This window comes from Mirounga angustirostris, unplaced genomic scaffold (genome assembly GCF_029215605.1).
Source record: "Mirounga angustirostris isolate CCGP_5_RB_7025 unplaced genomic scaffold, mMirAng1.0.hap1 SCAF_2, whole genome shotgun sequence".
In the NCBI taxonomy this organism is placed as follows: Eukaryota; Metazoa; Chordata; class Mammalia; order Carnivora; family Phocidae; genus Mirounga; species Mirounga angustirostris.
The window spans coordinates 161,122,684-161,194,772 of record NW_026991710.1 but is presented as its reverse complement, the minus strand read 5'-3'; the positions used below and the strand labels follow the sequence as shown (position 1 = coordinate 161,194,772).

Here is a 72,089-nt window from a genome sequence, read left to right as displayed (position 1 = left end):
TATGTCTCTTCTCCCAGGAACAAGTGCATTTGATCACCAGCTCTCATGAGAACAATGTCAACTCACATGCACACAGCAACTTCACATATGTTAGGTCATTAGGCTATCAAAGAAACTCCTGGGACCTCCACAGCAAGTTTCACTCTCCCCTCTTTAGACAAGCAAAACCTGTCACTGGAAAAGTTAAATGACTCTCAAAAGGGCAAGTGATAAACATCAAAGCTGCAAGCTAGGACTAAAATCCAGAACTTCCAAGTTTGTTGTTCTTTTTCTATTCTCTCCCAGTTCCCCATCTCCCCGTTTCTTAGACAGAAGCTTTATCCTTTGTTAAGGAATTTCAAAGATAAGCATACGGGAGTGTGTGGAGGACTATTTGGGGGGCTGCAGGGTTCTTCTAGCACCCCTCATATCACTGTTGAGCAGAAGGCATCTCATGTACTGGACCAGCTACACTCCCGGCCCAAAACAGAGGCAGGGACTGAGGGTATGCAAGGGCTGGGTAGGAGTGGGGCCATGAAAATGGTATTGCATAATCTGAATGGAACTTTAAGGTCCTTTCCAAGCAGAGCGCCAAGGCTGCACAGAGAAGGAAGTGAGTGTGTGTGTAGGAAGGGTGGGGGGGAGGATAAACAGCCATTTTGTCTGTCCTGCTTGGATGCTAGCAAGGCTTTGTGGAAGAAGTTGCCTGCCATCTGCAGGGGCATGCAGGCTGCCCTCACGTGGTGACTTAGGATTTGTACACTAGCAGAGAACTAGTATCACTTTTTAGATAAGGTTTGGGTATATCATGTTTGTACCAGACTATCTTGGTTTACACTTCCTCTAGAGCAATTAATTTCTGCTGATTATTTTTAGTACCCTTTTCACTGTCAAAGTCAAATTACACAGTCACCCTGTTAGGTCTACTGCAGACAGTGGACACTGGGATGCAGGACTCAGGGTTGTGTAATGATGCCACTACTTTGAATGTGAATGTTCATTCTCTCTGGAGAAGCACTTTGGGTATAATTGATGTTCTTTGAGGTTCCCTCATTTTGTGGAAAAATTCTCTCCTCTTTTCACTATCGATTCAGCTGTTTCTCTGCTTATCAGCACCTCCATCCAAGGTTTAGTAAATTCAAATTCATTCTCTAATTCTGTATCTTGCAAAGTAGCTAAAGACACATTAATAAATCAATCAATCATATGTTTAATTTTCTATCAAATTATGGTGGAGTTGAGTAAGAGTCAAACTAAGAGAGAAATCTAAATGGGAAAGAAGGTATATACAGATGTGAAAATTTCCAAGTGAAATGTGTGTGTGTAACCAGAACACCTCTAGGTGTCACCAACTTGTAACAACAATGACGGCAGCACTGAAGATGACATTAGCAGTGACTAGCATTTATTAAGGCTTACCATGGGCCATTGCACTAGGTACTATTCCACTTACCCCCAAAATAGCCATATAAACTATATATAAATTTGAAATGTTACATCTAATATAATATCCAAAAGGTAATAGATACTTCTACCCTAGGACACCTTCACTCTCTCACACCCTACCAAAGACCTCCTAACCACACTCCCACCCCCCCTTCCAGTTATTTCTGGAACCATGGAAAGTTTCACAAGTACTGGTATTTTTCTTTTCTTTTTTACTTTTTCAAACTTCTCATTTTGAAGTAATTTCAGACTTACATAGAAGTTGCAAAAATAGTACAAAGAATTCTTGTATATTTTCACCCATATTCCCCAAATGCTAACATTTTATACAACCATAGTCCAATGATCACAGTGAATAAATTAACATTGCATAAATAACATTATCTAGTCTATTAATAACTCACTAATGTAACTTTTTCTGCTCCAGTATCCAATCCAGAATCACATACTGTGTTATTATTGTCACTTCTCCTTAGTAACTTTGAATCTGACACAGTTCTCCAGTCTTTCTTTGACGTTCCTGACCCTGATATTTTTGTAGAGCACTGACCGTGTACAGTGTTCTTCAGTTTTGGGTTGTTTGATGAATCCTCATTATTTAAGTTCAAGTTATGCATTGGGGGCAAGATTATCACAGAAGTGATAGGTATCCTTTTCAGTGCATATTAAGACACACATGAAGTCATTTGCCCCTTTACAGGTGATGTTGATTTTGACTGCTTATGCCTGTGCTGTCTGCTAAGTTTCTCCATAGTAAAGTTACTGTTTATTTTCCTTTTGTGATTAATAAGTATCTTGTGGGGAGATATTTTGAGAACATATAAACACCGTGTTCCCATAACACTTTGTCAAATAAATTTAGTCTATACTGATGATTCTTGCCTGTAATAGTAATCAGTAGTTATGTTTGCCAAATGGTGATGTTTTATTTCTATCAGTCCTTTTGCATTTATTATTTGGAATCCTATAATAAGAAAGAGCTTTCTCTTCTCCCCCATTTATTTAATGATTCTTTACTTATATCAGTATGGACATAAGGATCCTTATTTTATTCCATGTCTTCTTTTTTAAAATATTAACATATAATGTATTATTTGTTTCAGGGGTACCGGTCTGTGATTCATCAGTCTTTTTTTTTTTTTTTTTTTTTGAGAGAGAATGAGAGACAGAGAGCATGAGAGGGAGGAGGGTCAGAGGGACAAGCAGACTCCCTGCCGAGCAGGGAGCCCGATGCGGGACTCGATCCCGGGACTCCAGGATCATGACCTGAGCCGAAGGCAGTTGCTTAACCAACTGAGCCACCCAGGCGTCCTGTGATTCATCAGTCTTACACAATTCACAGCGCTCACCGTAGCATGTACCCTCCCCTATGTCCATCACCCAGCCGCCCCGTCCCTCCCACCCCCTCCATGCGTTCTATAATCATTTCAGATTTGGCCACTGGGGATTCTTTCATGTTGGTGCCAAGAGGACTCATGCTCTCTTGAGGCTCTTTCCTTATAGAGGTCTGTGTCTGAGAAGCCACTTTTTGCAAAGGGTACTGTGCCACCGTCACTACCTGAAAATACTGTTTCCCTAACTCTGTGTCCTGCCAGGTGCTCCTGCCACTGCTACTGTTCCTGCTTTGCTTCTCTTCAGAGGGTGCTGGCTGCTCTGGGTTCCAGGGCGGGAAGGAGACATACGTGCAGCTGTTCACTGGCCCTCAAGCAGCCCTGCCCATATCCCTCAGTTGCACATCAAGTGTGTGTGTTTTCAGGAAGTGACTTCAGCTTCTAAATTCTTTATCTCATGCAGAGACTTTTAGGAGTCCTAACAGGAAAAAAATGTGGTGAGTCTAGAGGCTTTGGAACAGCTGACTTGCACAGAAAAGAATCGGAAAGGGTCATGGAAAGTTGAACAACAAACTGTGAGGTGGAAGGATAGTCTCCAAAACCAAATGTATTAGGAACCCCCCTTATTGGAGCAATAATCACTTTATCAACCTCTTTCTATTAGAGTAATAGTGAGCATCCCTCATACCAAATGCAAATAGTTTTTGTTTTCCCCCTCAAATGGCTTTTATATCCATTATCTGTCTTGATCTTGATGCAAAACAAGGGTGCTGTTATTGGTTAAATCCATTTGGGGATGAGAAAACTGAGGAACTTATAAGATCGTAAGGACTAAAGTGAAAATCTATACCTGATATAAGTGTCTGATTCTCCAGTTCGGGTCTCTCTTAGGTCACACTGCTGACCAAGTCATTTTCCTTTTCTTGGCTGGATTCCTCTATTATACAAAGCTGTGGTTGGATTCAGATTATTTTTATTCTGAGAGGCATATCAAAAATCGGTGGGGAGATGATATGAGATCTAAAAACAAAGCAGATTGTTGGTGGGAATGCAAATTGGTGCAGCCATTCTGGAGAATAGTATGAAGTTTCCTCAAAAAGTTAAAAATAGAGCTACCCTACAGTCCAGCAGTTGCACTACTAGGTATTTACTGAAAGAGTACAAAAATACTAATTCAAAGGGATGCATGCACCCTAATGTTTATAGCAGCATTATCAACAACAGCCAAATTATAGAAACAGCCCAAGTTTTCATTAACTGATGACTGAATAAAGAAGGTGTGGTGTATGTTGGTGGCAATGCAAACTGGTGCAGCCACTCTGGAAAACAGTATGGATATTTCTCAAAAAGTTAAAAATAGAGCTACCCTATGACCCAGCAATTGCACTACTAGGTATTTATCAAAAGAATATAAACATAGTGACTTGAAGGGTCATGTGCACCCCAATGCTTCTAGAAGCAATGTACACAATAGTTAAACTATTGAAAGAGCCCAGAGGTGCATCAACAGATGAATGAATAAAGAAGATGTGGTATATATATATATAAAATGGAAGATTACTCAGCCATCAGAAAGGATGAAATCTTACCATTTACATCGACATGGATGAAACTAGAGGTTATTATGCTGAGCCAAATAAGTCAATCAGAGAAAGACAATTATCATATGGTTTCACTCATATGAGGAATATAAGAAACAGCACAGAGGATCATAGGGAAAGGGAGGGAAAAACAGAATGGGAAGAAGTCAGAGAGGGAGACCAACCATGAGAGACTCTTAAGTATGGGAAAGAAACTGAGGGTTGCTGGAGGGGAGGTGGGTGAGGGGATGTGGTAACTGGATGACAAGTATTAAGGAGGGCACATGATGTGATGAGCACTGGGTGTTATATGAAACTGATAAATTACTGAACTCCACATTGGAAACTAATAATCTATATGTTGGCTAATTGAATTTAAATAAAAAAGTGTTGCCATTAAAAACAAAAATAAATAATAAATAAATAAATGCAATAAGTCAAAACTCTGTTTTTATTTATTGTTTGTTTGTTTTTAAAGGGTAGCTCTATTTTTAGCTTCTTGAGGAAACTCCATACTGTTTTCCAAAGTGACTGTACCAGCTTGCATTCCCATCAACAATGTAATTAATGGCAACACTTTTTAAATTTTGACTAACCTAGAAACAGGCTATGAGATCCTTATATTTGTCAAAGGGGATCTGGACAGAAAACACTGCACAACACTGGGCTAAATGGTCTGCAAACTCTTATCCAGCACTTCTGATCACTGATTCTAATTCCACTTTTCTTAGCACCACCTAGAATTTCATTTGCATATTTTGACAGCAAACTCTCAGAAATATTTGTTAGGTTTGCTTTTCTAAAATGTTATTTATGCATGTATGTACATATGTATATAATAATGCTAACATAACTCAAAAAGGAAGGTTACATGATTTAAGATAGTCTAGCCCAGAGGAAGGAGAATAATTTGAAGATTTTACAGGGATCTTCCAGTTGCAGATTCTAAAAAGAAATAGATACTACCCAAGTCATATGTTATTGTGACAACCCAAAATGTCTACGATTTGTTTTGGTAGAAGTTCATTCTAAAGAATGTGTTGCTAGAACTCCGTTTCCAGGCTAGAAATTGAGCAGACCCTCTCTTTATAGGACTGGGTAAGAGAAACAAATTCTGTGAACTCAGTAAGAGAAATGAAATATATGGCTATATATTTCTGCCTCTCCGCCCCTTCTTTCTCCAAACTCTTGGATCTAGGGGGGGTTGAGGGGTTGGCATGTGAATCAGCTTTCATTTATGTAAATGATCTAGAAATGGTTCGAGGTATGTTTTTGAATGTTTGTGAGAGAGGTAGGAGTGGAAGGATAATTTTTGTATTATTTAGCTCAGAGCTTCTCTCCTTTCCTTCTTCTCCTGCCAGGATTGGAAGGAACAGAAAATCAGGTGTTTTGTTACTTTAATCATAAATGATGATTATCAGCTGGCTAAAAATCAGGTCAAACATGTATTATAAATGACTATTGTAGCCACCATTTTTACAGATCATTTACTCAGAGAAGGAAATAGGTTCACATTTTATAGAATCTTCCTTTTAGTGTCCATAAAGTACCGTATGAATATGAATAATGAAAATGAATAAATAACATCCAAAAAAAAGTACTGTAGACTGAAGTAGGGAGACCTGGATTTGCATTCTGACTCTGCCATCTACTAGTTAAGTGACCTGAGCATTACACTGAACCTCATGGAATGCCTGTGTCTCTATTTACATAGTGGAGCAAATAATTCCTGCCCTGTTCAATCTGGATCAAGTGAGAGGGTTTCTATATGTTGTAAAATGCCACAAAAATTTAAGATGGTATTATTATTATTTGCCATCAGGGGCTTTCATCTGCATATCCTATACTAAATTTCCATCTCTCCTAAGACCAAAGGAGACCTTGTCTGTAGTTTTGTTTGTCCCAGACCCCCAAGGAGATAGGAAGTTACAGGAAGTTCCCCTCCTCAGAACTGAATGTGCTGCGTGGCTCAATACCCTTCAGCAGAGAGTGCCAGAAACAGAACCCTCTGTCTTGATCTGAACACAACCTGACATATGATAAGACATGATACAATGTTATTGCTTCAACAGACCCAGTTTCAGGGCAGACAGTTTTTCAACCAACTTCCTGTCCTGGGGCTCTGCAGTACAAGGGTGATTTGACCATGGACCACACTCCAGTGTGGCTTTAGTGTCAGAAATGACTACATCTTTACCACATCTAGGGCACTGAAAAATCAAGGCAGATACTGCTTGCCATTGGTTTGGATTTTTTTCTTGATTTGGGCTTACAGAACTGTGTGGGGAATTTGATCAGGTCCTCTTTCACCTAAAAGGATGTGTCTCTAGCTTTCCTTGCCAAACATAACGAAATGTCTTTACCACAGCTCTCAGGGGAAAAATGGTCATATATTTTAGGAGCCCTTGGCTCAGCACTGTGAATTATGAAATGATTTTGAGAGAACTATCCAGTGATATCCTGTTTGGATAGAAAGAGAATGTGGTTTTTTGTTGTTGTTTTGTTTTATTTTTTTAGTGGAAAAGTGAATCTTACAAAATCAGGCCAATTCCCTCTGCTTTCTCCAGTTCCCTTCCCCTGTATGTAGGAGAGACAACATAGAAGTTGTCTTCTGTCAGTGTCTTCATTCTTCCTACTAGACAGAGAAAACAGATTTCCACCAGTGAGCACTTTAATCCCATAGTGATCCCTCAAATACAGTGTATCTCCTCAAAATGGTATGTCTCTAGCATCTAGAGATATCTGCTATGGTCTCTCTGGGCTGCCAGATGATTCTTGGCTCTCCTCATGCTGTTCTCTCATTTCCTTGGTCCAAACAAGATGAAGATTTTGAAAGAGTCCCTTGGACTTCTGCACCCTACACCAGATTGTGCCATCTCCTCAATTCTGAGAGAACACAAAGTCAGGAATTAACAGTTATAATATGGCAACTGCAATGCAAGACCTGAAGCCCTGTTTCAGGCTCTGCTTCTCCCAGGAGGGAGCACCTCTGCAGCCTCCTCCCCAGTCAGCCTGTCTCCTACTGCCCCCTTTCTGTCTTGCACAGCCCTGCCAAAATCATCTTCCTGGACCATCATTGTCATGGAGCTCCTTTCCTACCATCAGTAAGATAAAGCCCAACTTTCCCCAACCTGGATTTTGAGGTTTCTTATGACCCAGAATCAGCACACCGCTCCTTCTTTGGCTCCCATTTTGCTCAACACGAGACTTATTTCCTATCCCATTGCCTCCCTCTTCCCACTGTCACTGCTGTTTTGCTCAAAGTATCTGTTTGCTTTCCTAAGATATATTTCCAAGCTTTTTTTGCCCAGCTGAAAATCAGCTTCTTTTTTCTTTTTTGGTGTCAAGTTTTTATTTAAATTCCAGTTAGTTACATAGAGAGTAATATTAGTTTCAGGAGTAGAACTTAGTGATTCATCACTTACATAGAACATCTAATGCTCATCATAACAAGTGTCCACCCATCACCCATCTAGCCCATCCCCCATCCACCTCCCTCCATCAACCCTCAGTTTGTTCTCTATCATTAAGAGTTAGGAGTCTCTTATGGTTTGCTTCCCTCTCTTTTTTCCCTTTCCCTTATTTTCATCTGTTTTGTTTCTTAAATTCCACATGAGTGAAATCATATTGTATTTGTCTTTCTCTGACTGACTTATTTTGCATAACGTAAAATCAGCTTCTTGAGAGTGCAGTTCAAATCTTATAGCTTCAATAGTACCTTCCGTCACATGAAGTGATCTCTCCTTCCTTTGAACTGTCTCAGAAATTTTCTGCATTTTTCACTTCAGTCAACCAATCAACCTCCCACAATTGTACTCTTCAATAATGCTATAGACTGAATGTCTGCTTTCCTCTAAAATTCATTTGTTGAAGCCCTGCCCATCAATGTGATGTTATTTAGAGAGGGGCCTTGGGGAAATAATTAGGGTTAGAAGAGGTCATGAGGGCAGGTGCTCTGGTCTGATGAGATTAGTGTGCTTATAAGATTATAAGATATGAGTTCTCTCTATCCTCTCTCTCTCTCTCTCCTCCCCTCCCTTCCTTCTTCCCTTTCCTCCCTGCAGGCAGGCACTTAGGAAAGGGCTTGTGAGAACAAGGCAAGATGGTGGCCATCAGTAAGCCAGAGAGAGGGCCATTACCAGAACTTAACCATGCCGGCCCCTAATCTCTAGGAGGAATTCCAGCCTCCAAAACTGGAAGAAAACAAATTTCTGTTGTTTAAGCTAGCTAGTTTATGGTATTTTGTTATGGCCACCTGTGCTGACTCAGACAAATATTTTAAGTCTTGTGCTGGGTAACATTTTCTCTTGTTTTACTTCCTATCTTCCCAACAGGATAACTAACTCTCCTGGCCTTAAACACCTTAGCATCCCCCCACAGGGCTTGATATTCAAGAATTAATTGGTCTCATTTGAATTCCACTTAGTCTTTTAGGCCAACTGAAGGAAGATATGTCTATATTTATGGAAGTATGTTTTTTGAAAATAATTCAAGAGGTTGGCTCTATATCCTCAAGATCGTATCCTAAGTAGAATAATGTTTCCTAAAAAGATTGTTTAAGAAAACTCTTTTTGAGTCTTTAATGTAGAAATAGAAATTATTTGCCAATTCCCTTAGTAATCGGATAATCACGTGTAGTCCTTATTCTTGACAAAATTTAAATTACTTTTTCACCCTTCCGACACAGTTTGAAACTCCAACTTTCCATCTTGTTTACGTGAGTTCTTCACAAAAGCCCTTTCTTCATAATCACAAAGGTTAAGGTCCGTTTACCTCCATCCTGAACCACTGTGACTTTTCAGGAAGCTGAGTCAGAATTGGGAAGTTTAACAATATAAGCATTTTACAAACTGAGTTTTCTTTCTTAATCAGTCCACATTTTGCAAAAGCTTTATTTTTTCTTAACATGCCCACTATTATGTGGAAAAGAAAAAAAAAAAGCCCTCCAAAATGGCTGAGGGTTTGTTTCCCACTTCTCCCCTACTTCTAAGGTGGGGTTCTGACTCTTTGAAATGTGTCCTGAAATGTGTCCAAGAAGAGCAGGAAGGAAGGGACTGACTTCTGGGAACTCATTGCACTTCCACCTAGAAACTGAGGAAGGCCAGGTGCCCAGAGATGTCAGCAGCTGATGAAAATAAGTGTGTATTAGACAAGAGGCCTAATTCAGTGGGGCTACTGTTCCCTCATGGGGAAAAAAGTCCACAATGCATTTTTTGTCCTCAAGTGAATGTTAGTTTGTCAGATGTTATCCATAGAAAGCATATGATTAACAGCTCAGTCTATTAATCCTGAGGACCTAGGCCTGATTTAGAGTACCCTCCCACTTCTTCTCTACTGCAGTGGCTGTTCTCTGGGGATTCTGTTTCCTGCCTCTCTGACCACTGTTCTCTACTGCCCCAGCACTTACTGGCCCAAAATGACTGTGCTCAGTATCCTTATTCAGAAACATTCTATGGCCTTTAAGAGTCTACAACATTAATTCCAAACATCTTCAGAACACTTCTGAAAGCCCTCCACAATGTCTCTTCGTTAACCTGTTCAAGCCTCTCTCTTATTACATCTCATACATGTTATCCATAACCCCAGGGGGTCTATTCCTTCCTACCTTTGCTCAAGCTGTTCTCCTTCCACGTGTCTTTTTCCTCTTTACCAGCCTGGCCAGTGTTGTGCCAAGCTACATTGGAGTCAAGACAAAAGGAAAAATACACATCCTCATGGACAGTTATCAAGGTATGCTCTCATATTTGGAATCAAATGCAAAAGTTAATTAAAGCTCTATAATCAAAAAACATGACTATCTATAAAGCTCTGTGTTGCCCACTCTGTTTGCAGGGCATTGTCAATCCCCATTATTTATATGGTAGGGAACTAGGAACCCAGGAACTGATTGAAACTGACTGTTCCCATTATATAAGAATACAGTATTATTGGGTGCCTGGGTGGCTCACGCAGTTAAGTGTCTGCCTTTGGCTCAGGTCATGATCCCAGGGTGTTGGGATCGAGTCCCACATCAGGCTCTCTGTTCAGTTGGGAGTCTGCTTTTCCATCTCCCTCTGCCCCCTGCTCATGATTTATTTCTCTCTCACACTCTTTCTCTCTCTCAAATAAGTAAATAAAATCTTTAAAAAAAAGAATGCAGTGCTATAAAACAATCAAACATCACTTATTGAAATTTTGATGCTCTGTTTATCATGGGCTTTTTTTGTGTTCAATTTTTAAAAAATATCTCATTAAAATACTAGTTATCTTGATAACTGAGTTTTTTCTTTTTTTTCATTTCTTTTTTTTTTGGACTACAGTTGACCCACAATGTTACATTAGTTTCAGGTGTGCAACTAAGTGATTTGACAAGTTTATACATTATGCTATGCTCACCACAAGTGTAGATACCATCTGTCACTATATAATGCTGTTACATTATCATTGACTGTATTCCTTACACTGTGACTTTTATTCCCATAATTTACTCATTCCATAACTGGAAGCCTATATCTCCCTCTCACCTTCACTGATTTTGCCCACCCACCCACCCACCTCCTCTCTGGCAACCATGAGTTTGTTCTCTGTACTTATAGGTCTGATTCTGCTTTTTGTTTGTTTATTCATTTGTTTTTGTTTTTATTTTTAAATTCCACTAGTGAGTGGAATCATATGATATTTGTCTTTCTTAGTCTGACTTATTTCACTTGGTATAATACCCTCTAGGTCATCCATGTTGTCTCAAATGGCACAATCTCATCATTTTTTATGGATGCATAATGTTTTGTTATATACATATATACATACATTTCCCTTATTCTTTCATCTGATAACTGAGTTTTTTAGTAGCACTCTTTTACATTTTGCACCCTAGTCAAAGTGCCTTACTTGCCTTACCCAAATCGCTGCCCTGAATCTGCCAAACAGGGCTCTCACAGCCCTGTCTAGGTACTATTTCCTCTAAGAAGCCTTAGCTGATCACATTTATTAGAATCGATCTCTCCATCATCGTACTTCCACAGCATACTGCTTGGGCCTGTATCTTGGTCCTAACTATGTTCTTTTCCAGGTTATTGTCATGTGGGTCTTGCTCACTTACCAGCTGAGGGCTCCTGGAGAAGTAGGTTCACACCTTTTTCATCTCTATATTCCTTGCTGTGCTTAACACAGCACTCTGCATGTGTAACTAACTATTCAATAAGTTTTGGTTTGATTAAATAACAAATTCTAATCCCCCAACCTGAAATCCCACTCAGATGTTATTTGTTGTAAAATATGACTTAGCATAAATTCTCTTATTGCAACTGAGGGGAATTTGGTTCCCAAAGTTCTGAAGATACTAGTTAAAAAGTAGTCCCATTATATCCAGGCTGGAGTATAAATGTATGGCACAGAAATGCCTCACAATGGCCTTCTGCTCTTCTCTGTTAGTGTCTCTTTCCAATGAGCCTCCTCCCATTTCTCCCCATTAGATCAATGAGGGATTCCCCACAATGCAGGCTACCCACATTCTTTATTCTCTTTGCTAAAGAACTAGACCCGAGGCTCAATGCTTCCAGTGTTTCTCATATTTGTGTTTGTTCCTGATGCTCCTCACTGATATCTCTCTTTCCAGGTAATATTTCTCACATGGGATAGGCCACTGTTTCCCCAGATTACTGGGGAAGAAAGGAGCTCTTGATCTTTCCTAGTGAGGCCCAAGGTGCAACTGTCCCTGGTTTGAAAGCCTTTGGGCCTGCTGGTAATTCCCTAGGGAATTTGAAGACATTTCTCCATACATTTAATGGCATACTTTTGCATGCTTAAATTAAGATGCTATGTATAAGACTTAAAGCAACTCATAATAGTGGAAACAAATTTTTAAACCAAGAGAGTAAATTAACATCTGAATAACTGTCTAAGTAAAGTGGTCTCAGCGACTTCTCTACTACCCTAAAGGTGAAATATCCCTAGACTCTGGGGAAGAAGGAAGGAAAAGTGGCCCCTTTTATTTGTGGCAGGGTACAAGGTTTTATAGGCTACTTCTGGAAAGTTTCAATTAGGGTCACAGAGGAATGAAACTGAGGATAAATTCCCCCAAATCAAGGGCTTTGACCGACCTGATGCTTCTAGGCCCAGGAAGCATTGAGGCACCTTTTAAACTCTGTTGCAGTTTGCTGCTGCCCGCTGTGGACACCTGCCACAGACTCTCTTGGCTGTGTGACATAGCTTCCTGTGGCCACTGCTGATAAGGCCAAAGCATTCAGCTCAACTCACTGAGCTAAGCCCGGAGATTCCTCAAGGGAAACAACCACAATGCCATAAATGAATTACATTAGCCTTTAACTTAGGTTAACACTGTACCTGCTCTAGTCAACCTTTGCATCAGCCAATCCACAGATTCCCAGAGAACATCACCAGGATGCTCTTGTTCTCAACCCCAAGTTTGACAAGCTGCATTTACGTGTCCCAAGTGAGAAAGTGTGGTGGGTGGTTTCGCCAGAATAATCCCCTACATGGCCTCTCCAAGCCAGAGATAAGAAGTCTCTTTAGGAAGTATTTTCTCAGTATTCTAAACTCCACTTTTCCTACATCATATCCGTGGATGTGAAATGCAAGTGACACAGTCATTTGGAACTCTGTGAGACTGAGCACACCAAATTCCAAGGTTGATGGGCTTTAGGAACACACTGAAACACGTGCTAGCCCACATATTTTCCCTGCTCTGTCCCCAGTACTATGATCTATCAGTGTATCTCTTCCCAAGCCCATTTTCATTGCTATTCCATGTTGGTCTTTGTCTCTTGAGTAAATAAGTCAAATTCAAATTCATTCATTCATACCCTCATGTATTCACTCCCTCACCAACACGTTTTGAGTAACTTCGGTATCCAAAGCACTGGCCCAGTGCTGTGAGGGGCTCAGAGATGACTTCCAGAGCCCCTGAGAGCCCACCGCCACTCCCTTCTCCCTGTCATCCCCTCCGACAGCCAGCACCCTGCCAGGGTTTGAACTGCCAGGTTAGAATCTCCTATTACCCTTACCTCCATCCATAATTCCCTGGATTAAGTTTAACTCTTCAGTAGGAAAAGTTTTGGAGACTTATCCTTACAGGAAAGGGAAAAACAAGATTCCTAAAACCAGCAGACAGGTTTTTCAATTTAGAAAATAGAAGTTTGGGTTAGCTAAATACTACTAGGCAACAGGAACCGTGTACAAGTAGAGAAATTGTCTGCAGGGCCTGTGCCAAGAGAATCGGCTGCTCAGCTCCCGTGGGAGCTCAATACAGGCCAATGTACTGACTCGCCAGGGAGGGTTTTCTAAGAAAGATGGCAGGACCAATATTTTTCTAATGGTAAATATGCTGTTTTTCTTGTGGCTGGTTCACTCAACTCCCTCCCTAAGCCTACTGGATGAGACAGTTCATTAGCTGGGTTTTTGAGTGCTCAACCTGCCTAGCTCTCTACTAAATATCAAGCACACTGCTACAACTAGAAGTTCCATTTTCTGGCTAGGAAGAGCCCTGACATTGATGTATGTAGAAAAGATCTGCAAGTACATATAAACACAGAAATGGGCAAAACACCACCAGGACTGCAGACAACACCTGAGAAGGAAGAAATCTTATTGTCAGGAACTGCTTATTAAGAATAAGTATGGGATGCCTGGGTGGCTCAGTCGGTTGAGCGACTGCCTTCGGCTCAGGTCATGATCCCAGGGTCCTGGGATCAAGTCTCACATTGGGCTCCCTGCTCTGCGGGGAGCCTGCTTCTCCCTCTCCCACTCCCCCTGCTTGTGTTCCCTCTCTCGCTGTGTCTCTCTCTGTCAAATAAATAAATAAAATCTTAAAAAAAAAAAAAGAATAAGTATGAAAATAAGAAACTTAGAATTTGCTTGCCACATCTGAGGGCAACGTTTCAGGTGCAATGCTGCTAAGCCTCACCACAGCACATGCAAAACAGATGTTAATCTCATTTTCCCACAGGAAAAAACTGAGGCACAGAGGTGACCTGTCTTGACTAGTGTGACTGTAGACAGGGACGATGACCCAAGACTGTCTGGCTCCACCTCTCTCTCAAATCTTTCCCAGAAATCAAAATCTTCATACAATCCCTTCCCCTGGGACATGCAAGAGCCAGGGCTGCCCATTCAGGCAAGGAGGAGACCATGGCCCACTTGGTAGGATTTCAGGGCTGCCATGATTGAAAACTTTCCTTCAACAGCTTGCCAGCAGTGACTGCTGGTAATCATATCATAATTGTTTCTTTGGTTGTTTATGTTGTACTAACTGCATTCACTCTTCTTATTTGTTGGCTTCTTCCCCTCAGCCCCCATGAAACATTCAACTCTCTCCATTCTAAAAACAAAAAACAAAACAAAACAAAACAAAAAAACAACTTTCTGCATCTCTGCCTATCCCCCTATTTATGGCCTCTTCTTTGGTGTTCCAACTCTGGAAAAGTAGTATCACAGTGCTGCTATGTCTCTTTATCCTCTTATGTCCAGTTCTTATGTCCACTAACCCACGCCCTCCCAAGGGACTCTTAGTTGTCACCTATAAGGGTATCTTTACAGCCTCCTTCCTTCCTGGCTTTCCTTGGCATTCAGTGGTACTGATCACAAACTTGTTACACTGTCTTCTTTCTCAGCTTTAGGCAAACTTATTTTTTTCTAGATTTGTTGATGTTCTATCTCTCCTGTTTTTTTTTTTCCTGTGTGTCTCACTGGCTTTAATTTAAAGTTTATCCCCTTGCTACTTCTTCATCTTTATTCCAGCTCTTGGCCATAGAAATCATGCCACAAACTGGAGTCAGGAAGCCATATTTTTTGACACCTCCTTCTATTCCTCAGTCTCCACATCCTATAAATTCTACTTTCTTTTACTTATCCTGTGTCCTCTGTTATCTCAGCTACTGCCCCTTTTGAGTTTTTCTCTTTTCTCACTTATAATAAAGAAACTCCCAATGGATGTTCCTGCTCATAATATATCCCCACACAGTGGAACCTCTACATGGCTGTCAGATCCTTTGACAGTACAAACATGGTCATATCAGGACATGAATGAAAGCCTTAAATAACCCTGATTCACTATAATTTACTTTCTGAATTCCATGGATTGGCCTTTAAGCCTCTTTACAAAGTCCTTTACTGGATGGCCTGCAACCACTCCCACCATTCATATAGCTCTCCAGGCCCTCAGAAGGACCTGTCACTCCTGAAACCTATGCCTCCCCATCTGTGCTGCTCACCTCCCCTTTGTGAGAAGCACACTCTTATCCATCCCTCAAGGTCCAACCCAAATATCACCTCCTCTGGCCAACTCCCTCTTCTCTCCTCCAACTTCTTCCCCCCAAAATGGTTGAACTGAGGTGCCCTTTGTGCATCTGCAGCACTTTCATCCTTCTGTGAATAGAGCCCCAGCCCCAAGGCCTTCTTTAATGAGTTGCTGGACAGGTAAGAGCCAGGTTTTGTCTAATTTTGTTTTTCTAGTACAGTAACTGTACATCATAGGAGCCAAATAAATGATAATGATGATCATGAAAATACATTGCTGAATGAATGAACTAATACATTTAAATTTTTCTTTTAAGGGCTTTCAGGAAGGAGGGAAAAAGAGATGGAGATAGACAAAAGGGGAAGCAGAAGCAATGAACAGGGTAGCATCACTTAGCTTATCGGATCACCAGTTGTATTTAAATGATAGGGCTAGTTAAGTTTTATTTCACAGAAAGCCAGTTGGCAATTTAGTACTGGGGAGCTGCCTCAGGAACCCCAGGCCATGTCCTAAAAGTGGGAGTGGTTATACCCAGCCTCTGGAGGCCTGTGCATTCTGATTGAAAGAAGATAGAAAAATGATCAAAACAAATACTTCACAAGTTTTCCCTTGAGCCTTTTTGTGGAGTAACAGTTTTCTATGCCTGAAAAAAAAACCTCCCTGAAATTAAAAAAGCTGGAAGCTTCCGAGGAGAGGAGCTAGGTTTCTAGTGTGGTCAGGGCTCCTCCTGGTGGATCTCTAGAAACTGAGTCTTTCCTAATCCCATCCTCTTACCCATTTATTCAGCATTCTCAGTCTTCATCAACTATTGTATGTATATTAGCTTTGTATTGCTACTATAACAAATTATCTCAAATGTAGTGACTTAAAACAATATAAATATATTATCCTATAGTTCTATAGTGGCCAAGGGCCCAAAGATGGGTCACTTTACAGGAAAATTATTTTGAGCTGAAGGCAACTGAGACTCTACAGGTTTTTGGGAAGGAGGAATACCTGACTTCTCAAAGGTCCTTTTAGCTGCACTAAGAATCAAGTTGACATGAAACAGATTAACAGGAAAAAATCAAATTTAATAAGCATATGTTTGGGGAAATCCACATAGACATGGAAATACCAAAGACAGTCAGGCAAAATAAGATATATATGTCATTCTGAACTAAGGAGAAGGGGGTGGGACCTGGAATTTCAGAGGAAAAGAATTCACTTGACAGGATGAAAAGAAGTGCAGATATTTGGTAATTAGGTGTTTGCCCTAACATACAGATGGCCATTCAGATAAAATTTATCTCTGTGAATAATACTTATTCTGGGAAAGACCCCCAATTTATTTATTTTTTTATTTAAATTCAATGAACCAACACATAGTATATCATTGGTTTTAGATGTAGTGTTCAACAATTGATCAGTTGCATATAATATCCAGTGCTCATCAGATCAGGTGTCCTCCTTAATGCCCATCACCCAGTTACCGTATCCACTTACCCACCTCCCCTTCAGCAACCCTTAGTTTGTTTCCCATAGTTAAGAGTCTCTCATGGTTTGGAAAGCCCATGAGATTTAGATTCTTTTCTTCTGTGTGGTTAAGGAAGGGACAGAAGTTTCTTTTGAGCTCACAGGGTCTCAAGTGACTTCAGCTCAAAATAATCCACATGCCAAAGTGACACATTCATGGTTGGGGAGGGGTATCTGTCCTGATCCCCTTTAGTCCCCCCATATGAAACTTCCATGGGAGTATCACATATTAAAAGTTGAGCTGGTAGCTTGTTTCATCTCAATTATCTAGTTGCTTTGTTCTGATAATAGGTCAGTTTAGTTAAACTCATTTCAGAAAACAGTGATGCACGTGTATTCTCAAAGCTAGGTCTATGGTTCGAGTAATCGGATATTAAATAAAAGACATTTCTATGGAAATAAAGGAAAAACAATAGTCAATAATTGGATCAAACGTTAAGCCAGTGTCTGAGTTCTAAGGGTAGCCAGTTGAGAAGATTTCTAGATGTCAGACTTTAAGCATCTTCACATAGAGTGAGGGGAGGTAGAGGCAATCTGACAGATGTTCCTGGTGTGTAGTTCAAATGTCTCTGGTGATTTTGTCATAAAGCAATAGCACAAAGATTGTCTATGAATGAGTTATTATGGTGATTTCTTTATATCAAGTTATTAGTATTTAGTTTGCAGGTTTTCAGAAAAAAAGGGCAGTTTTAGTTTCAAAATCATTCCAAGTCAGAAAGTTGGAAGAAATATCAAAATGTTAGTTAGGCACTGGAAGACACTAGAAGAAATCAGGATCTAGTCAAGTTTACAATGAATTGTATTAAAATCTAATACCTACAAAGATGTGTTATTGAAACATATTTTCTCTCTATAATCACCCTCATTTTTACCAAAGATAGTCAAATTGACACTAATGTATTTGCAAAATAAGTCTAGTCTCAAAAAAACTTGGTTTGGTTATTTACATAAGTGCAGTAAGAATAGTGATTGACCATATACACTCTTTAAAACTTGTTTGCTGAGGGAAACAAAAGCAAAAATAAACTATTGGGACTTCATCAAGATAAAAAGCTTCTGGAAAACAAACTGAGGGCTGTGGAAAAGGAGGTGGGTGGGGGGATGGGGTAACTGGGTGATGGGCATTAAGGAGGGCATGTGATGTGATGAGCACTGGGTGTTATACATAACTAATGAATCATTGAACATTATATCAAAAACTAATGGTGTACTACGTGTTGGTTCATTGAATTTAAATTAAAAAAAAAGATAAAAACTTCTACACAGTGAAGGGAACCACCAACAAAATAAAAGGCAACCTTGGAAATGGGAGATTTTACAAATGACATATCTGATAAAGGGTTAATATCCAAAATCCATAAAGAGTTTATCAAATGCAACACCCAAAAAACAAATAATCCAGTTAAAAAATGGGCAGAAGACATGAATAAACATTTTTCCAAAGAAGACATCCAGATGGCTAACAGACACATGAAAATATGCTCAACATGTACTCATCAATAGGGAAATACAAATCAAAACCACAGTAAGATACTACCTCACACTGATTAGAATGGTTAAAATTAACAACTCAGGAAACAACAGATGTTGGCAAGGATGTGGAGAAAGGGGAACCCTCTTACACTGTTGGTGGGAATGCAAACTTGTTCAGCCACTCTGGAAAACAGTATAGAGGTTCCTCAAAAAGTTAAAAAGAGAAATACCCTATGACCCTGCAATCACACTACTATGTATTCACCCCAAGGATACAAAAATATGAATTCACAGGGATACATGAACTCCAATGTTTATAGCAGCATTATCAACAATGGCCAAATTATAAAAATAGTCCAAGTGTGTCCATTGACTGATGAATGGATAAAAAAGAAGTGGTACACACACACACACACACACACACACGAATATTATTTGGTAATAAAAAATGAAATCTTGCCATTTGCAACAACATGGATTGATCTAGAGAGTATAATGATTTCACTTATATTTAGAATTTAAGAAAAAACACAAATGAACATAGTGGGGGAAGAAAGATAGTAAAACCAAGAAACAGACTCTCAACTACAGAGAACAAACTGAGGGCTGCCGGAGGGGAGGTGGGCAAGGGGAGGGATTAAATAGGTGATGGGCATTAAGGAGTGCACTTGTGATGAGCACTGGGTGTTGTATGTAAGTGATGAATCATTAAATTCTACACCTGAAACTAATGTTACACTTATGTTAAGTAACTGGAATTGAACAAAAATTTGGAAAGAAAAATAAATAAATAAATAAATAAATAAATAAATAAATAAATAAAACTTGTTTGCTGGGACTTTTCATAAAGAATCTCTAGAATGAATATTAATAGCATCTGGAGGCCAGAAGCCAAGCCAAATACTTGCCATCAGAGTTTGCCTGTAATACCTATAGATCTGGGTGAATTACTCTCTTCTCAAGGTCCCCCAAATATCCTGAGGCTCCTACACCTGCCAAGAAGTGACCTTCTTTACTCACCTGGTAAGTATGTTGGGAACTCTGTAAGCAAGGTATCAGGCTAATATTTCCAAGGGGGCTTTATTGGATCCATAAAGTCAACCTTGGATCCTTAAAACTGTCTGATCATATCTGAGTCTATGCAGGTCTTTCTCAAATATGACATTCTGGACAAAGCCTTGGTAATATAACCAATGTTTCCAATTGTGTCTTGTCAGAAAGAGAACAGATTCTGAATGAGCTTATGCAAATAAATATACTGCCATTAAAATATAAGAATATCTGCTGAGAGTTTCTGAATTCTGGAGAATTCATGTAGGGAGAAAAAAATAAATGTTGCAATTTGTTCACAAAGGTATATTTTGTCATATTGCTGTCAATTCACTTAAGGGAAAATGTTTTCAATTCCCCACAACAACCAAGGGAGAACTTTGTAGAGGAAGGACCAGTGGGAAAGAGCAGCCAAAACACAACAGCAGAGTGTACACACAACATATACCAGAAATACCTCCTGAGGTTTTTGTTGTGGTGGTGGTTATTGTTTTTGTTGTGTGTTTTTTTCTTTTTCTTTGTTTTCCAGAAACAATGACAAAACAGAGAAATTCACCCCAAGAGAAAGAACAGTAGGTAGTCCTCAGTGCCAGAATCAATATGGATATAAGTGAGATGTCTGAAATAGAATTTAAAACAATGATTCACAGAAACTAGCTGGGCTTGCAAAAGCATAAAAGACACTAGAGAATTCCTTACTGTAAATCTGGCAGGAAAAGAGAAATAATAAAGATTAGAGCAGAAATCAATGATATAGAAATTAAAAAAAGCAACAACATACAAACAGTAGAACAGATCAACAAAACTAGGAGCTGGTTCTTTGAAAGAATTAATAAGATTGATGAACCCCTGGCCAGACTTATCAAAAATAAAAGAGAAAGGACCCAAATTAATAAAATCATGAACAAAAGAGGAGAGATAACAACCAACACCACAGAAATACAAATAATTCTAAGAGACTATTATGAGAAATTACATACCAACAATTAGGCAATCTGGAAGAAATGGATGCATTCATAGAAACATATAAATTACTAAAACTGAAACAGGAAGAAATAGAAAACCTGAAGAGACCCATAACCAGCAAAGAAACTGAATCATTAATATAAAGCTCCCAAAAGAGAAGAGTCCAGGGCCAGATGGCCTCCCAGCAATATTCTGCCAAACATTTAAGAAGAATTAATACCTATTCTTCTGAAACTGTTTCAAAAAATAGAAATGGAAGGCAAACTTCTAAACTCATTCTATGAGGCCAGCATTACCTTGATCCCAAAACCAGACAATGACCCCACCAAAAAGGAGAATTACAGACCAATATCCCTGATGAACATAGATGCAAAAATTCTCACCAAGATACTGGCCAATAGGATTCAACAGTACATTAAAAGGATTATTCACCATGACCAAGTGGGATTTTTTCTCTGGGCTGCAAGAGTGATTCAACATCCACAAATCAATCAATATGATACACCACATTAATGAAAGAAAGGACAAGAACTATATGATCCTCTTAAGAGATGAGGAAAAATAATTTGACAAAACACAGTATCCTTTCTTGAAAAAAACTCTCTGCAGTGTTGGGATAGAAGGAACATACCTCAATATCATAAAAGCCATATATGAAAAACCCACGGTGGATATCATCCTAAACAGGGAAAAGCTGAGAACTTTTCCCCTAAGGTCAGGAACTCAATAGGGATGTCCACTCACCACTGTTGTTCAACATGGTATTGGAAGTCCTAGACTCAGCAGTCAGACAACAAAAAGAAATAAAAGGCATTCAAATTGGCAAAGAAGTCAAATTCTCATTCTTCACAAATGACGTGATACTCTATGTAGAAAACCCCAAAGACTCCTCCCCAAAACTGTTAGAACTCATACAGGAATTCAGTAAAGTGGCAGGATATAAAATCAATGCACAGAAGTCAGTGGCATTCCTATACACCAACAAGACAGAAGAAAGAGAAATTAAGGAGTCGATCCCATTTACAGTTGCACCAAAAACCATAAGATACCTAGGAATAAACCTAACCAAGGAGGTAAAACTAGAGAACACTTATGAAAGAAATTGAGGAAGACACAAAGAACTGGAAAAACATTCCATACTCATGGATTAGAAAAACAAATATTGTTAAAATGTCTATGCTACCCAAAGCAATATACACATTCAAAGCAATCCCTATCAAAATACCATCAGCATTTTCATAGAGCTGGAACAAACAGTCCTAAAATTTGAATGTAACCAGAAAAACCTTGAATAGCCAAAGGATGTTGAAAAAGAAAACCAAAGCTGGAGGCATCACAATTCTGGACTTCAAGCTGTATTGTAAAGATGCAAGCATCAAGACATGTGGTACTGGCACAAAAACAGACACATAGATCAATGAAACAGAATATAGAGCCCAGAAATCGACCCTCAACTCTATGGTCATCTAATCTTCGACAAAGCAGGAAAGAATAGCCAATGGAACAGACAGTCTCTTCAACAAATGGTGTTGGGAAAATTGGACAGTCACATGCAAAACAATGAAACTGGACCACTTTCTTACACCATACACAAAAATAAACTCAAAATGGATGAATGACCTCAAGGTGAGACAGGAACCCATCAAAGTCCTAGAGGAGAACACAGGCAGCAACCTCTTTGACCTCAGCCACAGCAACTTCTTCCTAAACACATCACCAAAGGTAAGGGAAGCAAGGACAAAAATGAACTATTGGGACTTCATCAAGATAAAAAGCTTTTGCACAGCAAAAGAAACAGTCAACAAAACTAAAAGGCAACCTATGGAATGGGAGAAGATATTTGCAAATGACATATCAGATAAAGGGCAAGTATCCGAGATTTATAAAGAGATTATTAAACTCAATGTCAAAAAACAAAAAATTCAGTCAAGGAATGGGCAGAAGACACGAACAGACATGTCTCCAAAGAAGATATACAAATGGCCAACAGACACATGAAAAACTGCTCACCATCACTTGGCATCAGAGAAATCCAAATCAAAACCACAGTTAAATCCCACCTCACACTGTTCAGGATGACTAAAATTAACCACTCAGGAAACAATAGATGTTGGTGAGGATGTGGAGAAACCCTCTTACACTCTTGGTGAGAATGCACACTGGTGCAGCCGCTCTGGAAAACAGTATGGAGGGTCCTTAAAAAGTTAAAAAGAGAGCTACCCTATGACCCAGCAATTGCATTGCTAGATATTTATCCAAAGGATACAAACATAGTGATTTGAAGGGGCACATGCACCCCAATGTTTATAGCGTCATGTCCACAATAGCCAAAATATGGAAAGAGCCCAGATGTCTATCGACAGATGAATGGATAAAGAAGTGATACATATATTGGAATATTACTCAGCCATCAAAAAGACTGAAATCTTGGGGCACCTGGGTGGCTCAGTCAGTTAAGCATCTGTCTTCCACTCAGGTCATGATCTCAGGGTCCTGGGATCTAGCCCCACATAGGCTCCCTGCTCGGCAGGAAGCCTACTTCTCCCTCTCCCACTCCCCCTGCTTGTGTTCCTGATCTTGCTATCTCTCTCTCTCTGTCAAATAAATAAATAAAATCTTTTAAAAAAAAGGAAATCTTGCCATTTGCATTGATGTGGATGGAACAAGAGGGTATTATGCTAAGTGAAATAAGCCAATCAGAGAAAGACAAATATCATAGGATTTCACTCATATGTGGAATTTCAGAAACTAAACAAATGGGGACACCTGGGTGGCTCAGTCGGTTAAGTGGCTGCCTTCGGTCTGGGTCATGATCCCAGGGTCCTGGGATCAAGTTCCGCATTGGGCTCCTTGCTCAGCAGGGAGCCTGCCTCTCCCTCTCTCTCCCTCTGCTTATGCTCTCTCTGTCAAATAAATAAAATCTTAAAAAAAAAAAGAAAGAAAAGAAACAAAACAAAAGAACATAGGGGAAGGGAAGAAAAATAAAATAAGACAAAATCAGAGAGAGAGACAAACCAGAAGGGAAACAAACTGAGGGTTGCTGGAGATAAGGTGGGTGGGGGGATGGGGTAATTGGCCATTGGGCATTAAGGAGGGCACTTGATGTAATGAGCACTGGCTGTATACGCAATTGATGACTCACTAAACTCTATCTCTGAAACTAATAATACACTATATGTTAATTAATTGATTTTAAATAAAAAAGATGTGGTAATCACACACACAGACACACACACACAGCAGAATATTATTCAGCCATAAAAAGGAATGAAATCACACCATTTGCAACAACAGGGATGGAGCTAACGAAAATAATGGTAAGCAAAATAACTCAGAGAAAGACAAATACCATATGATTTCACTCCTATTTGGAATTTAAGAAACAAAACAAATGAGCAAAGGAAAAAAAAAGAGAGAGAGAAAAAGAGAAAAACCAAGGAACAGACTCTTAACTATAGAGAACAAACTGATGGTTACCAGAGGGGAGGTGGGTGGAGCATGGGTGAAGTAGGTGATAAGGATTAAAGTGTATACTTATCATCAAGAGCACTGAGTAATGTATAGAATTTTATCACTATATTGTACACACAAAACTAATGTAACATTGTATGTTAACTATACTGGAATTAAACTTTAAAAACTTAATTAAAAATAATTTTAGAAAGATATTAAATCAAGAAAGATCTGGGTAAGTAAGTTTCTTAGATTAAAAAAAAAAAACAGGCAAAAAAACTAACTAAATAAATTACCTAAAATTTGAACTGGAGTATAGGATTCAGGGGTGAGGAAGCAGGAAGCAAAAGACATTTGTTGTTGTTGTTGTTTTATTATTATTATTATTATTATTATACAGTTGAGGAATTATTTATTTTTTCATTTTAACTATCTGATTTATCAAGACAGGATACATTAATCAAGACAGAGAGATGCTGACATAAAGTTTACATTACATTGTTCAAGTTATTTTGATCAAGACAGGGAGATACTGGCTTATGGAGTAAAAATAGATTAATGGAATGAGATCTCAGAAATAAATCCTGACATATGAAGTCAATTGACTTTCAAAAAAGGGTTCTGAGAAAATTCAATGGTAGAAAAGATTGTATTTTCAACAGATCCTGCTAGGACAACTGGATATCCATATATAAAAGAATGCAGTGAGACTCCCTCCATCAGACCATATACAAAATGAATGCAAAGTGGATTGTATCTAAATGTAAGAGCTAAACCTAAAAACTGTTAGAAGAAAATGCAGATATAAGTCTTTTGTTTTGTTTTTTGGATTTTTTTGGCTGTTTTTTAAATTCGATTAGTCAACATATAGTACATCATTAGTTTCAGATGTAGTGTTCAATAATTTATCAGTTGTGTATAACACCCAGTGCTCATCATATCATGTGCCCTACAGATATAAGTCGTCATGACCATAAAATAGGCAATGATTTGCTAGCTTTGGTGCCAAAACACAAGCAACAAGGATAAAATTGATACATAGAATTCACCAAAATTACAAACATTTGTGCTCCAAAGGACACTATCAAGAGAATGAAAAGACAACCCACAGAATGGGAGAAAATATTTGACAATCATATATCTGTAAGGGATTTGAATATGCCTCATTCTAGTTGTGTGATCTTAGGCAGCTCATTTTCCCTTATTGGACCTCAGTTTCCTCTTCTGTGAGATGAGAGTTGGAATAACTGATAATAGAAAGTAGTACTTAAATAGGACTTTATGGTTTATAAAGTGCATTCTTATTCATTTATTATCTTATTTAATCTTCATTATAACTCTGTTATAAAGGCATTACTATTATTCTCACCTTACAAATAAGGAAGTTTCTATTACGACATCACTTTTATGTATGGGATTCTACCACTGCTTTGCTTTGTAAGACTGCTTTCCTCTCCCCAGGTCCCTGACATTCCATGTCATGACTTCATGGTAGATCTAGGTTGAGCATCATACCACCTGCACATTTTCATGCACTATACCTTACTTTCCTTTTTTTCTTGTGAAGATTTGCTAAGCCACCTGTTGTGTCATCTGCTCTGTCTGCTGACCCACAGCACACTCTTCCTGGGAATAGTTGCCAGTTACTGAACTGGGCCAAGAGTCTGAGTAACCAAAACCAGCAAGACTCGATTCAACTTCACTCTTCCCCCTTGTGATTTCAGGAGACTGCATGATGACTCACTTTGGAGGATAAATGCAAATAGTCCTTGATCACTCCTCCTACCTCTGCTAACACTGTGCTCTTCACTCTCCAGAGGAAGAACAAAGTCAAAAAGGGGAAGGAGAAAGAGGAAGAAGAAGCAGCACATTTTATTTCCAGTAATTTCCTGAAAGCAGAAATTAAAACTTCAAGTAACATTTGTATTTCTGAGGTGATGTGGAGCATTGGACTGACCTCTCAGCTTTGACTCAGGCTCCTCCCAAGGCCCTGCCCCTAGCCCTCACTAAGGATGCCCCCAAATGAGCCAGTGGTGGGAAGGAAACAGATCTGAAAATGGTGATACAAAAGCCCAGAGATATGAAATGATCTATACCAGGCCACACAGCTAGAACATGGGAGAGCTAGGTGAAAATATTAGGATTAGGTCTGTAGTACCTGACTTGATCCTCTTTCTATCACCTTATGATTTATGATCATTCCTCTCTTAAAACCCTTAAGACTGCAGAGAGTGCTGTATTCCAAAGCTACTTCATTCTAGTCCTCCCTCGTTCCGGAAATAGTTTTTCTCCCACAGACAAGACTGTAGGGATGAGCTGTGTAAGAGTGGCTCTGGTGTGCTGCCCATGAAGCTCAGCCTCTGGGGGAGAACAGACAGCTGTTAGAGACAACAGAGGTACTTTGCCACATCCCATCCAGGGCATCTAGGAATGCTAGGGGGAAGGACTGCATTGCCCTTTCTTCATGTCAGCCTCAGAGGACAGACTTACACAAGCATTTTTGAGCTCCCTCCAGGAATAGAGTTAAGTCGATTTGGGCTATATCTGGGAATAATGAATTCCATAAGTAATACAATATAGTGGGAGATAGTATTTCCTAATATTAACTCTCATCTTAGCTCTTAGCACTTTTGGAGTGGCCCTTTGTGGAAGTGTTCTAAGACTCTGGTCACCAAGACTGGGACTTTCTTAAATATTTTAGCTACTTTAATCATATCCCCTCATATTTGGGTCTCTCCCTATAAGAATTTTCCTGTCTCTCTCTCTCTACATCACTCTCCCTGCCACTGATTCATCACCTCCTGTGCCCCCTCTACATTTTCTCCAACTTCACAGTCACTGCCTTAATTTGTGGTGGTGTGGCTTCCACCCAGGTTTTGTACTTTGGAAACAAAATGTCTTCTGGTCTGTTTCCAATACTCCCTCTGAGAATGCCCAATATTTCTCTGGCCTATTGAACACAATGTCTCATTAGTCCCACTATCTTCTCTGCTGCATCATAATTGATAATTCAGAGACTATCATCCTATAAACATGTTTATGGTCTCTTCAACTCCTCTCTTTCCAAAGGGGAAAATGCATTTCTTTGTCCTTTCCACAGGGGAGGTCATCTGACATTTTATGTTACTTAAAAAAAACACAAAACTTATTGTGACTCATTTTTGCTGGACTGATATTTTCATGTTTAGAAGAACTTAGTGTCACCTGTGAATGTGGGAAGTTTATAATGTATTATTTTCTTCATATCATTTATTAAGCCACTGATAAAGACCAATCCCAGGGTGCCTGGGTGGCTCAGTCGGTTAAGTGGCTGCCTTCAGCTCAGGTCATGATCCTAGGGTCCTGGGATCGAGCCCTGTGTCAGGCTCCCTGCTCAGTGGAGAGTCTGCTTCTCCCTCTCCCTCTGCCTGCACCTCTGCCTGCTTGTGCTCTTTCTCTATCTCTCTGTCAAATAAATAAAAAATAAAATCTTTAAAAAAAAAGACCAATCCCATTGTCTATTTTTATGGGATTCTCCTTTTTATACTTTTCCATACATAGACTGTGTTTATGATCTATTTGTGATCTAAAATTAAAAAGAAAATGTTCCTTGACTTACTTTGTAGTATGTGGTGTTGACTTTTCTACAATAAATTATAATTATAATTTATTGCCATTGTTTTCCCCAAAATATATGTTTTATATTGCTTAAACAATGTTAACTGGCAGGTCAGGGATGAGTTCCCCTTTTAAAAATTCTTCCTATTTTATAAATGTGTTAACACTTTTTGTAAAAGCCCAGTCTTTATTATAAATCCTCCTCCCCATGTAGGAGTAAGGAGTGTACCATTGTCAGTGCCCCTGACTCCTCCACATCCTAACTTACCTCACTCCCTCTTTGTACAGGGGTCCAGTGGCCATTCACTCAGTCTACATTTAGTTACAGCTTACATATTTTGACAAAGGACTTTCTAATTTTACCTCGGGATTCTTCAAAATCTGAGACAAATAATGTCTTGACTAAATGACAACATAAGCACATATGGTTTTGAAAATCAGGTAAGTCTAGTTAATGCTAACCCTCTAAAAACATATCCATAAATCAGATATCCATTGTCCAAGTGATAAGGATTCATTGAGGTTCAGCTTGAAAGTGTTCTGGTGATTTGAGGCTTGCACTGAGCCCACCAAACTCCTGCAAAGGAGTGCGATGATCAGAGCCAGATATCATTCCAGAGTAAAGTTTGAACATCTCAATCTGATATCCAGGTATCCCCACAGCCTGCACTTGTGGGTCTTTCCATTCCTACCTCTGCCTCCATCTCCACCATTATTCCCCACCCAGACTATGAACATCCCTTCCTCTTTGTACTTGAACACATAGTGTATACTAACTTGCAGTATCGATCAATTCTATACTGTGTATATCCTGTTTGCTCAAATAGATGGGAAGCTACTTAAAAGTGGGTGCCATGTCTCCCATCTCTTTGAAACCCCACATTTAATAAATGTTTAAAAAGGTAAAAAATGTCAAAATATTTATAGTATCTATGTATTTGCCCACACATTCTCTTTTGCTATAAGAGCATTTAGTCTACCATGTCTGAATTAGGTAATAACTTATTAATTAACAAGTGGGAACAATTCCTCATTATAATCCTTGTATTAGGAAATCCACTGTGGGAAGGGATTTCAGGGTGGTTGCTTTTCACTTCCTCCAATAAAATCTTGGAGTTAATAATTTTTTTTTTCTGTCCTTTCCTAGGAAAGGTGTAAACCCAGCCTTCTATTCACTGAGGGCAAAATCACTTCAGCAGCTATAGGTTTAGCCACAGAAAAACCGCTCAGCTTCTAAAAACCAGGCAAACAATTTCCCAAATTGGCAATCTGGCAGCAGTATAACATCGAGGACACTTTCTCAACTCAGCTGAGAAAACTCAGGAAGGACCACATGGAGGAACAGAGGACAAAAGTTTTATGGTCTGTTGGGAATGTGCCAAAGAAAATCAGATAGCAAATGAAATGAGGTTTGTCAGTCACCCCACTGGTTTCAGGGGCACACTGTGCTCACTGCTATTCCCATGGAATAAGTCACTCCTTGCAGCACCCACCAGCTCAAGTTTAATCAGCCTCACAACAGCCTAGGAGAAAGCATTACTACGTCCTCTCATACAAGATGGGCACCTGAGGCAACAAAGCTTAGAGGAAGAACTACGGGTTACACAGGTAAGGAGAGAACCAAGAAATGGCACTCGTGGGAGGGGAGGAAAGGAGATACCCAGGGGAAAGGGAAGTGAAGCCTATTGAGCAGCCCATGGTGATCTGGTGATCAGTCCAAAACTGATGAATCCACATGTGACAAGGTTCAGAGACCACCTTCTCCTACTACTCTTCACTGCCAGGCTCCTCATCGCTGTCCTCCCCCAGAGGGAATTCCCTTGTGGGCTTCTGAGTTGCACACATCCGAGTCTCCATGGCACAGTCCTGGCTCAAAATTGCCTGAAGCAAGACACAGGAAGAGAAATTACTGCATATCTTTTACCAATCTCCTTGTTCCCTTCCCTCACTAGCTCATCCAAGTCTAGTGTTGCTCAGGAAAGATTCAAGAAACAAGCATAAGATTCTTTTTCTGCTTCATTTGCAGGCACAGACCTCCCAAGGCACCTAGGTGTACCAACCCTGGTCAAGACAAATATCTAGTATGTTTTTAATTGAATCATAACAGTGGTAGTGTAAGCTACAGCAGGGAGCCAGCTGAAACTGGTACTATCCCCTATCAGACCTCCCTGTCTTTTTTTGTCCCTGTGATCAGCCCCTACATCCACCATTAAGCCACCCAGACCCTTAGGGTCCTCATGCTGCAATAAAGTATCTTATTAACTAAAATCACAAGTTATGGTTCTCTTCCATACTTTAAAGGGTTTTGTACTTTAAAGGATGACCTGCTAAGGATAATGGCAGACATGAATGAATGAATGAATGAGCCCAGTGGAATTTTGCCCACCTTGAGGAGATAATGTGTTAACTCACATTTTGCTGGTAACTAAAGTATAAGATGCCTTTGATGGCCCCTGCCCCCAACTCTTTATAAGCTTCTCATTTTTGTTCTTTACTTAGGGCCCTTCTTAACCACCCAGTATAAGAGGAGAAGTGCTTAGTAAAGAAGGGAAAATAAGGAAGAGCACAAAGGAAAAATAAAGGTGAAAATGGGATCAGAAAATATGGCAAAGCAAAAAAGACTTCCAAAGAGGGAAGAAATAGCATACGATAAAAAGCAATGAGAGAGATGAAAAACAAACAAATAAACAGAAGATTATTATTCTTTTAGCAACAGTCAGAGCCCCTTACAAGATTTTCCTCCTTGGCTGGGGGGCTTCTCAGGTAGTAGCAGAGAGGAGCATAGATGATGTTGATGACCCCAATGATGACCATAAGCCAGGGGAAGCCAATGGCATGCACAATGGCACCCCCAGTGGATGGGCCTGTGAGGAATAAACCAAATTCACAAGTGTTTATTGACACTTGATCACAAAGAAAACATTATGCAAGGGGCAATGTGTGGCCCAGAGGATGTCCCAAAATCAAATATCTCCAGAACCCTAGGAGAATCAGCCTCTTGGCTTTACTCTCAGCAGTAAACAGTAGATAAGCACCAAGTCCTGGGTGCTCCCCTCTCCCCTGCCAACATACCTATAGCAAAGCCCATACAAAAAGCCACATCAGCTATGGCATAGACACTCCCATACACTGATGTGTGACGCAGGTCCACCAAGTGTCCCATGATGGGCATCATAGAGGAATCAACCATGCCTGTGGCCAAAGGAAACAGGACACTGTCAGCTCTACCCACAGTCCCTTCTCTTTTTTGTGGCACCCTTCCTTCTTCTCCTTCCTTTAGTCTATTCCCTTTGCCTGCTATCCTCCCACTCAGCACTAACACCTATTCCTGGTAAGAGTTAGGAGCCCACACCTTTGCCAGCCACCCTCCTGCTCCTTCTGCCTTTCCGTATACCTCCTCTGATCTGACCCAAAGCCAAAATTCAGGGGCTTTTTGTCTCCTTTAGAAGTACTCTTACCTATGGAAAAGCCAAGCCCTGCATTGGGGCCAATGAGACCAAAAATATTGTGAGCCAGAGGAACCTGCAGCAGGGAAGAAGGAAGAGTTTATCAGGAGTCCAATTAGTTACCACAAAACAAAGGGTTTTGACATGATAAGCATTTATTAACCATGTGCTATGTACCACATATATGATCTATCTGGATTATCACTTATCCTTATGAAGAAGAATCTTTACCTTTATTTTAAAATATGAAAGCTAGATTGGTGCCATTTGGGTTAAATGCCCTATCCAAAGTTAAAAAGCTAGTAAGTGGCAAGATTAAGTCTAAATCTCAGATTTGACTCCATTATACATAATAATGGACCTCTTCTATTGCATGAATTCTTCCTCCACTTCCTTTAACCCCCCTCCCAGACACACTTCTGCCCTCACTCTTCACTGAATGGAGTTTCCTCTTTTTTCTATTAGCAACATGCAAAGGTTTTAATTAAATCCTAATTTGGTAGCTACTGGGGCAAGAAGACAAAGAAAAGACACCAACAACCAATTGCCTATAATCTAGAGGGGCAGGTGGCATGGTTTGGGGTGCTGCTTCAGCAAGCTTGTGAAACTCATTCTTTTGCCTTCCCAGTCCTCCAGTGAAAGACTTCCTTTCCTCTTTCACCGCTTCCTTAGGTCCCTCCCTGAGCACCTGTTAACTAAACCTGCTACCCCAACACATTTACCCCTCAGAGGTTTAACATACCATCTAGATGTTTGTGGCTAATAAAATTTTAGGGATTATTCCTCAAAAGATAATTATAGTTTATCAATAGTTTGGGTTAAGGTTTACTGTGGGCCCACTGTGTGCTGTAGTTTATATGGACAGTCCTATGAGAGGCTATCAGAACCCTCTCTACACTGATGAGGATATTAAACAAAAAGAGGTGACATATCTAGCTCAAAATCCCACAATCAGCAAGTGGCAAAGCTGGGAATGAATGTGGAACTCATGCTCCTGATCAAGACTTCCAGCCTTTCTTGAACACGGTACTCAGTGCTTTATAGCTCTAGTCTCATCTCCTTTAAGCCTAGGAGGCAAGTGTGCTTATGATCCCCATTATGGGGAGGAGAAAATAAAGGCTTAGAGAGCTTGAAGGGGGCTCTTGAAAATAGGAAAGCTCTTCTTTTTTTCTTTTTCTACCAAACATTCTGGCACCAGAGACTTACACAAGCATTTTATGACTTAATTTACTTATCCCACCCTAACAGGACCTCATAAGGTGAATTAAGTCATAAAATGAACCACTCTGATGGCCCCATAAATAGATGACAACATGAATTGTTTCATGTGGCCATGCATAGTGCCTCAGACCTCTGGCTACAGCTGCTCCATTGCCCTTCTTCTCTCCTTCCCCACCTCCTTTAATGGGATGCTTGGTGGCATCTCTCCCAGAGCTAAATTCTTACCCATGCAGAAAGAGTCTTTCCAACAGTCATTGCCAAGTTAAGCTCCTGTTCATTTTAAAGGAAAATGGTCTTTAAATGTCTGGGTCTCTCTCTCTCTCTCTCTCTCTCTCTCTCTCTCTCTCTCCCTTTCTCTCCCTCTCTCCTAGATCTTATTATACTTACACAAAGCAAGCTGGTGCCTACTACAATCATCCCAATCAGGGAGCACAGCCACCTGGAAGGAAAGAGCCATCAGCAAACTGTGCTAAAGGGAGAAATCCCTTCTACCTGCCACCCTATCTCCACAACACTAGTCAGTCCTACACCCCGAATTCCAGGAACCCCTTAGGATGTGAGAAGATGAAGACATCTCTACATGATCTGTTTATAACCAGGTGAGCCTTTTCCCTGCCCTCCTCCTTGCCTGGCTCCATATCTCTTTCCATAGTAGAAGCAGAGGAGGTGCAATGGGACATATTCTTTCTTCCCCTAGCAGAGGAATCAGCTTACTTAGAAGGTACTTGCCCCTTGGAAGTAAACTTCAAACTTAATTCATGCTGTTTCCCAATTCAGACTACCTCTCACCTATTCATAGTTTATCTGGTCTTCAAGGTCCATCTCAAAACCCACAAAAAATACCAAATTTCTTTCCTTTTCTGATTTCCTATAGTAGGGGTTTTTAAGCTTATCTTAAAAATCTGTATGCTGAGCTTCAAAGATATAATTGAAAATTGAAGCTGTTCTCACTGTAGTAGAACAAGATCCAGACTCATACTTTTTAGCTCTCAAACCCTTTCTACTTGGTGGCTTCTGACGTACCTCTTTAAAACTCTCTAGGACTCCAGTGAACATAGTTTCACAACCACTGCCCCCAAAGTACTGAGCTTTTTCATAGTTGTTCTGTGGGGTTATTTTAGCTCTTCAACTAGACAACAAACATCTGGAAAGTAAAGGTTATGCCTCATATATTCACAACCAACTCAGGGTCTTCCTTTATCCATAGCCCCCTCACCACCTACCCACTCCTATCCTCTCTGTAGGCAACTTTTATCCATGTGTACTTGTCCTAAGCTTTCAACCTCAGAGAAGCTGTTCCTTATCCTAGGTGCAGGGACAACCTCAAAAGGCTCTCCCATCTTACATTCCTATTACTCTCCACAGATTCCAAGACTACATACCGACCCATCTTGTTGGCCAACACACCAAAGAGGTTGATGCCAATAAGGTAGGACACACTGGCAGGCAAGAAAGCTAGACCTGTAGAAAAACACAGTTCTAGGATTAGGACATGCCCAGTTTACTATAAAATACTTTATTTACTATAAGACAGTGAAGTCTCTCTGTTACCTTCAAGGATTCCAAACCACATTGTTTTGTGTGTTGGAGATCCTTGTGCAAACCCAGAACAGTTAACATGAGGCTCTATACTTCCATTTTCCTCAGGATCTGGGCTTTGTTTAGCTTTAATACAATGTACTCCCAGCTCCCCACTTAGATTTCCTAAAGGATCGCCCTAATGAGCCATTCTCATGTGTAAAATCCTTCTGATTATCAGCATAAGAACATCATCAGCCTTACAGAAAGAAATATGTATTTCCTGGGAAATGAAATTCCTGCCTTGCTATTCACCTTTCTTTCCATTGCTCTGGTAGTGATCTTGGATAAGTTACTAAACCTTTCTGAGCTTTAACATCCACATGTGGCAAAAACAAAGCTATGATTCTATCATACCAATTTACACTGAGGAGCAAATTGGATAGCATATTTTAAAGTATTTTGTAAACTGAAGCACTGGTCACATTGCTTTCTCTGACAGTAGAGTCAAGTGCTCTAGAGCATTCAAAGCTTTGAATCCACACAGTTCTGGGTTGAAACTGTGGCTTGGCTACTTTTTAGCTCTGTGACTTTGGGCACCTTACCCTCCCTGAGTCTGATTCATTCATTCAGTACTTTTAATGAACTTTTACTATGTGTCAGGTGTTCTAAGATTAGAGGGGTAAATATGCTAGACAAAATCTTAGCTTTTAGGGAGTTTACATTCCAAGGGAGAGAGCCAGACAATAAACAAGTAAACAAATGAAGGAAAAAGATAATTTAGAAAAATATTAAGTTGTGTGAAAAACATTTAATGTTGTGGCATGGAAGTGTGATCAGGAATAGAGCTAACTTCAATTTGGTGGCTGGTAAGGCTTTTTTGAAGAGACGACATTTAAACTGAGATCTGAATAACCCAAACAGAGCATTCCAAGCAGAAACAAACAAATAAACAAAGTAAAACATCTAATGCAAATACAAAGACATTAAAGAAGAAACTATTTGTCTGTTATAGGAATAGAAAAGAGGTCTGTGTGGCTGAAGCATAATGAGCAAAGTGAAGAGTAATAGAAAATGCCTAGAATTTGGAATTTATTCCAAGTGCAATGGGAAACTTTGGAGGGGAATGACATATTTTAATTCACATTTTTTCAAGCCCTCTGGTTGTGTTTAGAAGAATGGGTTCACAGAACAAGACTGACTATTTGAAGAACCCAGGAAGAAAGAGATAATGCCTCAGCTTAGATGTCATGATGGAAAGAAGTGAATAAAACAAGAGGCATTATTATGGTGGTAGAGTCAGTGGATTTTTCTGTTGGATTGAGTATGGGCATAGTGGGAGTGAGAGAAAGAGAAATCAAGGATCACTCATGTTGGTAACTCAGTTGGGTAACTGGAGATGGAGGAATAACTTAGGGAAACATGAAAGGTTTGAAATGCATATTAGAAATCCAACTGGAGATGTCAGGCAGTGGGTGTACAGGTCTAGACTTCCAAGAACAGATCCTAAGCACAGATATAAATGTTTGACTGATTGGTTTATCCATGGTTCTTAAAGCCATAGGAAGGGGGGGAGCAAGATAGTGGAGGAGTAGGAGACCTAAATTTCATCTGGTCCCAGGAATTCAGCTAGATAGGTACCAAACCATTCTGAACACCTACAAACTCAACAGAAGATTGAAGAAAAGAATAGCAGCAACTCTCTGAACAGAAAAGCGACCACTTTCTGGAAGGTAGGACGTGCGGAGAAGTGAATCTGAGGAGGTATTTGGGAAGAATGACCGAGGGGGGAGGTAACCGGCTACCGGCAAGTGATAGAGCAGCGGAGCACAAAATCAGAACTTTTAGAAGTCTGCTCCGCTGAGGGACTCGCTCCAGTGGCTAGCAGGGGGTGGAACCCTCCCTGGGACAGTGTGGTCTCAAGACCCTCAGGGTCACAGAAAGACCGGGGATGCCTGAGTGTGGCAGAGCTCCCAGTTATCAGAGGAGGGAAGCCGGCTGCACAGATGGAGCTGAGGAGTGGGCTGTCAGCTCGGGGTTGCCATAAACCGTGATCCGCGGCACAGTCAGGCCACTGCTCTTCCAGCAGGGACCCAACAAGCAGCAGATCCAGGGAGACTCCCCTTCCTCCTCCAGGAGGAGCGGCACAGGAGTGCACTGCAGGAATCTGCTGGGTTTGGAGACTCCAAACGAGGTCCTGTGCCAGAGATAGAAATGCTCAGTCACAGGCCAGGTGGGCACGGAGTGTGGCCGGAGACCGGGAAGACAAGAGTGATTGACAGCTTTTCTCTGGGGGCACACTGAGGAGTGGGGCCTTGAGCTCTTGGCTCCTCCAGGGCCAGAGATTGGGAGGCCGCCATGTTCATTCTTGTCCTCCAAAGCCATATGGAAAGCTTGCAGGAAACAAAAGCTATGAGAGCAAACCCAAGCAGATTACTTAGCCCAGCCCCTGGCAAGGGTGGGGCAATTCTGCCTCAGGCAAAGGCATTTGAGAATCAAGGCAACAGGCCCCTCCCCCAGAAGATCAGCAAAAACAGCCAGCCAAGACCAAGTTTACCGACCAATGAGAACGGCAAAACCCCAGTGCTAGGGGAATACAGCACATAGAATTCATGGCTTTTTTCCTCCTGATTCTTTAGTCTTTCAAAGTTAGTTTTTAAAATTTTCTTTATTTTTTCTTTTTCTATTTTTTTAATTTTTCTTTTTCCCTTTTGCAACCAACATCTTATCAATCCTTTTTTTAAAAATCTTTTTATTTTTCATTTCTATTTCTTTTTAAGATTTTATTTATTTATTTGACAGTGAGAGACACAGTGAGAGAGGGAACACAAGCAGGGAGAGTGGGAGAGGGAGAAGCAGACTTCCCACTGAGCAGGGAGCCTGATGCAGGGCTTGATTCCAAGACCCTGGGATCATGACCTGAGCTGAAGGCAGATGCTCAACAACTGAGCCACCCAGGTGCCCCTTATTTTTCATTTTTAGAGTCATATTCTATCCCTTCATTGTACTTAACCTTATTTTTTGTATATATATGTTATCTCTTTAAAATTTTGGGATACAGTTTCTTCTAACAGACCAAAATATACCCTAAATCTCTAGTGTATGGCTTTGTTCTAACCTCCTGCCTGATCACATTCTCTCCATTTAGTTTTTTTTAATTGTTCTTTCTTTTTTCAACCAACTTCTTATCTTATCAATTCCTTTTATAAAGTCTTTTATAATTTTCACCTTTACAGTCATATTCCATCCCTTCATCGTATTTACCCTTATTTTTATACATATATGAGTTTTTCTTTCTTTAAAATTTTGGGAGGCACTTTCTTCTAACAGACCAATATATGCCCAAAATCTAGTGTGTGGCACTAATCTATTCACCAGCCTGATCATATTTGATCATATTCTTTTTTTTTTTTCTTTCTTTCCCTTTCTTTCCCCCCCAGTTTCGGGTCTCTTCTGATTTGTTTAGTGTATATTTTTCTGGGTTTGTTTTTACCCTATTAGCATTTTGTTCTTATTCATCTATTCTCCTCTGGACAAAATGACAAGATGGAAAAAGTCACCTCAAAAAAAAGAACAAGAGGCAGTACCAACTGTCAAGGACCTAATCAATATGGACATTAGTACAATGTTGGAATTAGAGTTCAGAATGACAATTATAAAAATATTAGCTGGGCTTGAAAAAAGCATGGAAGATACTGGAGAATCCCTTTCTGGATAAATAAAATAACTAAAATCTAACCAAGACAAAATAAAAAAGGCTATTAAGGAGGTGCAATCAAAATTGGAGGCTCTAACTGCTAGGATAAATGAGGCAGAAGAAAGAATTAGTGATATAGAAGACAAAATGATGGAAAATCAAGAAGCTGAGAAAAAGAGAGATAAACAACTGGATCACGAGGGCAGAATTCGAGAGATAAGTGATACCATAAGACAAAACAATATTAGAATAATTGGGATCCCAGAAGAAGAAGAAAGAGAGAGAGGAGCAGAAGGTATATTGGAGCAAATTATAGCAGAGAACTTCCCTAATTTGGGGAAGGAAACAGGCATCAAAATCCAGGAGGCACAGAGAACCTCCACTCTAAATCAATAAAAGTAGGTCAACACCCCAACATCTAATAGTAAAACTTACAAGTCTCAGAGACAAAGAGAAAATCCTGAAAGCAGCTCAGGAGAAGAGATCTGTAACCTACAATGGTAGAAACATTAGATTGGCAACAGACCTATCCACAGGGACCTGGCAGGCCAGAAAGGACTGGCATGATATATTCAGAGCACTAAATGAGAAAAATATGCAGCCAAGAATACTATATCCAGATAGGTTGTCATTGAAAATAGAAGGAGAGATAAAAACTTCCAGGACAAACAAACCCTAAAAGAATTTGCAGACACCAAACCAGCCCTATAAGAAATATTGAAAGGGGTCCTCTGAGCAAAGAGAGAGCCTAAAAGTAACATAGACCAGAAAGGAATAGAGACAATATACAGTAACAGTCACCTTACAGGCAATACAATGACACTAAATTCCTATCTTTCAATAGTTACCCTGAATGTAAATGGGCTAAATGCCCCAATCAAAAGACACAGGCTATCAGATTGGATAAAAAAACAAGACCCATCGATATGCTGTCTGCAAGAGACTCATTTTAGAACCAAAGACACCCCCAGATTGAAAGTGAGGGGGTGGAAAACCATTTACCATGCTAATGGACACCAAAAGAAAGCTGGGGTGGCAATCCTTATATCAGACAAATTAGATTTTAAACCAAAGACTGTAGTAAGAGATGAGGAAGGACACTATATCATACTTAAAGGGTCTATGCAACAAGAAGATCTAACAATTATAAATATCTATGCCCCTAACATGGGAGCAGCCAATTATATAAGCCAATTAATAACAAAAGCAAAAAAACACATTGAAAACAATACAATAATTGTAGGGGACTTTAACACCCCCCTCACTGAAATGGACGGATCATCTAAGCAGAAGATCAACAAGGAAATAAAGACTTTAAATGACACACTGGACCAAATGGACTTCACAGACATATTCAGAACATTCCACCCCAAAGCAACAGAATACACATTCTTCTCTAGTGCCCATGGAACATTCTCCAGAACAGATCACATCCTAGGTCACAAATCAGGTCTCAGCCAGTACCAAAAGATTGGGGTCATTCCCTGAATATTTTCAGACCACAATGCTTTGAAACTAGAACTCAATCACAAGAGAAAAGTCAGAAAGAACTCAAATACATCGAGGCTAAAGAGCATCCTACTAAAGAATGAATGGGTCAACCAGGAAATTAAAGAAGGATTAAAAAAATTTATGGAAACAAATGAAAATGAAAACACAACTGTTCAAAATCTTTGGGATGCAGCAAAGGCAGTCCTAAGAGGAAAGTATATAGCAATAGAAGCCTTTCTCACAAAACAAGAAAGGTCTCAAATACACAACCTAACCCTACACCTAAAGGAGCTGGAGAAAGAACAGCAAGTAAAGCCTAAACCCAGCAGGAGAAAAGAAATAATAAAGATCAGAGCAGAAATCAATGAAATAGAAACCAAAAGAACAGTAGAACAGATCAATGAAACTAGGAGCTGCTTCTTTGAAAGAATTAAGAATTAATAAGATTAATAACCCCCTGGCCAGACTTACCAAAAAGAAAAGAGAAAGGACCCAAATCAACAAAATCATGAATGAAAGAGAAGAGATCACAACCAACACCAAAGAAATACAAACAATTATAAGAACATATTATGAGCAACTATATGCCAGCAAATTAGATAATCTGGAAGAAATGGATGCATTCCTAGAGATGTATCAACTACCAAAACTGAACCAGGAAGAAATAGAAAACCTGAACAGACCCATAACCAGTAAGTAAATTGAAGCAGTAATCAAAAGTCTCCCAACAAAGAGGAGCCCAGGGCCAGATGGCTTCCCAGGGGAATTCTACGAAACATTTAAAGAAGAATTAATACCTATTCTTCTGAAACTGTTCCAAAAATAGAAATGGAAGGAAAACTTCCAAACTCATTTTATGAGGCCAGCACTACCTTGATCCCCAAACCATGAGAAAGAATTACAGACCAATATCCCTGATGAACATGGATACAAAAATTCTCACCAAAATACTAGCCAGTAGGATCCAACAGTACATTAAAAGGATTATTCACCACAACCAAGTGAGATTTATCCCTGGGCTGCAAGGCTGGTTCAACATCCTCAAATCAATCAATGTGATACAATACATTAATAAGAAAAGAACAAGAACCATATGATCCTCTCAATAGATGCAGAAAAAGCATTTGACAAAGTACAGCATCCTTTCTTGATCAAAGTTCTTCAGAGTATAGGCATAGAGAGTACATAACTCAATATCATAAAGGCCATCTATGAAAACCCCACAGCGAATATAATTCTCAACGGGGCAAAACTAAGAGCTTTTCCCCTAAGGTCAGGAACATGGCAGGGATGTCCACTATCACCACTGCTATGCAACATAGTACTAGAAGTCCTAGTCACAGCATCAGACAACAAAAAGAAATAAAAGGCATCCAAATCAGCAAAGAAGTCAAACTCTTACTCTTTGCATATCATACGATACTTCATGTGGAAAACCCAAAAGACTCCATCCAAAAACTGCTAGAACTCATACAGGAATTCAGTAAAGTGGCAGGATATAAAATCAATGCACAGAAATGAGTTGCATTTCTATACACCAACAACAAGACAGAAGAAAGAGAAATTAAGGAGTCGATCCCATTTACAATTGCCCCCAAAACCATAAGATACCTAGGAATAAATCTAACCAAAGAGGCAAAGAATCTGTACTCAGAAAACTATAGAATACTCTTGAAACAAATTGAGGAAGACACAAAGAAATGGAAAAACATTCTATGCTCATGGATTGGAAGAACAAATATTGTGAAAATGTCAATGCCTGCCTAGAGCAATCTACATTTAATGTATTCCCTATCAAAATACCGTTCTTCAAAGAAATGGAACAAATAATCCTAAAATTTGTATGGAACCAGAAAAGACCCCAAATAGCCAGAGGAATGTTGAAAAAGAAAAGCAAAGCTGGTGGCATCACAATTCCGGACTTCAAGCTCTATTACAAAGCTGTCATCATCAAGACACTATGGTACTAGCACAAAAACAGACACATAGATCAATGGAACAGAACAGAGAGCCCAGAAATGGACCCTCAACTCTATGGTCAACTCATCTTCAACAAAGCAGGAAAGAATGTCCAACGGAAAAAAGACAGTCTCTTCAACAAATGGTGTTGGGAAAATTGGACAGCTGCATGCAGAAGAATGAAACTTGACCATTTCTTTACACCACACACAAAAATAGACTCAAAATGGTTGAAAGACCTCAATGTGAGACAGGAGTCCATCAAAATCCTAAAAGAGAACACAGGCAGCAACCTCTTCGACCTCAGCTGCAGCAACTTCTTCCTAGAAACATCACCAAAGGCAAGGGAAGCAAGGGCAAAAATGAACTATTGGAACTTCATCAAGATAAAAAGCTTTTGCACAGCAAAAGAAACAGTCAACAAAACCAAAAGACAACCGACAGAATGGGAGAAGATATTTGCAAATGACATATCAGGTAAAGGGCTAGTATCCAAAATCTATAAAGAACTTATCAAACTCAACACCCAAAGAACAAATTATCCAATCAAGAAATGGGCAGAAGACATGAATAGACATTTTTCCAAAGAAGACATCCAGATGGCCAACAGACACATGAAAAAGTGCTCAACATTGCTCAGCACCAGGGAAATCCAAATCAAAACCTCGATGAGATATCACCTCACACCAGTCAGAATGGCTAAAATAACAAGTCAGGAAATCACAGATGTTGGTGGGGATGCAGAGAAAGGGGAACCCTCCTACACTGTTGTTGGGAATGCAAGGTGGTGCAGCCACTCTGGAAAACAGTATGGAGGCTCCTCAAAAAGTTGAAAATATAGCTACCATATGATCCAGCAATTGCACTACTGTGTATTTACCCCAAAGATACAAATGTAGGGATCCGAAAGGCTACGTGCACCCCGATATTTATAGCAGCAATGTCCACAATAACCAAACTGTGGAAAGAGCCAAGATGTCCATGAACAGATGAATGGTTAAAGAAGAAGTGGTATATATATACAATGGAATATTATGCAGCCATCAAAAGGAATGAGTTTTTGCCATTTGCAATGACTTGGATGGAACTTGAGGGTGTTATGGGCTGAGCGAAATAAATCAATCAGAGAATGACATGTATCATATGAACTCACCTATATAAGGAATTCTTAATCTCAGGAAACAAACTGAGGGTTGCTGGAGTGGTGGGGGGTGGGAGGGATGGGGTGGCTGGGTGATTGACATTGGGGAGGGTATGTGCTATGGTGAGCGCTGTGAATTGTGCAAGACTGTTGAATCACAGATCTGTACCTTTGAAACAAATAATACAATATAAGTTAAAAAAAATTAGAAGATAGCAGGAGGGGAAGAATGAAGGGGGGGAAATCGGAGGGGAAGACGAACCATGAGAGACGATGGACTCTGAAAAACAAACTGAGGGTTCTAGAGGCGAGGGGGTGGAAGGATGGGTTAGCCTGGTGATGGGTATTAAAGAGGGCACATTCTGCATGGAGCACTGAGTGTTATACACAAAGAAGGAATCATGGAACACTACATCAAAAACTAATGATGTAATGTATGGTGATTAACGTAACAATAAAAGTTAAAAAAAAAACCAACAAGAAAACCTCAATGAGATACCACCTCACACCAGTCAGAATGGCTAAAATAACAAGGCAGGAAATGACAGATGTTGGCGAGGGTGTGGAGCAAGGGGAACCCTCCTACACTGTTGGTGGGAGTGCAAGCTGGTGCAGCCACTCTGGAAAACATTATGGAGGTTCCTCAAAAAGTTGAAAATAAAGCTACCCTATGACCCAGCAATTGCACTACTGGGTATTTACCCCAAAGATACAAATGTAGTGATCTGAAGGGGTATGTGCACCCCAATGTTTATAGCAGCAATGTCAATAGCCAAACTATAGAAAGAGCCAAGATGTTCATGGACAGATGAATGGATAAAGAAGATGTGGTATATATATACAATGGAATATTATGCAGCCATCAAAAAGAAAAAAAACCAACCAAAGAAATCTTGCTATTTGCATCGATGTGCATAGAGCTAGAGGGTATTATACTAAGCGAAATAAGTCAATCAGAGAAAGACAAGTATCATATGATCTTACTGATATGAGGAATTATTAATCTCAGGAAACAAACTGAGGGTTGCTGGAGTGCTGGGGGTTGGGAGGGATGGGGTGGCTGGATGATGGACACTGGGGAGGATATGTGCTATGGTGAGCGCTGTGAATTGTGTAAGACTGTTGAATCACAGACCTGTACCTCTGAAACAAATAATACATTACATATTAAAAAAACAAAAAGAATATAGTAGGAAGGGAAAAATGAAGGGTGAGAAATCAGAGGGGATACGAACCATGAGAGATATGGACTCTGAGAAACAAACTGAGGGTTTTAGAGGGGAAGGGGATGGGGGGATGGGTTAGCCCAATGATAGGTATTAAGGATGGCATGTATTGCATGGAGCGCTGGGTGTTATAAGCAAACAATGAATCATGGAACACTAATGTTCCATGAAACAAATCAAAAACTAATGATGTACTGTATGGTGACTAACATAACATAATAAAATAAAATAAAATAAAAAAAGCCATAGGAAGGGCTGGGATCACCTCTGAAACATCAGATAGAGAAGAATAGAGATCCAAGGTCTGAGCGTTCATGGACTCCTACCTTTAAAAGTTATCAGGGAAGAGGAGATAATAAAGGTGATAAGAAGTAGCCAATGAAATAGTTGAGAGGGGATGGAATGAAAAAGAGGGTGGAGGAGGAGAAGGAGGAGAACAACAACAGCAACAACAAGAGGAAGAAGTGGTGGAGGAGGAGGGTGAAGAGGAAGAGGGAGAGAAGGAGAAGGAGAAGTAATGGTGGTGGTGGTGGTAGTAGTAGTTTGGCCTCTGAAGGGATTGGGATGCTTTAACTATAAAAAGAAGGCAGTGAATGTGGGTACAGATGCAGGAAAATGAGTATACTTAGTGAAGGGAACATATGAGTTCCCATCTCATTGCTTCTAATTTCTCAATGACTAGGAACTGAGAATGATGAAGGTAAAAGGATGAGGGTGTGGAAGAGGTTTGAATGGATAAGTATAAAATAGTCATTTCAGAAAGTGGGAAGGAGAACATAACTGGGGACTTAGAGAAAGATTGTTGGGCAATGTGAAAACCTACTTTAGATTTGTAGCCATAAATGTAGGGTGAGACCAATAGTCTCGCTGTGTGTTTTCCCACGGCCCCAAAGCACTGCTCATGCATAGGCATGGAGTAGGCAACCAGATTGGCTTAACCAGAATCAATGCTGACAACCCCAGAGGGGGAGCAAGGCAAAGGAATTAACAATATTTTCAAAGGAGTAATATCATGATGGAATCCAAGCTGAGTAAATAAAAAAGTGAGGACATGAGAAGTGATGCAAATACAAAAAGAATTGAGGCCAATGGATTGGTGACCTCCAAGTGACCAAAATTTGTTGATATGGGGATATTAGAATACCTGAGCAGGTAATATATGAGTTGATAATTGGACTGCTTAGAATTAAATTTCAGAGATGATAGAATTAATGCCAAGGTCAAAATTATATAAAGGTTAAGGTGGAAAGGAGAAAAAGATCATTGCAAAAGATTATTGCAAGAAAGTAGATTAAGGAAGAGGCCAAGATGTTGGTAGGGTTATCCACCTGGATATTGAAGCCACCAAAAGTGGTGACAGGAATAATGGAGAAAAGAATATGACCCAGGTGTTGACAATTTTAATGAATGAGAAGGGGTAACTAAGGGGTCAATAGGTGATTGCAATGAAGAGAGGTGGAGGGAGGGTATAATGTAATGACATAATCTTCAAGGGAGTTTGGGTCTTTGAAGGAGAATTAAGAAGAAATGATTCTGGGGTGCCTGGGTGGTTCAGTCGGTTAAGTGTCTGCCTTCGGCTTAGGTCATGATCCCAGCGTCCTTGGATCGAGCCCCGAGTCAGGGTCCCTGTGGGGAACCTGCTTCTCCCTCTCCCTCTACCCCTCCCCCTGCTCATGCTCACCCTCTCTCTCAAATAAATAAATAAAATCTTGAAGAAGAAGAAGAAGAAGGAGGAGGAGGAGGAGGAGGAGGAGGAGAAGGAGAAGAAGAAATGATTCAGAAGCAGCAAAGGTGAGCAAAGTCTAGAGGAACGTGGATTTTCTCAAGACAGCTGGAAAACTGTTCTCAGGAAACGGCTCTCAGGGCAAGATGATGGAAGTATTTAGAGATGAGGCTGAGGACATGGGGACACTTGTCAATGACAGGAGGTTCTGCAACGCCCAGGAATTTTTAGAGGGGGAGATAGGAAATTGGGTTAGATTAAGAAATTTCTGAAATATGTGGATAATAATAATTCCTACCAGATAGGCTAGTTGTGAGCCTTAAATGAGATAATGTATGCCAACCATTTTGCACAGTGTCTGGCACAGAATAAGTGCCCTCTGAGCATCAGCCTTAACTGTTATTGTCATAACTGGTGAGTAACAGGGTCAGCACTTGAACCCAGGCCTTCTCCTTCAGATGGCTCTGGCATAAGGGACTGCACAGAATCAGCAGTGAGAGTTTCTTCAGGTCTCACTAGCCTCTCTATGCCTTTCTGTACCTACAGGAAACAGTGCTGCCTAATAGAAACTGTCATGATGATTACAATTAAACCTAAAGTCAACAATTCACCAGTTACTGGTTGATAGCTTGTTTGATTTTAATATTCTCTTCGATGGGGTGGAAGTGAAACTTATCTTAGTGTATTTGTCTATTTGTATAGGGCTGCAATATGTTTCAAACTGTACCCATTTGTTTATGTTTAATTGCTTTTCAAAGTTTAGAACTATAACTACTCCACTGTTTACCTAACTACTCCACTGTTTACTACTGTTTACCTGATGAAAAGCACCTCTAGGAAGCTCACTATCCTCCCAGATACATCTCCTTACTATTGTTTTAAATGATGTGGAATTTCCTAAATGAGATTTTCCTCAACCAGTGTGACTTGTTCTTTAAAACTTGGGTATAGCTTGCATTTCAATAGCATTTTGTGCAAAATACGTGTTCCAACCTATATGTCTATAGACAAACATGTATTTTTCACAGCATATCTTCCAAGGAGCAGGGAATTACACATATCTGTGACTGTCAAAATAATTTCAACAAAAGCAATGATGAAAATAGTAATTTTTATTTAAGTAGTATATCTATCCTGTATTCCATCCACTGTGCTAATCTCTTTATTTATTTATTTTTAAAGATTTTATTTATTTGAGAGAGAGGGAGGGAGAGGTGGAAGGGAGGAGAAGAGGGAGAGGGACAAACAGACTTCAAGCTGAGCATGGAGCCCAACACAAGGCTTGATCTCAAGACCCTGACATCATGGCCTGAGCCGAAATCGAGGGTTGGATGCTCAACCAACTGAGCCACCCAGGTGCCCCTGTGTTAATCCCTTTAGAAAACATAGATGTATTTAATCCTGACAACAACCCTGAAAGCATCTCCATTTTTTCCAAATGAAAAAAAAAAGTGGTGTTTGAAGAGGTGAAATAACTCATCCAAGGTCACAAACAAGTAAGTGGTCAGGATTCAAACCCAGGTGGGCCTGTTTCCTACCCTAAGGAAGAGTCCTGGGCACAAAATGGGTCACTTAGAGAGGACTCAGTTATAGACTACAAATCACTCTCAAACGTGCTGTCTCTTCTCCTCCAAATAATTTTGACAGGTTGTCTGCATTTAGTGCTATATTTTTCAGTGTGATCCCTGACACCATATCAGCATCACCAGGAAACTTAAGAAAATGCAAGTTTGATTCTATTGAATTTCTGGGTGGGGCCCAGCACTCTGAGTTTTAAAAAGCTCACCAGGTGATGTGAGAGCTTTTAAAGCTAGACTTAGAGATGCAGATAGCATTGAGGAAACTTGTAAAGGATGGTGGGAGACAAAGCCTTCTCAGTGTTTTTTTATTTCCTGAGGGCTTTCTACTGCAGCCTTATCTGCATAAGGGACTGCATAGAGTCAGCCCAGTGAGCTTCTCTGGGTCTCACTAGCCTCTTGATGCCTTTCTGTACCTAGAGGATACAGTGCTGCCTAATAGAAATTGTCATGACAATTATAATTAAACCCTAAGTCAACAATTCACCAGTTACTGAAGGCTGGTTTGCTTTTAATATTCTCTCCTGTGTGGTGAAGAAGAGCTGGGGAGGAGCTGTTCTGAGCTGTGTTTGCCCACCTGCACCAAGAGCCTGAGCTGTCATAGCCTTGGGGCAGAGGATGCTTTTCTGCACAAAGCACCAACTAACTCAATTAATTGTCATGGTCAGAGGCATTTGCAGCCCAGAAAAATTCAATTTGAGGCTAGGAGTGCAGCTTGGAGCCTTGCTTGGAATTGTCCCCTTAAAAAATTAGATTTAGTGCTTTTCATTGTATGCTGAGCTGTATCAGGTCCTTATCAACTTCCCCTCTGGCCCTATAAGCCTCTCCTCCCTACAGGGACAGAATGGCACATAGCCTTCTCTGTTCCCTTTCCTCAGGCTTCCTGGGAAGGTCCAGAACCTCCTCTCTAAACTCAGATGAGTCACAAGGACATCTCTCCATGAAGCAGAGGAAGCTTCATGGCACCTCCATAAGCACCTTGTTTTGTTAGAGGTAAAAGGATAGATAAAGAGAAATCTAGGGGAAGGGGAGTTGAAGAGAGAAAAGTGTGGGTGGTAATGATGGTGCATATTAATATTCTATAGGTGCAAAGCATTTCCACATATTATGCCATTTATTTCTCAAATTATCCTTTGAACTAAACAGTATTCCAATGCCCATTTCAGAGATGAGTAAGTTGGTGCTCAGAAAATTGATGTGGTTGGGCGCCTGGGTGGCTCAGTCGTTAAGCGTCTGCTTTCGGCTCAAGTCATGATCCCAGGGTCCTGGGATCGAGTCCCGCATCGGGCTCCCTGCTCCGCGGGAAGCCCGCTTCTCCCTCTCCCACTCCCCCTGCTTGTGTTCCCTCTCTCGCTGTGTCTCTCTCTGTCAAATAAATAAATAAAATCTTTAAAAAAAAAAAAAAGAAAGAAAGAAAATTGATGTGGTTTGCACAAGTTTAAATAGCCAATCAATGGAGCTGAAATGAAACCCTTGATCTTTTGACTAAAAATCATCGATCATTCTACCACATTGCTAGGTATGTTGTCACTCCATTGACCTTCTCAACCCCTCCCACCCTGCCCTTCTTGGGCTGCTTCTTGGAGGTGTTGCCTGCCCACTCAGTTTTGATTTACAGGTGTGGACAAAGATAATTCTACAAAGGAAGCCCATTGTGTCTCTGTGACCCTGAAGACCTGGGCCTGATAGTGCATCTCAATTACTTGGGAAAGGGCCCATTGCATACACCTCTGCCCAAGCCCAAGTTGGGGAGCAAAGTCACTTACCTAACTGCCACTCAGGCGAGCACATGGTCTGCATCATCCAGATGGGCAGTGTGGGCTCCAGCATGGCCACTCCCATGTTAGCAAAGCAGAGGGAGCCTGGAGAGAGAGTTCTGTGAGTCACCAGGGCTACACAGAAGCCCAGACTCTCCCAGCCCAAAGAAAGGCATTTTCAGCTTACCTGCAGCCACCAGGATATAAGGGTCTTTGAGAAGTGTAAGGAGAGGTGTCCCCCTGGCACTCTGAGAACATGGACAACAAAAAACTTCCATTTGTACAGTGTACATCTCTCCTATTGTCATAGAATCTGAAAATATGCAGACAGGACCTTAGAGATCATCTATGTCAGCTCCTTTACTGAAGAGACCAAACAACCGAATCAAAGGAGATAAAGTGACCTGCCCAATGTCACAGTCATCTGGCGATGCACCTCCTGTGTGCAACGCAAACACTGTGGTAGTCACAAAGAGTAGGACAACATATTCCAGACATGATTCCTGCTTTCAAATGATTATCTCAACTAGATGAGAGTGGGTAGTCAGCAAGGCCAGCAATGGACAATGGGTGTCTGGACTCTCGGCCTTGGGCCTCACCACTAGATCTTGCTGGCACTAATTGTTTGCCTTGGGAGAGCCACAGGTAGAGTGCTGAATCCCAAAGGTGAGCACAGAGGTGATAACTCAGAAAGCTCCTCAAGCATTCTGGAAGCTTTATTCTGACCATTTTGAGCCATACTGGCAAGTCTAGCTGAAGGTGTCTGAACATCTAGATTAAAATGCAAGCCTAAGTGTTCAGTTCTGATTTCCCCCTCCCCTCAGAAAATATTTATTCCAATTAAACTCAATCACTCCGCCTTCCTCCCATGCATTCCAGCAGGTTATTTTTGCCTAAACTATGTTCATGGTTGGTTATTTTTGCCTAAACTACCTTCCTTCTCTCTACAGGTCCAACTCCTACCCATTCTTCAAAGTCAGTCTTAAATGGCTCCTTCTTTTCCACTGTATTCCCTGACTCAGTAGCTGAAACTTCTCCCTCTAACAAACTTCCTGATCTGTGGTGCTAACTACATTCTATCTGATAATAGATTTAATAGTTTTGATATAATAACCCTCTCTGCATACTTACAGGGGTGGATTAAAATATTCAGAGATACTAAAGCAAAATATATAATTCAAAATACAGAGACAGATCTAAATCATAAAATACACATAAAGAAGCCCAATAAGCCCTTTAGCCTAACAATTCCACTTCTAGGAATTTATTCTATAGATTACCTCCAATGTTATAAAAATGCATATACCTAAGGTTATTAATTGTAGCACTCTTTATAACTGCAAAATACTGGAAGGCAGAAAAATAAAAATTAAATTTTTTGAATATGTAGAACATATTCAATGTAGAACATTACCATCTAAGTCAAAACTATTCAGAAAGATATTAAAGGAAAATAATTTCTCCTTTCCCAACACTTTTGGTACCAAATGTGGGGGCTTTCCCACCAAACAATTATTCAGTTCTCTATGGGCACCAACTCAGTGTCTTATAATGTAATTCAATTCTGACACTGACTACTTGGAGTTAGCACAGACCCCACAGGTAAAGGGCTCAGTCCCACAAGACTGCCCCTTTTCAGATCCCAATTGCAAATAGTGGGTTCCCAGGTTACCCACACTTCTATCTGACTTGGCTATAAAATCAAGGTTTTTAGGTCAAACTTTCCCATATTTTCTGTACTTCCTTATCTTTCATTCTTTGTGGTTTGGTATGGATTTCCCAGAGCCATCTTTGGCTTGGAGTCAGACAAATACCAACTCTGATATTTAACCATGATAGAATGATAGTCTGTAAAGATGCTCTTGGGGGGAGAGATTATCTAAACAGCCTCTAAGGTCTTCTCTAGCTCTGAGGTGTTGTAACTATGAACATACAGGTCCCAATGTCATTGTCTCCTGGTTCTGAGTTTATATATATAATTTTTGTAATGTTTCTTTGATTCTTCATAAGGCCCTTCCTCCATCTTTGTCCAACATCAGTCCAGATTCCCCCACCATCCCCAGTGCTACCCTAAATATGATACCATCTGGGAATCCAAGTATAGTTCTTACTTTCCTTGACTCCACTCCTCTTCACCTTTCTTCTTATGGTTTGACAGGGATGATCTATGGGTCTTAGCACATAGCCATTCTATATATCCCTTGGCAATGGAGCTTAGTGTATACTTACTTCAGGAGAGACTTTGGAAGGCTGTAGGATACACAGCTGGAGTGCTAAGAAAGAAAGTGGGAGAGAAAGAGTTTATTTTGTCCACTAATTAGTGTGAGGCTCTGATAATAGCCACATTGATATTACCCTATCATGTACAGATCTAACTCCCTGAGTTTCTTCCTTCTTTCCTAAAATGGGGCAGTCCTTGATCTTTTAAGCATGTCAAGACTATCACCACAGCATAGTGCATTCCCAACCTGACTTAAGTTATCATCTGTCTGGTGACCTCTTATGGTGACTTACCTCCATCCAGTAGTGCCAGGAAGGCCAATATGAGGAAGGGTGAAGACTGCCCAACAAATACATACATCACACTTCCAAAAGGAGCTCCCACTGGAAAGGCAAAGCAGGCATGGATTTCAGAAGAAAGGACCAATTCCTAGTTGGTGTGACTTGTCCACATTTACCAATGAACCTCCATGTAAGGTTCTGGGGATTCAGGAATGAAGAAGTCCTGGTTCTCAGGAGCTCACTTTCTAGTAGAGAAAATGCATGTGGTGGGTTGGGGTAAGGGGACCCATATAATTAGAACATGGTGAAGAGTAGAGTTCAACAGTAAAGGTTCAATCTACAAGGTGCTGTGCAAACACAGTGCAATGAGTTCAGGTGGCCACAAGGGCTTTGTCACATGGGTAATATAGGTGGGGAAGAAACATAAGTGAAGATCATTGATGTGCCATAAAAGAGAGTATGGTTGCAGTATGGAGGTTCCTCAAAAAGTTAAAAATACAGCTACCTTACAACCCAGCAATTGCACTACTAGGTATATATCCAAGGATATAAATATAGTGATTCAAAGGGGCACATGCACCTCAATGTTTACAGCAGAAATGTCCACAATAGCCAAAATACAGAGAGAGCCCAGATGTCCAATGACAGATGAATGGATAAAGAAAATAGTGTATATATATATATATATATACACACACACACACACAATGGAATATTAGCCATCAAAAAATGAAATCTTGCCATTTCCAATGACATGGATGGAACTAGAGGGTATTATGCTACGTGAAATAAGTCATCCAGAGAAAGACAAATGCCATATGATTTCACTCATATGTGGAATTTAAGAAACAAAACAGATGAACATAGGTGAAGGGAAGGAAAAATAAAATAAGAGGGAAACAGAGAGGGAGGCAAACCCTAAGAGACTCTTAACTATAGGGAACTAACTGAGGGTTGCTGGAGGGGAGGTGGGTTGGGGGGATGGGGTAACTGGGTGATGGACATTAAGGAGGGCACTTGAAGTAAGGAGCACTGGGTGCTGTATGCAACTGGTGAATCACTGAACTCTACCTCTGAAACTAATACTACACTATATGTTAATTAAACTGATTTTAAATAAAAAAAAATATATAAAAAGAGTGTGGTTGGATAACAAATAGAAGAAAATCAGTATTCAGTGTTCAGTCACTAAAATATGAGTATTTGGGAGAGGAAGAGTAGAGGTAGGGAATGTTGAGGCCAAATAGTCAAAGGCCCTGTATATCCAGATAAAGAATCTACTTGGTCTTGTGGGCAATGGAGAAACATGTTTTTTAGCAGGAGAGAAATACCACCAGCTCTGGGCATAGGAAGCTTCTTCTGGTGGTACCTTGGGGGAAGGAGGGAAGGCACAAGAGATTAGGCAGTAGGCTGGTTCCAACTGAGGTGTGATGAGGAACCGACCTTGAGGAAGTAGCTGTAGAGAATATTAATGGGCTTATCCATTTGGAAGTGAGAAGTGATAAAGGAGACCAGGATGTACCAAAGTTTTAGCTTGGGTGTTTGGGAAAATGGATATTAACAAAGAGCAGGATTTTTGTTCCCTCTTCTCCCTGGGTTGTGGTGGTGGGGGGTGAGTATGGACCAGGAAGAGACCTTTGGTGTTTTCTCCTCAACTAGCTTGTGAGCTCCTAGAGGGAAGGAACCATGTGTGAGGCTTCTTACCTATATCCCCTGTGTGCTAGCATTGTCCTTGGCATATAGTAAGTGTTCCATAAAATATGTGACTTGTTGGAATAGTCAATCAATCTATACGAGGGATGAACCTCAAAGAAAGTATGTTATTTTTTAGAGTTTGGGGTTTGAGTCCAGAAAATCTGAGTCTATATCCTGGCTCTGGCATTTTCTAGCTATGTAATCTTGGATGGTTACTTAACTTTTTTGGTCCTCATCTCTATAATGGAGACAATCATTCCTCCTTCATAGTGGTGTGAGGATTAAAAGAGATTATGTCTGCGATGTATTTAGCACAAAATCTGACAAAGAGCTTCTCTCATTTTGAAAGCACAGCCATGTGTGGAAGCAGAGGTGAGGCAGTGGCTGCTAACATGGGGATATTTGATCACTGGAATAGACTAGGTTTCTTCTATTCCCAGGACCTCATGGGCTATTAAGCTTCTTAACGAGAAAGAGATTTTGCCTTTCCTGGGAAAAATTTCAGAAGGACTCAAAACATGATTGGACAGAAAAGGAAAGAAAATCCTCTCTTCCATGACCCTTAGGAACACTTGCCTCCTGGAGCCATCTTCGAAGAGTAAGCAGTATCTTACCCTCTGAACCTAGATTTGGGACCAGGTGCCACTTACCCAGCACTCCCAAAGCCAGGCCCCCCAAGGCGATTCCCATGGCACGCCCTCTTTCATAGTCATCAGTGTAGACACTTGCCAGCATCCCAAGACCTGAAAGGAGAGTGACATGGAGTTAGCATACAGGAGCCCTCTGTCTGCGTCTCTCACTGAATCCTTGGTCTATTAGTTCTTAGTCCTCTATCCTTATTATATCTTCAGGGATCATCTTACCTATGGTTACAGTTTGAGGGGTTTTGTAAAACTTAGTCCATAGTATTTTACAAATACTGTCCCCATTGGTCCCCCAAGCCCCCACATTGTTCACTCCTTCTGTTCACAATATTGTTGGAAGTGTGAAAGTCTCTGGGAAGGGTAATACAGAATACCACTGTCCATTGATAGAGCATTTCATTGCATTTTATCATTTCCTAACACATTTCCCTGAATGAATGGAGTGGGTCAAAGGAAAATCTAACAGACACAATTCTATTCAATGGAGGTGCCCAAAGAAGAGGAAAGTACAGAAGATGTGAAAGACAGCATGGGTTGGGCTCTTCTAGCATTTACTCATGTGTAAAATGGCATAAAATAGCTACTTCATAGGATTATATTAAATATTGTATTTGTATTTGATGATACTTTGCAAAGTGATAGTGTTACTGGTAGTATTAGCATTACTTTTCTTACAAAATGTTAAGAGGGGGCAGAGAAAAGACCATAGGGGGCATTAAATAAAAAACTGGCTTACTTCATGGTTTTACCTTAGGCTTGCTTCAACCTGAACTGGCTGTATCTAAATTTTATCAGAGGAAGTTACGTCAGGCTTAGGGATTTATAACACTGACAATAACTCTACAGTTATCTTGTTTTTGAATCATAATTTCTGCTCACTAGGATACTTTTCTATCTATTCATATAAATCTTATAGGGTCTGAGGGTAGTAAGAGATGGTAAGAGATGTATGTGTGTGTATGCACGTGTGTGTGTGTGTGTGTGTGTAAGATGTCAGCATTACCTGCAACAGATGAAAATGAAGATCCAATGCCTTGAAGGGTTCGGGCCACAAACAGTAGGGTATAGGTACCAGAAAAAGCAAACACTGTGTATAGAGAATAGCAAGAATGCTCCAGTTAACAAATTGTCTTTGTTCCCTCACCACCAGAAAATGTGCCCATGATATTGTAGATATGAGCCACTATGTATATGTTTTAATAAAGGATGATCATTGCCCCCTATTTTTGGAGTTGTCTTTCTAATCTCCCACACCTTAATCAGGATTGCATTTTAATTGACATGAAACTGAGAAACCACAGAAACACAAACCAATTCACCACACAGTGGATAGAAGCCTGCATTTTCACATTTCTGACCCAAAGCTCAGTATCCTGTCCACTGGAATCATGGCTGTCCAAAAAGTACAATGCCATTAGACCCTACTCTCAATCCTTCATATTCAACACCCAGATTTAACTTTTGCCATTGTTGGGCTCCATTGGGTCATCTACAGTGAGGGAATAAAAGCTATGTGTAATTGAAGGACCATAGGTATTGGGTAGAAAATAGTATCTTGTGATCCAATCAGATATTATTTCCTCTTCCCTTATGCTGGAAAATATTTTAGCCAAATCAAATCAGTGAATGTGTATTAAGTAATATCAAACATACAACTATACTAGAAATGTGAAATAAAGAGAATATCCAGTTCATGCCCTTTAAGAGGTTCCATCTACTCAAGACTAGCATGCACAAAACTAAGTACCAAACAGGAATATGTTATCAAAAACCAAATTACAGGGTGTTGGTGGTAAGCTTGGTAATTCCAGACATGTCTCACCTCCATTTCAAGACAATGCCATTAAAAGAAAGATTCCTCCCAAAGTATCTGAATCAGCAGAATTTGAATCCCTTTGCCCTTTCATTACAGATATATTTGGTTGTTTGATGTCTTACAATCTTTTTCCATTATTTCCTGATGTGATCACACTGTCTCCCAAACATGCATGTGCTTGGTCTCTCTTTGCTGAGTTTCCAATGCCTTCTCCTAGGCCTTCTGATTTCTAATCTGTTCAAGGTTAGCTATTCTTATGTCCTTTTTTTTTTTTAAGTTTTTAAAAAAAGATTTTATTTATTTATTTATTTGACACAGAGAGAGAGCACAAGCAGGGGGAGCAGCAGGCAGAGGGAGAAGCAGGCTCCCGGATGAGCAGGGAGCCCAACACAGGACTCAATCCCAGGACCCTGGGATCATGACCTGAGCTAAAGGCAGATGCTTAACTGACTGAGCCACCCAGGCGCCCCATTCCTATCCTTTGCGAATGGAGTGACCAACTTGTCTCAGTTTGCCAAGGACTTTACATTCTGGGAGGACCCTGAATCCCAAAGGATGGTTGGTCATCCTATTTAGGAAAATCAAAACAATTTCCTTCTCACTTAACCTCCTAACGTGGGTTACCATTTCGCTCCTAATTACATTAAGCATGGGTCTCAGCTAGGGGCCCTTAATGGTGGTAAGGGGCATCAGCAACCTCTTTTTAGTATTTAAAAAACCCTAAAAAGATGCCCCATAAGATTCCCTAAAGACCAAACATTTGCTAGAATTAGGCCAATTCAGTACAGCAACACTGGTTATGGCATGGAAACAATAATTATTTAATTGCAGAGAATCAAGCAAGGCCCTTATGCTAGAGTTTGCGATACTCTAGCATTATCCTATTTTGCAGGGTGTTTGTTACATCTCCCCAGGCATGTATCATAAATCCTAGGCTGGAACCATGTCATTTCATTCTTTATCTTCCCGCAGTGACTTTTGCCATCAAGACATAATATGTGTGCTCCATAAAGTTTTTTAGAGAAAATTATGAGTCTCATTTGATGAAACAGAGAATCCTATTAGTTTTTAATTTATTATTTGGCATAGGCTGAGATTTTAGAAGTTCAATAAACATTTCTAACTTGAATTTCCTCATTTTGTTTGATTTAGCTAGAATTTTCACAAGTAAGCTCCAGTTCTCAGAACTTTACACATCAAGCTTCTGCTCTTTGCAACCTTCTAGCCTTGACTGCAGCAAATTCCTGTTAAGCATTGGTTGATAAGAGCCAAGCTATATGCTGATAGGGAAGAAAACTTGAGGAGGAGCAATAGAAAAAGCGGAAAAGCAATAAAAAGTTGATAAGAAAAACAGGAGGTTGGAGATATGTTATTGGGAGCAGAGTCAGCAGAAGCATCAGGGAGCCAACAATGGCTCCAGAAGCTGCCTTCTCCTTCAATTAACCTCCCACCCCACCCCACCCCCCATCATTCCTTCTTATTTTAATTCTCAGGGTCAATTTCCAGACATAATTTGTTTACTTACTGCTCTTATTCCATCTCTATTTTATTAGAACATTTATCTGATACTGGATAGACTGTCTTCCTCTTTCTTGTTTTTTTTTAGCAAATTTATTTCTCTAAGCTATAACCTTTAATGTCCTTACTTGAAGGCAGTAGACTTTTTGGTATTATCTAGTTACTATTGTTCAGTTTAGATTCTTTGCTGGTGGCTTTTTACCTTTGTGTATCAAATAATACAACCTCTTCCCAAAGATGGGATATTTGGACTAACCTCATTCAATAGACTACTGATACACACACACAACAGCATATCTATTAAAACAACTGTTAACAATTTTCCCCAGCTGAAGGAAGTAAAGTATCTGTTCTTTTATAGCAGAATATACAAATTCCAACTAGACTGATTTGCCACTACTGCTCTAATGCCCATATCTAAAACTGCAAAGGATTTCAATCAGTGTCATAAGCCATTTAGTCAGATGCCTAATTAGCTACGTTGACCCTACTCTCTGCATTGTAGCGCATGTGATAAAATCAAAGGTAATCAGTGAAAAAAATAAAAAAGGAAGCAAATTACTTACTAACTGTGGAGACAAACAGGATAACAAAGCCAGCAAACATGGGGATGTGATATCCAATTCTAAAAGAGAATTACAAAGAAAAAATATACAGTCCCAATAGGCATCTATATACTTGGACCATATTTTTTCATGTAATTGGGAACAGAAATGCAGTTATTTGAGTACGTGGAAAAGCAGGTCCCTGAATGCAAGTGTAAAGATAGGATATGCCATATTGATGTGTACAAGTAAATGAACAAACATGCAAATTTACCCGTATAACAGGGCCAAAATCCTCTTTTCCAGAAAGGATGGCCTAGTCGGAGTGTATATCCCTTTGAAACATCAGGATAATCCCAAACACTGCTAATAAGCCAGTGCTCTAGATTGCAGTAGTTCTGCCTTGGAGCCATGTTCCAAGGCACTGAAATAACATCAGCAGTATACTTCTGATCACTGGTTCTTTTTTTGGTGTTCAATAGTCATTACATCACTAAGAAAATTTGAAGCCTATGGCATTTCATCAATATCATGTTATCCTTTGGGTAACCAGCTTTCCAAACAGTTGATTGCCTGGAGACTGACAAGGGAGTTTTCCTACTTTTTCCCTTCTAACTACCTTTATGATACCTCAGCCTATCATCCTCTTACTCCTGAGCCAGTGAGTACTATGTAGAGAACTGCACCCATTGAGATACCTGTTGGTGAGAGGTCCCACAAAAGGGTTGACCAGAAGTTGCATCAAAGCCTTTGAAGCAAACAGAACCCCAACCCGCAAGTTCTCTTCCTCCAGAAACTCTGTGCCTTGCAAACAGTTGTTTTGTTGTGCTGGGATGGCTCCAGTGACTGGAGGGGGGATGGTGCCAGCATTGTCATCTGTCCATGCTGTGCCACTGGGTGCACTTTCTTCGATAGCCATGGTGTTGTTATCAAAGAAGGAGAAGATGGTGGAAAAGGCAGGAGAAGTAAGGACATGCTGAGAAATTGTGGTGAGGCCAAGGTATAGAGGAGCGTTGATTTCTTTGAACTCTGTGGCATATAGGAAGTTGGGTATAATGGGCACTGAAAATCAAGAAGGACAAGTGATGAGAGCTAAGCACACTTTTTAACACTAACTGGTTCAGGGGCATTACTATGAGCTTTATATTCATGTTGAGGAAGGTGTCTAAGTGACATGATTTGAAGCCTACTAAAAGACTGTACCTGCCCAAATTATCCTATTAGATTAAGTACCTAAATTCCAACCCACATACAATTGGTCCTCATTACTTCTGAATTCTGTATTGGCCAATCACCAACCCACATACAATTGGTCCTCATTACTTCTGAATTCTGTATTGGCCAATTGCTAATAGTTAGTTGTAATCACAAAATCAATGCCCATGGAGTTTTCACAAGTTTTCTTGGACATGCATGCAGAGAGTGGGGAAAATTTCAAGTTACCAGATGCTTACTTTCACAGCTGAGGTCAAAGAATGTAGGATCTGTCTTATTGTTTCAGCTCTCATATAGGGATGGCAGAGCATGAAAATGGTAGGGGCAGGGAAGTATAGTGCAAGAAGCTCCAGCTCTGGGGTCAGTTGGACACAGCCTGAACCCCGACTTGGCACCTAAGGCAAGTTACATAACACTTCTGAACCTCATTTTCTATTTTGTGTTTTCTAAGCATAAAAAGAAAAATTTTCAAGTCCACTCACTGCTGAACTTTAGCAGGTGTATGCTACCTGCTGGGGCCCAGAGCAAACTAACCCCCAGCCTAAAGACACCCAAACATACCCACTACAGTAAGCAGCATGTTGTCCAGAAGCAGAGCAACAAACACCACCACCAGTACCAGCTTCCGTGACTCTCTCCCCTCCTTGAGCAACTGCTGAGGAGTGTCCAAAAACACCCTGGGCATGGTGATGGCTGGGCTGGGAGCGTCCTCTCCAGTTTCTTATGAAAGGTCCCGTTACAGCTATAGGTCTTCTGCAGCCTTTATAGAAGAGGGAAGAAATTCTGCCCAGACAAGTGAAACTCACTATTAAAATGAAAAGTGCAAGTCGTTGCAAATACTAGGATGGTATTTGAACCATTTCTTTGCCTGTGTCTCTGCTCACTTCCTATACATCTCAATAATTCTACCTGGTTCTCAGATTGCCTTCTAAGAAAGCATTGCTTACTGGCTTTTTATATCTGGAATTCTACCTAGCACATTAAGCAGATTCTAGCTCTGTTCACTTAGCTCTGTGTCTCAAATGCCTATCACTTCAATGGTTTATGTCAATATCTGAGGCCTACTTGTATTATTACTTGTTCAATCTTTTCCTCTAAATCCACTCTTTTTAAAAACCAAACTACTATTGTTTTTTAAAAAAATAAATGTGCCATACAAAACAAATTATGGTTCATGTGTACGCACCAATCCAAAATTATAGCCTATGGTCTGTACTTCCCCCAAATATGTCATGTGCTACAAGTGTTACTTGTGCTGCCCACAGAGAAACACTGACCTACAGCAACACTGTCAGTTCACAGATAAGTGTGAAGACTCAGGAGGCTAGGAGATCTGTTTCACACAATTAATATCAAACTGGAATGAAACTCCAAGCTTTTTAACTTGCAGGATTATAGTCCACCATCTTCCCTTGTTCTGTGCTACTTGAAGCACTTCTATGTTGTTTGAGCTATAAATCCCTGCCCAGTAAGGTGTGTTACTGTGTATAAATAAAATACTGTCATAATTAGTTCTCTACTTAGGATTTCGTGTCATTAGTCAGCATTAAGTCACAGTATTTTGTTAAACTTCAGGTAATAGCAATTTCAGGGAAGAATTTGTGTGTGTGTGTGTGTATGGCTTCTGTTGTGATATCAACAATACCAATCATACACGTTTTAATATATATTGCTGTCATGAAATGCATCAGGGTCTAAGATTTATTTAACCTTTTATTCAGTAACTCTACTTCTAAGAACATATCTTAAGGAAAAGATCAGAAGTGTGGCCAAAGATTTATGTTTAAAATTACTAATTGCTGAATTATTTATATTAGTGAAAAAATCAAACATTTTTTTTAAAGATTTTATTTATTTATTTGACAGAGAGAGACACAGCGAGAGAGGGAACACAAGCAGGGGGAGTGGGAGAGGGAGAAGCAGGCTCCCCGCAGAGCAGGGAGCCCGATGCGGGACTCGATCCCAGGACCCTGGGATCATGACCTGAGCTGAAGGCAGTCGCTTAACCAACTGAGCCACCCAGGCGCCCAAAATCAAACATTTTAATGGTGGAATATAAACAGCTCTTAAAAATAATTTTTTCAAATAATTTCAATGACTTAGAAATACCCAATATAATGTTAAGTTAAAAAGGATATTAAACTGTATTTGCAGCTTGACCTCAATTATATAAAAAATTATGTGTCTATTTTAAAAGATTAGATACACACTCAAGTGTCAGCTATTATAATCATTGATTTAAATTATTTTTTTTATTTTTCTGTAATTTCTAAATATTTTTTAATTAACTACTTTCATAATTAACATACTTTACAAGAAGTAAATAATTTTAAATGATTATCACTGGAGTTCAATAGTGAGTCTTAAATGTTGGGAGTATCCCAAGCACTGAGCTACTCTGTTCTATTCTAAGACCAGAGCTGGGAGAAGAACATCATCCATACTATAGTTCTAAGTGACCAAGAGGTCCGCACTGAACCAAATTCCCAGATAAGTTTTAACCAGAAAATGCATGCAATCATTTAAGATCTTTCATTTCTCTATGTAAATAAGGTGTTTCTAAATACAAATTTACCTAAGATACATAAGGGAAAAAAAAGAGACTAAAAAAAAAAAGGGGGGGGGATAGAAAACTGAAGATGAAAATGGAATAAGTACTGTAAAGACAGATCGAAAAAACACAGCCAAACCAAAAAAAACCAAACCAAGAATTTGCCAACCAGTCAGTAGTAAACTTTACCTTAGAGTCAAAATTCTCTGTTGAGAGACAAATTATAAGGAAGGATTAAATTGTGTCCAGGGAAAGAAACATCTTACCTTAGAGCCCATCTTATGTGAGGTACTCAGTGAGGTATTGGCAGCTGTTAGCAGTTCAGAAGGGACTCTGTTCTCTGAGTGGATGTTCTGATGGATTTATTGCCACCTGTTATCTGAGGATGTCATGTGTGCCCTTTGTCCACAAAGATTTAATTGGAACTTCCAACAGGTTTCATTCAGAGCCTTAGTTCCCTGCGTCAGAGGCAGGAAAGCAGGACTGGAGAGGATAAAGAGAGGGGGAAATTATCCTAAGGAAAGATAGACTGGGCTGTGCTGTTTTTCATCTGTGCTTTTTCATCATGGTTTCTATCACTGAATTCATTTTTTTTTAAGATTTTATTTATTTATTTGAGACAGAGAGAATGAGAGAGAGAGCACATGAGAGGGGGGAGGGTCAGAGGGAGAAGCAGGGTCCCTGCCGAGCAGGGAGCCCGATGCGGGACTCTATCACTGAATTCATTAACTCTTGCCTAGGTCTGAATATAAATTGGCAGATAGAATGAAGCCAAAGTACAGTTCCTGTCCCTTGTTACTTAGTGAAAGAGACTCCATGTACCCCAATTGCTTTCTGGAAAGAAACAAATCTTAGAACATCCACCAGACCAAAACAAAAAATAAAAAAATATATGCATGTTGTTCGCAAATCATAAAAATCCAACCTCTATTTCCTCTCTAAGGCATAGATTGTGCTGTGATCTTTGCATCTCAATGCTAGCTGATTGCCTGGCATGTAGTGGCCTCCTATAAGTACTTCTTGTATGGATGACTGAATTAATGGCTACAGGAGAGAGTGTGGCTCATTGCGGGGTCTTGGAGTACGACTAGAGATCTTTATTTTTCTGACATTAAGAGTCATCAGTGGGGCAAAGAACTTAAGAACAAGAGCAGCAGCAGAGGTTTCCAATTTATGATCCCTCCTAACTGTTTTAAATAACTTGGGGACTTTCAATTTAGGGTCAGAAAAGAAGGAAAGAGTTTTAAAGGAAACCTGGAAAGAGAAATAAGGGGAAGAGGCAAGGACATTAAGGGAGCATATGAGTTCCCTGTTGCTGCTGTAACAAATTACCACAAATTTAATGGCTTAAAACAATACAAATTTATTATCTTAGAGATTTGGAGGTCAGAACTCCAAAATAGGTTGTATTGAGCTAAAAATCAAGGTGTTCGCAGAACTGCAATTCTTCTAGAGGTTCTAGGAAATAATCTGTTTCCTTGCCTTTTTTAGCTTCTAGAAGCAGCCTGTGTTTCTTGGCTTAATGCAGCTCCCTTCCACCTTCAAGTCAGCAGCAAAGCACTAACTCATTTAACACACACACACACACACACTCTCTCTCTCTATCTCCCTAATTCTTAGCTTCCTATCTACTCCCTTTACTTATAAGAATTCATGTAATTGCATTAAGCCCATCCGGATGATCCAAAATAATCTCCTCCATCTCAAAATCCTGAACTTAATCACATCCACATAGGCTCTTTACCATGTAAGGTAACATATTCACAGGTTCTGGGATTTGAATGTGGACATCTCTGGGGCCAATGTTCTGCCTACTGTAGGGAGCATCGCATACTGTCCCTGTGGCCTGAGCCTTTACAAAGAGAGGGGGTTGTGGCCAAAAGATGGAGAAGCCATATTAATAAAGACATTTACAAGACTCTAGGCATAATGTGGTGTCCTATGTGAAGCCCACGTGACACTTCTGCCACCGTGCTATCCACCCTAAGTGCAGTTCTGGAACCCTGAGGGCTTAGGAAAGCTACCAGCAAAGCAAAGCTATGATTAAGAGTGAACACCAGCAGCAGAGGGCTTGGGTGGAGCACCTCCACAGTGAAGAAAAAACTGTTCTGAGATACCACCAAACTGGGGATGCCTCACATAACTGGAAAGCCATGGTTTATGGGAGCTGAGGGCCTGAGAGAGCAGGTACAGGCTAAAAATAATCATACTTTATGCATTAATAGAAATAATGGCAACAGTAATAATAGCTATCATTTATTGAGCACCCACTATGTAAGGTATGTTTCTAATACATATATATAATTATACTCACAGGCTAGCCAAGCCTGGGGTGTTCTTACAAATGCTCATCACTGTTAATAATCAGAGTGTTGTCTATTAAATAGGAATGAGTTTTTATCTTCCTCCTGTTTAATTCTTAAAATTTTAATTCCAGTGTAGATAACATACAGTGTTATATTACTTTCAGGTGTACAGTATAGTGATTCAACAGTTTCATATATTACTCAGTGTTCATCAAGATAAGTATACTCTTGGGTTCCTGGGTGGCTCAGTCCATTAAGTGTCTGCCTTCAGCTTAGGTCATAATCCCAGGGTTCTGGGATCAAGGCTGGCATCAGGCTCCCTGCTCAGTGGGGAGTCTGCTTCTTCCTCTCCCTCTGCCTTTCCCCCCGCTAGTGTTCTTTCTCTCTCTCACTTGCTCACTCTCTCAAATAAATAAGTGTAAAAAAAAAAAAGGTAAGTATACTCTTAATCTCCTTCATCAATTTCACCCATTTCCTTACCCATCTCCCCTTTGGTAGCCATCCGTTTGTTCTCTCTAGTTAAGAGTCTATATCTTTGTCTCTTTCTTTCCCTTTGTTCATTTGTTTTGCTATTTAAATTACACAAATGAGTAAAATCATATGGCATTTGTCTTTCTCCAACTGGTGTATTTCTCTTAGCATTATACTCTTTAGATCCATCTATATTGTTGCAAATGGCAAGATTTCATTTTTCATGACTGAATAATATTCAATCCTATTGTATATATATGCGCCACATTTTCTTTATCTGTTCATCTGTCAGTGGACACTTGGGCTGCTTCCATGGTTTGGCTATTGTAAATAATGCTGCAATAAACATAGGGATGTATATATCCTTTTAAATTAGTGTTTTCATATTCTTTGGGTAAACACCCAGTAGTGCAATTACTGAATAGTAGGGTAGTTCTATTTTTAACTTTTTGAGGAAACTCCATACTGTTTTCCACAGAGGCTGCACCAGTTTGCATTCCCTCCAACAGTGCACAAAAGTTCATTTTTCTCTACATCCACACCCATACTTGTTATTTCTTGAGTTTTTGATTTTAGCCATTCTGACAGGTGTAAGGTGATATCTTTGTGGTTTTGATTTGCATTTCCCTGATAATCAGTGATGTTGAGCATCTTTTTACATGTCTGTTGGCCATACCTGATGTCTTCTTTGGAAAAATGTTGGTTCATGTCTTCTGTCCATTTTTTAATTGAATTATTTGGTTTTTGTATAAGTTCTTTCTGTAGTTTGAATATTGGCCCTCTATTGGATATGTCATTTGCAATTATCCTCTCTCATTCAGTATGTTGTCTTTTAGTCTTATTGGTTGTTTTCTTTTACTGTGCAGAAGCTTTTTATTTTGATGTAATCCCAATAGTGTATTTTTGCTTTTGTTTCCCTTGCCTCAAGAGACATATCTAGCAGGATGTTGCTATGAACAATGCCAGAGAATTTACTGTCTGGGCTCTCTTTTAGGATGGTTTCAGGTCTCACATTTACATCCTTAATGCATTTTGAGTTTATTTTTGTGTATGGTATAAGAAAGTGGTCCAGTTTCTTTCTTTTACATGTAGCTGTCCAGTTTTCCCATCACCATTTGTTGACGAGACTATCTTTTTCTCATTTCATATTCTTGCCTCCTTTGTCAGAGATTAATTGACCATATAATTGTGGGCTTATTTCTGGGCTCTCTGAACTTTTGATCTATGTGTCTACTTTTGTGCCAGTACCATATTGTTTTGATTACTACAGCTTTGTAATATAACTTGAAGTCTGGAATTGTGATACTTCCAGTTTTGCTCTTCTGTTTCAAGGTTACTTTGGCTATTCGGGATCTTTTGTGGTTTCATACAAATTTTAGGATTGTTTGTTCTAGTACCGTGAAAAATGTTGTTGGTATTTTGATAGGGATTGCATTAAATGTGTAGATTGCTTTGTGTAGTATAGACATTTCAACAATATTTGTTTTTCCAATCCATGAGCATGGAATGCTTTCAATTTTTTTGTGTTGTCTTCAATTTCTTTCATCAGTGTTTTATAGTTTTCAAAATAAAAGTCTTTCACATTTTTGTAAGTTTATTCCTAGACATATTATTATTTTTGGTGCAATTGTAAATGGAATTGTTTTCTTATTTCTCCTTCTGCTGCTTCATTATTAGCATATAGAAATGCAATGGATTTCTGCACATTGATTTTGTATCCTCAACTTTACTGAATTCATTTATCAGTTTTTCCATCCTCTTATTTAATTTCTTAATGTAAAAAAAATGAAGCTGATATGTATATAATGAAAGCAAATTTATGCACTATTAATACACTATTAGTAGCTATGCAAACAGATACAATTCTTTTATTTTTATTTTTTTTAATTTTTTAAAGATTTTATTTATTTATGTGACAGAGAGAGACACAGAAGGGGGAGTGGGAGAGGGAGAAGCAGGCTTCCCGCTGAGTAGGGAGCCTGATGCAGGGCTCGATCCCAGGACCCTGGGGTCATGACCTGAGCCAAAGGCAGACGCTTAACCAACTGAGCCACCCAGGTGCGCTAAGATTCTTTTAGAAAGCAATTTGGGTTTCTATCTTTTGTCTTTTAAGTCATAAAATGTTCATACCTTTTGACCTAGTAACTTCACTTCTTAGGAATCTATTCTAAGAAAATAAGCTAAAATATGTGGGGAATATGATAAGTACAAGATTTTTATCATAGCATTTAGGAAAATTAAAAATATCAAACATCAAATATCCAACTATAAAAAAAGTGTAAGTACATGGGCTTAAGAACTATCATGTTGTTGTTAAAACAGAGAAGAAAAGATTATTATGAAGACTACATATCAACCTGAAAAAAATTTATCTAGGCATATACATAGTTATTATAATGGGAATGAAAGGTAGGACATAGCATTTTATGTATATTCATGGCAGAATTATGCACAATTGCCAAAAAGTAGAGGTCGCCCCAAATATTCATTGATGTATGAATGGATAAACAAAATGTGGTATATCCATGCAGTGGGCTATTAAAAGTGGGGTATACCCATAGAGTGCTTCCTTTAAAAGGAAGGCAATTCTGGGGCACCTGGGTGGTGCAGTTGGTTGAGCCTTGGTTTCATCTCGGATCAAGATCTCCAGTTGGTGGGGAGATTGAGACCCGTGTCAGGTTCTGCCTTTCGTGATAAGTCTGCTTGAGACTTTCCAGGGCAGAGTCTGCTTGAGACTTTTTCTCCCTCTCCCTCTGCCCACCCCCCCCAAATAAATAATCTTTTTTTTTTAAAAAAAGAAGGCAATTCTGACACATGCTAATCTTGAAGATGAATCTTGAGGACATTATGCTAAGTAAAATAAGCCAATCACAAAAATGTGTGATTCCACTTATAGGAGGTATCTAGAGCAGTGAAATTCATAGAAACAGAAAGTAGAATGGTGGTTTCCAGGGTCTGGGGGGAGAGAAGGAAATGAAGAATTGCTTAACTAACAGACTAAACTAATAGAGTTTCAGTTTTGCAAAATGAAAAACTGGAGATTGGTTGGTTGCACAACAATGTGAATATACTTAATACTACTGAACTGTATACCTAAAAAATTTTAAGATAATAAATTTTATGTATATTTAACTACAACTAAAAATGTTTAAGACTTTATGTATATTGTAATTATATGCCTATGAAAACTCCATATAAATAGGATAAATACACTTAAATTATATTAGTGGTTATGCTAAATGCCAAATTATGGAAGATTATTTATTATCTAAATTATAGTGGAAAATGTAAAAATAAAGAGTTGCCAGTAAAAAGTAATAGCTCAGTCTATATGTTTTTGGACTAGTGAACTCTGAGTCCTTGATATAAACTAGTGATTTCTAGCCAGAGCAGCTTATTGAGAGCAATTTGGGACTGAAATGGAAGTTTGAGGCTTTTTGATAGCGGTTCTGTTATCACTCCAGTTAAAGTGGTTGGCATACAGCATCATCAGACAGATAGATTTTTCTCCAGACCAAATAACATGCATAACCTAATTATACTTTCCTTTGCCTATGACTGACATGGCCTGCCAGAGCAGATGGTCCTGTAGCTCAGACCTAGAGGGTGCTTTTGTTTCTCATTGTTTCCTGTTTTTCTTGCTGTTGAAATATTGAATCAGTTCAGACTTCCTCTTATATCAGGTATATATGTCAGTGTTCCAGTCTCAGAGTAGAGGGATTTGGTTCCTGTCACAGGCTTCTGAAAAGAAGGCCAGGAAGATGTTACTTTATGGCTACGATTTATATGGCATTGTAGACCCCGTAGGGGTGAATTTATGTCCAAAAAGCACAGAATTGCTATGCCTGGTAAAGTGAGGAAAGAGCTCATTTCAGATCAAGGAAAATGAGGTGGTTTAAAACCAAACTCAAAATAAGCTGGAATTTCATAGAATAATTGTATTGTAGAGACCCTGGAGACAAACTGGATAATAAATGAATAAGTAGACTGGAGATTAGGGAAATTCAGCACTCTGCCATTTCCAACCAACATCTCCTGATCCCCAGTGCTCTTGAGGATATAGTCCTGCCTATGGAGATAGCAGACTCAGGAATGCTTAAAACCAAAGAAGATAAAAAATTTGGCCCTGTGATACCAGATACCAGAGAGAGGTCCCTTCAAATTCAGTCTGGATTTCCTTTAGCCAGGCTTACCAGGGGGAGCCTGCAACTCTCCCACAACAGTAGAATTAGGGGGCTTTTCTAGCTGTTGCTTCTTACCAGCCATCTCAGTCATTTCCTTTGTTTCCTCAGTATAGACCTAAGATTCTTATCCATACGCCTATCTTGTACTTTCTACCTGCTTTTAACCTAACTTGATAAAGTCCCTCCCTTCTTTCTAGTTTCTTATTGCCTCTCAGTATGTCATTTCAAAAATCCTCCCTTGCTATCAAGTTTCTGCCTCCTGTCTTTCCCTGATTATCAGGGTGCCTAGTGTGACTCAAGCCCACCATGCTTAGGAAATGCAGCCCCATCTACATTTACCAGTCAGTGCTTCCATCTCCTTTCTTTTGTGCCCACCTTGGAGCTATGCAGGAGTTGGTTAAGAAGAAAACTGGCCAAAAGCCAGAGGCAGAGATATGATACTTTATTACACTTGTGGCATTTTTCTTTGAATTGCAGTTATCTGCTTCTAGACTGTACACTACTTAAGGGCAGGGTTTTATCTTCCTCAGCTTTGTATTCCACATAGCACCTGGCATCTTGCCCAGCCGAAGTACTTGATAACTAGTTGTTGTTTTTGTTTTTGTTGTTGGTAATGATGACAATGATGATGAACTTTCTTGCCTCTTTGAGCATCACATAAGACTGGTGAAGTATTAGTTGCCTTGAAGGAGACTTGTAATTTCCAGACCCTCACTGCTTAAGAATGGGAATAAGGAAATTCCACCTTCCATATGGAATTCAGCTCCCACTCCCACCCACTTTGACTCTGTGAGCAGAATTCCACAAGCAGAGTTGAGAGTTTTGAAATTCAGCACTGGCCCTTGGGATCTTAGCCTCAGCCATGGCTCCTTACTAACCTTAATTCACAGACCAGGGATGGAAAATCTACCATCTCATGCACCACTGCACTGGATCAGAGAATGTATAGAAACATCCATGACTTCAGTAGGCTATGAGAGGCCACTGGTATTGTTTCTTAAAAACAAGGGCCATGTTTTCTATGAATATATTTCTATAAACATGAGGAAACAGAAAAGAAGCGTCTGAATTAGCAGGGTTTGGGTCTTGATTCCTCTATTCACTAGCTATGAAAATTTGGATAAACTACCTGATTTCTTTGTGCCTCAGTTTGCTAACTTCTAGAGTTCATGTGGAGTAGATTAATCTACTACAATGAGTAGATTAACAATGAGTACCTGTAAGAATGTCTGGCACATAGTAGACATATAATATTAGATTCTATGAACTTATTTATCAGAAAAACAGTAAAACATTGACTCTGCTCCAACGGAACTCTATTTTGGAGTGGAATTTACAAACACTAAGTTCCCTAAAATAAATTCCTCCTTTGAATGAAGCATCCACCATGAACTGCTTCAGAGCTTTTACTTCTTGTTTACCATGAGAATTTACATGCCTTGCTCGCGACTCCCATCGGACACCCAATTAATGTTCCTCTCATCCAAATTCTCTCCAGGTTCTGTTTAACTGAAAAGATCTGCCTTTCCATGGATACCAACCTAACCTAAGTAAATCTTAGCTGACTTTTCCCTTACTAGTTAGACAATCAACATGTCATTTCATGCTGTTTTGCATGTTCTTTTTGTCAAATCAACTGTGTTAATCTTGTCACCACAATTTAACCTTTAGCTTCTTAGAAATAACATTTTACAGATATGTCACCTTTACTTTAAAGATGTGACACAGGCCCAAAGAAACTGTGTGCCTGAAAGCACAAAGCTCAGTCCAATGTAGTCCAATCTGCTTACCACTGAGGAGCAGAAACATGTACTTTAGTTCTTCTGAGGCTTTCTAGTGCCTAGCACCATGTTGAATTCATTATCAGTACTCATTCAATATGTACTTGTTGATAGAAAATGTCATTCAAGCTTTAACTGTACTTCTTTAATGAGTACATTGTAAGTAAGCCAAGACATAAAGCCTTCCCTACTGATGGTCAGATTCAGACATTGAGATTGTACAGGCATGTTGCCATGACAACTAGTGGAAAAAATAGAGATGATCCAGATCAGAATAAATCCCTAGGTTTTTTCCTGAGAATCCCAGATGTTCTAAGTCTAGCTTGTCCCCAGGTCATCTTTGCAACCAAACTAGGAGCTTCAGGCAGACACCAGGTCAATGCCTGCATCTTAGATTCTCATTTCAGAGAATCAGAATCCTCCACCTCTCTGAGAATTAATTTAGTCTTCCAAAGGACCCCTAAATAGGGATAGAATAGACCATCTATAATTACCCTGCATCAGAGGGAATCTCCCAGACTTAAAGAAATGTATACATAGGTGACAGAGCAAGAACTGGGCAGCTGTGGACCAAAAAAAAAAACATGGTCTAAGGTCTAGGAAGGTTAGATTGTCTTCTTAGCACTGCTGCTATCTTGCTTCTGGAATTTGGGAAAATCACTTTACTTCCCTGAGCTTCAGTTTCCTCACCTGTAAATTGTCAAGTTAAGTCTAGTTGATTCTTAAGGTCTATTCCAAGTCAAATAATCATAAATTAGTCTTAGAGTTAAAACAATGAGTTCTCATCAAATGCGGACTCTGTGTCATCTGTCACTACTTTCTTTGACCCAGATTCTTTCTGGGTATCTGTAATACAGAACTTTTCATTTACCTGATTATATACCTATTTTACCACTCGTCAAACCCTCTACCTATTAAAATGAAAACTGTGCCATTTTAAACAGAAGCATCTTAACATTCTCAATTTTATTGCTGATTAAAAAGTGTAATGGAGGCTCAAGCAAAAAAATATTGACAGATAGAATACAAAACCTCCCATAACTCAGAAACCATCACTGATAACATATATTCCTTTCCAAATTTTCTCTGAGGGTATGTGTACACATATAGATGATAGAGATTATACTGTGTATGTTATTTCATATAGAATCTCAACTTAATACTGTATTGTGAAAGATATTTTTTTCTGTCTTAATGTTTGAATAATATTCCATCAAATAGACACATTGGTATTTATCCAACTGATTTCCTTTTGTTTGGAGTATTTAGGATGAGAAAAGTCTATTTAGATCTGGGGGGAAAAAGAAAGGCTTTGACAAAGGACACCTGGAGTTTCAGACTTTTTCCCACTTCATTCTACTAGGCATGATACAGTTAGCATTTGGTAAAGGAACTTCCAACCACTGTCTTTTTCTTGGATTTACATGTTTAAACATTTGTACCATTTGCTCAGTAGCCATTGCTTTGATTATAGGGGGCCCTCTATTGTTCCCTCTTTCCACAACACATGAGTGACCCTAGTGACGATGAAAATAATATAGAATAAAACCAAAGATCTGTTTTCAGGAGGTCAATATAGTTTTCAGCCTATAAAGCACACTTTCCATCTGATGGTCAGAAATACAAGATAACCAACATAACGACAACAAAGAGAAAGTACACACACACACACATACACACACCCATACCCATATGCAGGAATTAATTAGCTTCCTTTCCCATCTGATGCCAAAAATTTTATATCGATGATTTCATACTTGTTTTTGCCTTGTTACATGGAAATGTACAGCTCTGTTTATTTAATCTGCTGTGGTTTGTCTTCATAATGCTTTCCTCGATCAAAATTTTCCAGCAAGTGAAGAGAGATACACTGTGTATGGGGAAAATTAGATCACTGGCATGAGCTTTTCTTTCACTTCCCTTCTCTGATTTTCTTCCCCAATAATCATTTGTAATAAAAGAATAAGCTTTTTCATTTCTTTCTGAGATGTTGATTTCTAGAAGCCTTCTTTTAAATCCTTGAGGACTATCACATAAAATCTTCCTGACATATGGATGCTCAGAGACAGAAGGAATTGAGAATTAGCCCAAAGTCATACTGCGCATTAGGACATAGTCCACACTGAGACGGGAGCTGCTGACTCTGAGTCTCATGTTCTGATCACATTCCCTACTGTGCCAGCTGGTCTTGCATTCCTTGGGGGTAAAGTAAGGACAGGATTTCAACAAATAATAAAAGGACAATAACCAGCATACAGGATGAGTACTCCTTGGGGCAAAAAAAAACCCAAAAAACAAAAAAAACAAAAAACCCTCCATATGGAAGTATAAGTTTGGTGAAGAGCTGCTCATGTTTAGGAAAGGAGCAACACATTTTGATTCATCTAATAGTATGTATTAAATATTATGTGTAAGTTGCTTTGCTAGGTACTATAGATATAAAACACAAGAAAATTACAACATATAGTGTCTGCTTACTACA

The 72,089-nt window shown here is 39.7% G+C and overlaps 1 protein-coding gene across 2 annotated transcripts; it reads right to left on the bottom strand.

Moving 5' to 3' along the window:
• Positions 1-29,390: 29,390 nt before the first annotated feature.
• SLC18A1 (solute carrier family 18 member A1) lies at positions 29,391-58,999 on the bottom strand. 2 transcript variants are annotated; one of them, XM_045879307.1, is made up of 15 exons: positions 58,876-58,999; positions 57,798-58,161; positions 57,121-57,179; positions 54,224-54,307; positions 53,227-53,319; positions 50,894-50,983; positions 50,609-50,652; positions 48,567-48,627; positions 48,389-48,484; positions 33,673-33,751; positions 32,678-32,729; positions 31,082-31,145; positions 30,696-30,815; positions 30,354-30,487; positions 29,391-29,504 (listed from the first exon to the last, which is right to left on the bottom strand). In XM_045879307.1, the coding sequence occupies exons 1-15, from the start codon at positions 58,997-58,999 to the stop codon at positions 29,391-29,393; spliced, it is 1,578 nt and encodes a 525-aa protein (XP_045735263.1). The 2 variants fall into 2 exon arrangements, with proteins under 2 accessions (XP_045735263.1, XP_045735264.1); XM_045879308.1 differs by lacking the exon at positions 48,389-48,484.
• Between the last annotated feature and the right edge of the window lie 13,090 nt (positions 59,000-72,089).

Bases quoted from the DNA above. Each gene is read 5' to 3' on its own strand.
- SLC18A1 (XM_045879307.1), bottom strand. From the start codon at position 58,999: ATGCCCAGGGTGTTTTTGGACACTCCTCAGCAGTTGCTCAAGGAGGGG. The intron at 50,653-50,893 runs GTAAGTCACCAT...TTTCTTTCTTAG, and splicing joins CCTGGCACTACTGGATGGAG to CACTCCAGCTGTGTATCCTA. The intron at 32,730-33,672 runs GTATGTAGTCTT...CTTTCCTTCCAG, and splicing joins TTGGCCAACAAGATGGGTCG to GTGGCTGTGCTCCCTGATTG.